General features: G+C 43.9%; 1 long non-coding RNA gene and 1 other non-coding gene across 2 annotated transcripts; one reads left to right on the top strand and one right to left on the bottom strand.

The window, feature by feature from the left end:
* Window positions 1-27,951: 27,951 nt before the first annotated feature.
* LOC129636934 (uncharacterized) lies at window positions 27,952-28,900 on the bottom strand. Its single transcript, XR_008707223.1, has 2 exons — window positions 28,775-28,900; window positions 27,952-28,548 (listed from the first exon to the last, which is right to left on the bottom strand). It is a non-coding gene; the product is annotated as an uncharacterized LOC129636934 (long non-coding RNA).
* A 30,489-nt stretch (window positions 28,901-59,389) lies between these two features.
* On the top strand, window positions 59,390-59,492 carry LOC129637156 (U6 spliceosomal RNA). Its single transcript, XR_008707366.1, has one exon. It is a non-coding gene; the product is annotated as a U6 spliceosomal RNA (small nuclear RNA).
* The last annotated feature ends 12,597 nt before the right edge of the window (window positions 59,493-72,089 follow it).

Below are 72,089 nucleotides of genomic sequence, written 5' to 3'. Positions count from 1 at the left end.
TGAATTCTCTGTTAAAAAAAAAAAAGGTAATTGAGAAATCTGGATTTCTGAAACACCCAAGAGGTGTGAGGATATGTGAGCCTGGACTGAAACACTGGTTTGCACATGGGTCACTTTCAGCCACGCAGAGAAAGAAGGGAGCTCAGCTCTGCCCTTCAGACCCTAGACCAAACTGTTAGGAACCTCGTCCGCAACAGCAGGCAGCCCGTTTTTACTTCTCAGGTTCCTCTAACACACAACAATAATCTGCACATCACCCTAACTCTGTAATTCTCTATGAGAGAGATGTAAATATACTGATCCTAGGACATGTATTTCTGATCTATTTTATTTACATTCTCTATGTTACCTGCTACCTGATTAAATGTCTCTGCCTCCCTTCCTGGAACCGGCAATATCAACAGTCTTGATGTTTTATTAAGCTTTTCAAACATGCCATTGATCCCCCAGCCTGAATACGTTGCTTTGTTACCATGGCTTTAGTCCCAGTGCAGCTTCCGGGGATATTTGCCAGAATATTCTTGGATTCATTTGTAATCCATTTAGTAACTTACATTTGAAGGATAATTGTTTGTGTAATATATTAACCATATTATTATGCCTGTTGATGCTACCTTGGTGAGCTGGTGAATTCTATAAAAAGAACAATAAATAACAATATAAAGTTAACCAAATATGGAAGATTGAGAGGCTAGGCGAGCTTTTATCTGGGGTATCTCTACATTATGCCCAAATTCCAGATGAAAACGGAAGTGATTGCACAACTGGATTTTTTTTTTTTAACCTGCTGCCAAATGTCTACACATTTGGACAGATCACAGAGAGATGGATTATTTTGAGTGATGTGGACACAGATGTGACCATGGACAATTGAAAGAAGACTTGACTCAGGAGACAATAAAGGTGATGTTGAAGAGAAAGTCACAGGGAAACAAGTTTAGGAAATAAGAATATATTATGAGAGGATAAAATGCCAGAAAGTAATAGTGAAGAGATATTTGACATGTATGGGTTTCCCTGGTAGCTCAGTTGGTAAAGAATCTGTCTGTAATGCAGGAGACCCCAGTTCAATTTCTGGGTTGGGAAGATCCCCTGGAGAAGGGAAGAGCTACCTCTCCAGAATTCTGGTCTGGAGAATTCCATGGACTGTATAGTCCATGGGGTCACAAAGTATTGGACACGACTGAGTGACTTTCACTTTCATTTGACATATACACACACAGTCACATAGTGTTGAACTTAGAAAAAGCAGGATTCTGGGATGTGGAGGATTTAATTTGAATCCCATATAATTTACATTAGTCTCATCAACTTCTTTACTGGGGCGGGGGTAGGATGAGAGGCATGGAAAGCATTTCTAAGTGCAATATTCCTTCCTGTTTGGATAGCTGACTGACCTCTCGACACTGGCTCATGAATTTCTAGCCCTTGAGTTATGAGTCTGAAATACAAATTGTCCCCCCAAATAATAATAGAAACAAAGGGTATGCCATTTGGTGTGGTATTTCATTTCTGAGGCCAGCCTTTGATCTCTGCAGCATATTGAGAAATCAAGTTACTGGGTATCTTTTTTTTTTTCCCACTTCAGCCATTTGTCACATATGCCATAAAAATCTGAATTGTCCCTCTTGATCTTTATCACAGCTCACTATTTGCTTTGATCTCCACCTCTGTGTATGACATTTGTGCATGGTTTCCCCGTTTAATTGTCTGACTTTGGGTTGCTATTTTAGTTTAAAAGTTAAGAATTGTTTTGTATGGATGTGAGAGTTGGACTATAAAGAAAGACGAGTGCCGAAGAATTGAAGCTTTTGAACTGTGGTGTTGGAGAAGACTTGAGAGTCCCTTGGACTGCAAGGAGATCCAATCAGTCAATCCTACAGGAAATCAACCCTGAATATTCATTGGAAGGGCTGATGCTGAAACTCCAATACTTTGGCCACCTGATGTGAAGAGCCAACTCATTGGAAAAGACCCTGATGCTGGGAAAGATTGAAGGCAGGAGGAGAAGGGGACGACAGAGGATGAGATGGTTGGATGGTATCACTGACTCAATGGACATGAGTTTGAGTGAACTCTGGGAGTTGGCAATGGACAGGGAGGCCTGGCGTGCTGCAGTCCATGGGGTCACAAAGAGTTGGACGTGACTGAGCGACTGAACTGAACTGAATATCCTCAAGTCAATAATCCAGGTAAATCATTGGATTTCCCAGTGAAACCTGGTCAGTGAGGTCAGCAACGTCGGCCTCCATGCAGTTTTTTCACGTATGTGAATTTCTGAATTGAAAGGAGATGCGTCTCATGAAAAGTTCATAAAGTAGTCTTGTGTCTCAGTTGCCAGGATCTGTATAGCAGACCCCAAGGCTGGTACACCAAGCACGCACCTCATTTCTCGTGGTCGGTCCAGTGCATGTCCCTCAGTTTACCTCCTCCCATGTGGTCACCCACGAGGAGGGAGGAATAGAAAGAGGTATGAGGTGTGCGCGTGCACCCCGCCTACTCTGGCGATCTTTGTGCACATTTCCTGGCTAGTGGCGCCTTTAGAACCCACCGTTCCACCCCCTAAAGTGGGGTCAGGTTCTCACCTGGGGCTTTGAAATTGCATGTATCAGGGAAAGGGGATAGACATTTTGGGGGCACCATCCATCCATCCATCTGTCCCCACCATCACATATGGGAAGCTGGGACCTAAGATGCTTCCCTCTTTCTGGGCTTTTTAAGACTTTTACTTTTTTTTCTTAGTTCTGTAGTAGCAAGGCACCTCCGGCTCTCCCAGCTCAGAGTTCATGCTTGTGTCTTCAGGTTCATAGTCTAACTTTGCTGCAGTAAAGGCAAATGGGAAATGCTGGAAGGCAATGGTTGGAGGGAGAGAGAAGGCTGGGGAACTGAGACGTGTTCACAGAGCACCTGAGAATGCAGCTGAGTCTGCAGAGCAGTTAGAGGAGGCTAGTGACAGGGGTGAGCACCCTCAGGAGAAGAGGACCCCAGGGTGGTGGTTTTCCCCACTCCAGTCTCTGGCATCCAGCTCAGCATCCTGAAGGTGTGCAGAGGGGAGTGGAAAGTCACATCCACCCTTGAGGATGGGCCCCCTTCCGTCCTCCACGGCAGGAGGGTCTTAAAAGCAGAACAGGGTTTTCCAGGAGCAGCACCCATGGTGGCCCTAACCCAGCGGGCACCCCACATGTGGGACCGAGGCAGATCCTTCCTCTAGGGCACGTGTCACCAAGTGACAAACACGGGTTGGCAGATATCAGCTTCATGTCTGTTGGCCTGGCACATAGAAGGTGGTTGATGAAAATTTGTTGAACAAATGAGTAGAAGACCATTTTTACTGGGGGAGCTGAGAAAGACCCTCAGCGTGGCCATGGAGGGAGGCAGAGGCCCCCGAGTGAGAGAGGTGAGGCTCATTTGAGGCACGAGGCAGATCCTCAGGGAGGACCCGAATCAGTCACAAGTGGGCGGTTCAGTGGGAACAAGAGGAGGAGGTCAAATGAGCCGGGTTCAGACTGGCAGGTAGGAGAGGCGGAGTCGGAGGGTGGGGGGAGGCAGCGGGCAGGTGTAAAGAACGGAGCTGGGCGGGGAGGAATCAAACCTGGACTTCTGGGGACTTCCCTGGTAGCTTAGTGGTTAAGAATCCACCTGCCAATGTGAGGACACGGGTTCAGTTCCTGGTTTGGGAAGATTCCACCTGCCACAGAGCACCTAAGCCCCTGTGCCACAACTACTGAGCTGGTGTGCCACCACGACTGAAGCCCGCGCTCCCTGGAGTCACACACTGCAAGGACTGGGCCTGTGCCCACTGCAACGAGAAGCCCACACACTGCAAAGAAGAGTAGCCCCTGCTCACCACAATTAGAGGAAGCCTGTTCACAGCAGTGAAGACCCAGTGCAACCGAAAATTAATTAATTAAAAAATACCCCCGAACTTCCTGGTATGAAGGCTTCAGGACAGGGAGGGTATGAAGAAGGAGGAACAAATAAAAAGAAAGAGAAGTGGGAAGGAATGGGGAGGAAAGAGGAAGAGGAGGACACGGGAGAAGGGAAGGAATGAAGAGAGAAAGGAGAGAGGGAAGAAAGACGGGAGGGAGGGAGGAGAGAAGAGAAGGAAGAGACGGAGAGGAAAATTTCCTCCTCTCCTGTTCAGGCCAGGAGGACATGCTTATTTTATAAAGCATCACAGAAGGTGAAGGAAAACAAATAGTGGAAGAAGGGGAGCAGCTGATCTGTGATCTGGCATGGGGGAAGAGCCGCCATGGATCCCTAATGAAGGCGGGAGATTGACAGGGGAGAGATGGGCCAGGCAGAGGGGTATAAATAGGTGCTCCGGCTTATTTGTAACTTTCATTTTTAGGTAAGGATGATTGGCACATGGATGGCTTGGATGAAGGGAGCCCCCTGATCTTTAACTTGCAGGTCACATGGAGAAAACTTGGAGAAAGCACTCCGACATGGAGATGTCAACTTGAGTGACAGCCCCGTGCGAGGTGCTTGCACCAGCTGCCTCCTTTACATGCATCACTTCACAGAAATGATGACTGCCATTTGAACAGAAAGACATCCTTCCCGACCGGGGTCAGGAAACTGACAGGGCCCACCCATTAATAGAAATAACTGTCATTTAAAATAAAATGCTTGGTGGAAAACTTCAGAAATCTATTAGATAACAGGGGGCCCATGGTCGGGGCACCCATGAATCACAGGCACTCAGATATGGCGGCAGCGAGTGGGAGACAGTTACACCCGGAGCAGTTGATTCTGCTCCTCGGGCGGCTTCTTCATGCTGACGTGTCAGCCGCTTCTCCTAATTTATTGCCTGCCTGTGTCTTAGTTAGGAGCTTTCCCTGTGGGACGATGGAATCTGAAGGAAAACATGAATGACAACATAGTTTCAGATTTGAAGCCTTCTTACAGCAAAAACTCTTTGGTGGTGGAGTTTCTTTGGAGAAGATGCTTTCCTGATAAAATAACAAGCTGTGCTCACTGCTGAGAGAGGCTCAAAGCCCAAGACCTCCTCTGAACTTTCTTGATGTATATTTTTTTTTGATGCAAATGAAATATTACATTGCATTGAGATATTTTCCTACTGAAGAGGATTATATGATATTTAGGAATTTTTTCTTGAACTTTCAGTAAGTTTCTTAATTAGAGGGTCCTAAACTATATAAGGGGCTTCCCTGGTGGCTCAGTAATACAGAGTCCTCCTGCTTATGCAGGAGACATGGGTTCAACTCCTGGGTCAGGTAGATCCCCTGGAAAAGGAAATGGCAACTCACTCCAGTATGCTTCCTTGGAAAATCCCATGGACAGAGGAGCCTGGCAGGCTATATAGTCCCTCAGGTTGCAACAGTTGGACCGGACTTAGCAACTAAACAACAAAATTACACATTAGTGATGATGCTTGGTAATATGCTAGCAAGAAATGGTCCTTTATGGCCTATTGCTGGGTGTGTGATGTCTGGCTTGTGCTCAGGCTGATGGTATAAATAGAGAACCTGGGTGTTGTGCCCTCTATCAATCATCTCATGAGATATGATCTTTAGAGCAATGGTAAGATGAGTATTAATGGGGCCCTGTTTTACCAGGAGACAGCTGAGGTGCTGAATGGTTAAGGGCTCTCCAAAGAGCAGGCTTCAGCAATACGTGAACTGTGAACTTCCAGATGTTCAAGCTGGTTTTAGAAAAGGCAGAGGAACCAGAGATCAAATTGCCAACATTCGCTAGATCATCAAAAAAGCAAGAGAGTTCCAGAAAAACATCTATTTCTGCTTTATTGACTATGCCAAAGCCTTTGACTGTGTGGATCACAATAAACTGTGGAAAATTCTGAAAGAGATGGGAATACCAGACGACCTGTTCCTGCCTCTTGAGAAAGCTGTATGCAGGTCAAGAAGCAACAGTTAGAACTGGACATGGAACAACAGACTGGTTCCAAATAGGAAAAGGAGTACATCAAGGCTGTATATTGTCACCCTGCTTATTTAACTTCTATGCAGAGTACATCATGAGAAAAACTGGGCTGGAAGAAGCACAAGCTGGAATCAAGATTTCCAGGAGAAATATCAATAACCTCAGATATGCAGATGACACCACCCTTATGGCAGAAAGTGAAGAGGAACTAAAAAGCCTCTTGATGAAAGTGAAAGAGGAGAATGAAAAAGTTGGCTTAAAGCTCAACACTCAGAAAATGAAGATCATGGCATCTGGTCCCATCGCTTCATGGGAAATAGATGGGGAAACAGTGGAAACAGTGTCAGACTTTATTTTTGGGGGCTCCAAAATCACTGCAGATGGTGATTGCAGCCATGAAATTAAAAGACGCTTACTCCTTGGAAGGAGAGTTATGACCAACCTAAATAGCGTATTGAAAAGCAGAGACATTACTTTGCCAACAAAGGTCCATCTAGTCAAGGCTATTGTTTTTCCAGTGGTCATGTATGGATGTGAGAGTTGGACTGTGAAGAAAGCTGAGCACCAAAGAATTGATGCTTTTGAACTGTGGTGTTGGAGAAGACTCTTGAGAGTCCCTTGGACTGCAAGGAGATCCAACCAGTCCATTTTAAAGGAGATCAGCCCTGGGTGTTCTTTGGAAGGAATGATGCTAAAGCTGAAACTCCAGTACTTCGGGCACCTTATGTGAAGAGTTGACTCATTGGAAGAGACTCTGATGCTGGGAGGGATTGGGGGCAGGAGGAGAAGGGGATGACAGAGGATGAGATGGCTGGATGACATCACTGACTCTATGGACATGAGTTTGAGTGAACTCCGGGAGTTGGTGATGGACAAGGAGGCCTGGTGTGCTGCAATTCATGGGGTCGCAAAGATTTGGACATGACTGAGTGACTGAACTGAACTGAACTAAAAGAGCAGCCACCCACCTCAGACTCCAGGTAACGGGGCCACCCAGAAAGGCTAGTGTTACATCCACCACTTAGATGAGAGACCTGAGGCTCAGAGGTTGTACAGCTGAGAACAGGAATTCATCCATCGTCTATGATACTTGAAAACCTACTGCAAAGAGCTTTCAAAGAAGACCCTCTCAGTCTTTAGTTGCTCTGTAACGAGTCTCCACAAATGTAGTGACTTAGAAAAACACCCATTATCTTACAGTTTCAAAGGCAGAAGTTCACTGGGCTCAGTTGGGCTTGGTTTAGGATCTCACAATACAGAAACCAAGGTGTCGGTTGGCTGGGCTCTTCTCTAGAGAAGAATCTGCTGTTCAGGTTGTTGACAGAATTCTGTTCCTTGTGGCTGTAGGACTGAGGTCCCCAGCCCCTTGCTGACTATTGGCCGGGGTTACTTTCAGCTCATACAGGCTACTCTCCAGTCCTTGCATGTGGCCCTCTCCACCTTCAAAGTCAACAGTGATGCATTGAATCCTTTCTGTGCTTTGAATCTCTCTGATTTTGCTATCTGCCACCAACCAGAGAAAAGTCTCAGATTATATTTAGGTGCAAATGGATACTCTCCCATCATAAGATTAACTGATCAGCAACCTTAATCACAACTGCAAAATCCCTCTGCCACATCACATACCATGATCGTAGGTGCTAGCTCATCATACACACATCATATCACAGGGAGGAAACCTGAGAGTGAGGGTCCTCTCAGCATTCTGCCTGTCACAGGTCATGGGCTGGGACTGCTGGCCCTTGAGTGCTCAGCCATGCACCCTTAGTTCAGGTGTACCCACTATTTTCTTCCAGGAGGTTGAAGCTGAACCTAGTTCTGCTCAGGGCACTCATAGTTCCTGAGCAATAAAGGATGGCCAGATGGAAAGAACACAGACCCAGGGATCTGGACATCCAGGTTTAGCCCAGGCTCTGCCACTCACTCACTCTGGGACCCTGAATAAGCAGCATCACTATGCTCTCTGTAAGGGATGATTGCTTGAGAATCCAAATACGAATGTCTTTGAAGGTCCTACCATGTGCAAATACCCTACTAGGTGATGAGGATGACCCAAGGAAGGAATGAGGCATGCGTTCTGCTCTTAAGGAGCTTATGACCTTGAGTAAGGACACAGCTCACCAGCCAGAGTCCACAGAACCAATTCCCCATCAGTGCCCAGCTAGCCAGTCCTGTTTTCATCCAGCCCCCTGCTCCTACAGATCTGACTGAATTACAGCTTGCCATCTTGGCTGGCCGCATCCACCCCCTGGCCATTCTCATTGCCCAGTCTGCTGGAGCACTCCTTCTCCACCCAAAACAGGCTCCTGCCTTGTATCTACATGGCTGTGGAGGGTTGGGGGTAACTTCAGGGCCACAGTGTAAAGGAAGGAAAATTTTAAATAGACCCCAGGACTAATATCTCCTAGACTCTACGGCCATCCCCTTGGCAGGGGCCCCTTTGGTTCTCTCTCTCCTTACATGTCCATTGCAAATGGCCACGCTTGGCAGAGGCAGCCAGCTCCTCCCAGAAGTGAGAGATGGCTTTCGTCATCTTCCTCTAATGAGATTCGATTCAAGGTTATGTGCTTCCTCTCCACCCAGAGAAGGAAAGAAACCCATGCCCAGATTGATTTCCCTGACAAGACGCAGCTCCCTGCCTGGCAGAGACCTCTTGGCACAACAGCTCACGGAGTCTGATCATGTCAGGGTATCAGCCTCCCCAGCCCAGAGCAGGCTTGGGGCTCCATGCTGTGTGACCACCGGGATACCGACATGTCCTTCCCACCCCCAAATGACCAGACACCCAGTCTTTTCTCAGGGACAAGGTGAGACCCCACCTGTAGCTAAGGAAGAAACAGTGGGCCACTTTAAAATTGCAGTTCTCATTTTTAGCCATCAAGGTTTCAGAAAAATAAATGTTATTTATTTATATATAATATATTTGTTTGCTAACTGGGTGCACTGGGGCTGAACTTAACACTGTTTGTTATATAAATTTATATATATAAATATATAACATATTATATAATATAATATATAGCAATATATTAATATATATAGCAAATACATAATATAATATATAATATGTAATATATTGATTTATATATAATATATAATATATTACATTATATGATATATTAATATATACTATATTAAATATATAATATAATATATAAGAATATATAATATATATAAATTTATATAACAAAACAGTGTTAAGTTCAGCCCCAGCGTGCCCAGTTGGCAACCATCGGGAGCCATGGAGGTGTGTCCCGGGTCGAATGCCCTGGAAACAGACTCTGAGAGGGAGGGTTGCATGCAGTGGTGTCCCTGGGAGCGAGGTCTCAGGAAGCAGGGATGGGACAGGGGAAGGGCCCACCGTGCAGGGGCAGCCCCGGCCCCAGACGGCCCGACAAGAGCTCTGAAGCCAGAATGTGCCCAAATTGAGGGAAATGGGCTGAACTTGACCACAGCCAGTGAGGGGCTGAGGCTCCCTTGAGGCCCGTGATCTTGAGCCAGTGTGTTCTCTGCAGCCAAAGGCAGTCGCCAGCGAGGCCTGCCTCTGTGAGCAGCAGGGGCCATAAATGCTTGGGCAGAACACCCTCATTCACTGTTAGGAGGTGCCAAGAAAGGGCTGAGAGTTACAGAGGAAGAATAAGTCCATTCCAGGAAGGCTGTCTGGAGACGGAGCATATGAGCAGCCTTTGGAGGATGGGTAGGGTTTGGAGGAGGAGCAGCCTCACAGATACGGTGAGCCGGGACCTGTGCCCACCGGGCAGCCCACTTTGATGGTGCAGACTGCCCACAGCTCCTTCCATCTAGGAAAGCAGGAGGCTGGGGCTCAGGGAATGCCAGGATACCGGCCGTTCTAACAGGGTTTGACCCCGTGATCTCCCATCCGTCAGGAAAATGCACGGGGAAATAGAAATAATGGCGAGGTTAATTAAGGGTGCCTGCAGACTTCTTTTTAACCTCCTCCACTTCACTATGTCAATAATAACTCGAGAGTAGACTTTCCCCAGGATATTCCAAAGCGTGACTAATTGCAGTAACACTGAACACATTTTCCCCTACTCTGCGTCCCCTCCAATTTGGAGAATGATTTTGCCCTTTTCCAGATATATGATGCAAAGTGGGTAAGTGCATTTGAACATATTACATAGTAAAAGCTCAGATGCTAAGACCTGGGCATGGTTAGCCAATTCTAGGCAGTTCTTTAGAAACCAGACTCAGTAATAGCCTGACAAGTGGGTGCCCTGTTGGGGTATGAGGGCATAGACCAGCAGAATCCCCTACTTCCATTTATAAAAATGCCTTTTTGAGAATTTATCTAGAATCAAATATGCAAGTTTTCTTTTTCTGAAAGTGAAATTTACTTTTAAGACGTTCACATCGTTTTTCCAAAGGCCATGTAAATACACTTATTGGTTAATTTTTATTTTAACTCCTGCAGCACAAGCCTGTTGGGCCGTGTCTGAGTCCAGTGAGGATCAGGCAGTTTATGCGGCCTCGTGGGAGGTGATGCACGTCTGGAACCCATCAGGGACTCAGACGACTTGCAGACTGTGTTTACCACATGCCTGTCAGCCCAATGCACCAGAGAAGGAAGCCTGCTGCGTATTCATTGTGTGCCCCGAGCAAGGTACTCATATAGATTACCAAAATGGCCATCAGTTATTTACTTCCTCTGTCTACCCCCATGGCTTGTCCCTTCCCACGCTGGCTCTGGCTGGCTGCATGTTTTGCTTTGGCTTCTGGGACATGAGCATATTAGCCAGTGAAGGCGGAGAGAGTGCCTGGGATTGCTCTCTTGCTACCTTTGGAACCAGTATATCCACATGTAAACAAACCGCACGTAGTCTGCTAGTTGAGGAGACACGTGGCCTGCTGCTGCTGCTGCTGCTGCTAAGTCACTTCAGTCGTCTCCGACTCTTTGCTACCCCAGAGACAGCAGCCCACCAGGCTCCCCTGTCCCTGGGATTCTCCAGGCAAGAACACTGGAGTGGGTTGCCATTTCCTTCTCCAATGCATGAAAGTGAAAAGTGAAAGTAAAGTCACTCAGTCGTGTCCGACTCCTAGCGACCCCATGGACCGCAGCCTACCAGGCTCCTCCGTCCATGGGATTTTCCAGGCAAGAGTACTGGAGTGGGTTGCCATTGCCTTCTCCGACACATGGCCTAGCCATCTCTATTGTCCAGCTGATGACCAGCCAACCACCACACGGGTGGGTGAGGCCATTTCAGACCAGCAGTCTCCAGCCAACTTGCCAGCTGACCACGGATGCATACAGGTCTCAGCTGAGACCAGCTCAAAAGAGTCCATCTAGCCCAGCCCCAGTTGCTGATGGGCAGCATTGTGAGCTGGATAAACGGTGATGTTTAAACACTAAATTAGGAAGTGCTTTGTTATACGGCAAAAGCTAATTGATTCAGTCCTAGCCCTCAGTCTCTTCATCTATAAAACAGAGAGTAATGACTCACTTCAGAGGATTTCTTGAAGCTGAAACGAGTCCTAGCCTATAAGCAGTGTTCAGAATTTGCTCCATCCTTTTCTGCAAAAGATGAAATGTTGCAAATGGACCCCAATTCTTTGCTCCTCTCCCCCACTACATTCTGGTCCTGGCTCTTTCAGGGGAGTGTTGACTTTGGGCTTGGCCCTATGACTTGCAGGCTTCCCAGATGGTGCTAGTAGTAAAGAGTCTGCCTGCCAGTGTAGGAGATGTAAGAGACATGGGTTTGATCCTTGGGTTGGGAGATCCCCTGGAGGAGGGCATGGCAACCCACTCCAGTATTTTTGCCTGGAGAATCCCATGGATAGAGGAGCCTGGTGGGCTATAATCCATAGGGTCACAAACAGTTGGGCACCACTGAAGCAACTTGGCATGTACACATGTCATGACTTGCTCTGGTCAATGATAATTATGGGCAGAAGTGACAGTGACTGGTTTGAACCTCGACTTTGAGCCCTCCATGGGCCCTCCAGCCCCAGTCATTGTCATCCGAGGAGCATCCTATGGATCAGCCCTGAGTGCAGCAGGAGGAAGAGACGCAGGTCCTTGCAGAGCTACCACCAAAATCCCCCCAACCAGAGCAGTCAGAAGCAGATTCGTTGACACCAGATCACCAACATATTGGTGAGGGTTGGGAGAGTTTGTTATGCAGCATTATTGGGGCAGTGGCTAACGGATGCAGATAAGATCCAAACTCACTGACCACATCTGAAAGGCTCTGTTCTGGTCAATTCTAATCAAGGCCAAAGGAGAGGGTTATAGCAGGGACTGGCTCCTTCCTTCTGCCACGTATTTTCTTACTCATGAAACCCCTACAGACCACTCTGTTGGGAGCAGCAGAACTGAGAACCACAAGCCTTTCTACATTTGACAGTCTGCCACGTGTCAGGGACTGTGTCAGCCCTCTACAGGCACCGGGACTCCTAACACTCACAACAGCATTAGGAGGTAGGTTGTAGCCATACCCACTCCCCAAGTCAAGAACAGAAGCCAGTGGGGTTGGGAAACGTAGCCAAGGGCAGGAGAGCCAGGAATTGAAATCCAAGACCCAACCTTAGCAGTGTCTCCCATCGATCAGAACTCAGCAGCCTAATTCCACTTGGTAAGCCCCAAATCTCCTGGGTTTCAGCTGCTGCCAGACTCAGCCAGTGCTCTTTGCTTACTGTCGATGCCTTAAAATACAATATCTCAGTTTATGAACTCAAGAATGCCTTTGTGAAGGAACACATTTCCTATGTCCAGATTCTGCATTCTTAATGGGAGTTCCATGAATCACTTTATCCCCCCTTCTTTTCTTTTTCGGAAACCTCTGTTGCAAGTGTGCAGCAGAGCACTCATTTCTGTGAACACATTTAATTTTCACATCTGAGTTGGTTGCAACTCTGAAAAGAGCAGGTATTGTTAGGCAGAGCAGAGCCTTGGTGAAGAGCTAGTGAGTTATGGAAATTTCCTGCGACGGAACAGTCTCATTGGAACTCTGGTCCTCTGCTCATGCTTTTCTTTTGCACAGATGATCCTACCAGTAGGAGATCATATAATTTATCCACCAAACTGGGACACCTGTTACAGTGAAAAGGGCTTGGGAAAACAGATGCGACCTGAGACTTTTCTGGGCAAACCAGGATGTGTGGTCACCCCATCCCGTTAGGGAACTTTACAAAAATAATAACTAACCTTTGTAAAGGACTTTATGGTTTACTAGCCATTTCTATTGGAGAAGGCAATGGCAACTCACTCCAGTACTCTTGCCTGGAAAATCCCATGGACGGAGGAGCCTGGTAGGCTGCAGTCCATGAGGTCGCAAAGAGTTGGACGCGACTGAGTGACTTCACTTTCACTTTTCACTTTTATGCATTGGAGAAAGAAATGGCAACCCACTCCAATGTTCTTGCCTGGAGAATCCCAGGGACGGGGGAGCCTGGTGGGCTGCCGTCTATGGGGTCGCACAGAGTCAGACAAGACTGAAGTGACTTAGCAGCAGCAGCAGCCATTTCTATAATGTGAAACATTATCATATCAGAGTATGGTTTAACAGGTGAGAAATCTGAAGCCTTGGAATTTGAAATGCCTGTGGAAAAGCATGCACCCCACAAAACGGGGGCTAGAACGTAGCTTTCTAACTCCAGATTGTTAGGATTTTGTTGGGTCCTTAAAATTGTTTTCCATGGCCTGTGCATAGAAGTCTACTTGATAAATATTTGTTGAGTGAATGAGTGAATGCAACAGTCAAGAAATAGCGAGACACGCAACAGTGCTGTATCTTGTGATTCTGTGAAGGACTCAGAGGTAGTTTGTAATGTACAAAATGGTTCTGTTCCCTTGGAACTTCTCTGAAATCGCCTAATAACTTAATTGCTCCTTAATAAGAAGGGATTCTGCCAATATCCCCTTCTTCTGCTCTGGGGTTGCTAGAAATGAGTACTTTGTTCTTTCCGGCGTGGGAGGATTTGGTTGATCTCTGTAATCAGCAAAGTGGGAACGATGTCTTTTTTCTTGTGTTCTCGGCCTCCCCTCACCCCCTCCAGCTATCCTTCCTGCTTTTGAATGTTGAGATGCTCTTTTATTTGTGATCCCCGCCTTCCACCCGGTGTCAGTGGGGGTTCCGCTACCTTTTATGAAGGCTTTGAAAGGCTTCCTCTTCCCCTCCAAAGTTTCCACTGAGGCTGTGTTTGCTGTAAACACTTACAAAGTTAGTTAAGTGGTATAATTCCCCGAGCACTTCTTTCTTACATTAGCCTTCATTTTTTTCTGGAGAAAAACGCTTTCACTCCTGAGAACCGGAGACAGTAGGGAGCGAGGTGAACGGTATGTCCTACTAAAATGTTTTGGCCATGGCATTCTGTGAATAGAGCTTTTAATGATTTTTTAAATAGTAATGTCTTCTAGACATGAACTCACAAGGAAGGAAAGAGAGCGCCCATGTCTCTGTGCCCAGCCCTTGGGGCTTCCATGACAACCTGCCTGTTCATAGTCTCCAGCAGTTCAGCAGGTGTCTCAGGGGCTTGCTTTGATCTTCAGGAAGACCTTTCTCTGCCTTCTTGGACTAATCGAGCCATCCCTGCCCACTCCAACACAGGGTGAAAAAGTCCTGAGCAGAGGACCTCTTAGAACTGGACCAGAAGCCTGTGTTTGGGTTCAGCCATGGCCACAGCATTGACCTTCGCCATCCAGCCAGATGGTGAGGTTGCAGGACGTGTCCAGGGTGTTCAGCATGTAGGAAGCTGAATGTGGCTGTCAGCGTTTGCCAGTTAAACAGACTGAAATAAAAATAGAAGCGAGGGGTCGCCCGCCCAGGGCTTTCAAACAGTCTTGTTCCCACAAGGTGTAGGTGTCCCTCCCAGACACCCAGCCTCCTGACCGTTGGCTCACCTGGCCTGTCTCCTTCAGAGGCCTGTCTGCCAGTACTGGGGTTGAAAGGGCCTTTGAGGTCATGTTCTCCTGGGCTCAGCTCTGTGATGCATTCATCAGGTTCTCCAGAGATACAGAACCAGCAGAGGTAGAGACAGAGGTGTAGGTGGAGATACAGATATGTAGATGTAGATACAGAGAGATATAGATATGAGGAGATTTATTACAGAAGTTCTTCAGGTGATTATGTTGCAGCAAGGAGGATCCTTTTCAGGGTCTGAAAGTGGGCTCTTGTCTAACACTCACTAAATGAATTGTCCAGGAGACATGTGGGCTGACAAAGCAAGAGACTTTATTGGGAAGGGGCACCTGGGCAGAGAGCAGCGGGTAACCCAGGAGAACTGCTCTGCCACGTGGCTTGCAGCCTCAGGTTTTATAGTGATGGGGTTAATTTCCTGGTTGTCTCTGGCCAGTCACTCTGACTTGGTCCTCCCTGGTGGGACACATGGCTCAGCCAAGATGGATTCCGGTGCGGGGGATTCCAGGAGGTCACGAGGACATGTGGGCTGCCGTCTCCTCTCTCCTTTTGACCTTTCCTGAACTCTTCCGGTTGGTGGTAGCTGGTCAGTTCCGTGTTCCTTACCAGGACCTCCTGTCACAAAATAACTCATGCAGATGATTACTGTGGTGCCTGACCAGGGTGGGCGGTTTCATTCAGTGTTTCCCCTAACAATTATGGAAGCTGAGAAGTCCCGTGATTTGCTGTCTACAAGCTGAAGAACCAGGAAAGCTGGTGGTGTAATTCAATCTGAGTCCCAAGACCTGAGAACCAGGGAGCTGGTTGTGTGAGTTCTGGTCCAAGTCTGAAGACTCAAGAACCAAAGGGTCAAGGCCTGAGGGCAGAAGAGGATGGATGTCCAGCTGCTGCAGAGAGAGAATGTGCCCTTCCTCTGCCTTTTGGGGGCTTCCCTGGTGGCTCAGAGGGTAAAGTGTCTGCCTGCGATGTGGGAGATTTGGATTCGATCCCTGGGTTGGGAACATCCCCTGGAGAAGGAAATGGCAGCCCACTCCAGTACTCTTGCCTAGAAAATCCCATGGATGGAGGAGGCTGGTAGGCTACAGTCCTTGGGATAGCAAAGAGTCACACACAACTGAGCATCTTCACTTCTGCCTTTTTGTTTTATTTGGGCCCTAAACAAATTGGACGATGCCCATCTGCACTGGTGAGGGGTGCTCTTCTTTATTCAGTCTGCCAATTCAAACATCCGTCTCTTCTGGAGACACCCTCATGGACTCATCCAGAAATCGTATTTTACCAGCTCTCTAAGCCCCCTTAGCCCAGCCAAGTGGACACGCAGAATAGGCCATCACAGGCGTACGCATGCTCTAGAACTCCCATGGGATCAGGCTGGGGCTGGATGGGTCCTGAAATTGTCCTGCTGCCACCTGTGTCCCCGGGAGCAAGCCTTTCATAAATCATTCACACGAGTTCTTGTCCTGGAGGGACCTAACTTATGACTCCCATTTGTAAGAAAAGTGCAGGTTTGCAGGAGTGAGAATTTCAGCAGGACTCTCTCAGGAAGGGACACCCCTCTGTCTCTGTGCCAGAGTTTGCTCAAGGAACTCCAGAGTATGAATTTCTTCATCAGTACACATGCCCAATAGGTTACCACCCTCCAACATGACAGTCAGTCTGCAGGTAGCACCTCGGGTAGTATGGCACCTTACATGCCAGCACGCACGATTGGGTGAAGATGGGTGAGAAGCAGAGCAGTGCTCGGGGAGGTAGCAGGCTGTGAGACGAAGGCCCCGTCCTAAGAAACTCAAGCAGTGGGCACTTCTGAACCCAGGGGAAGGAGAGGGGGCGGCACACACCCCACCAAGCCCGAGGAGCCTCTGGGTCACAGACTAGAGAGGGACGAAGTGGGAAGATAGAAACCATTCAGCAGTTTGGGGGCTGCTGCTACTGCTAAGTCGCTTCAGTCGTGTCCGACTCTATGCGACCCCAGAGACAGAAGCCCACCAGGCTCCCCCGTCCCTGGGATTCTCCAGGCAAGAACACTGGAGTGGGTTGCCATTTCCTTCTCCAATGCATGAAAGTGAAAAGTGAAAGTGAAGTCGCTCAGTCGTGTCCGACTCTTAGCAATCCCATGGACTGCAGCCTACCAGGCTCCTCCATCCAAGGGATTTTCCAGGCAAGAGTACTGGAGTGGGGTGCCATTGCTTTCTCCAAGTTTGGGGGCAGGAGAGGATAAAAAACACTCCAGAGTCAGCTGAAAATGAAACTGCTGCATTTTTAGAAAGCACTATATCCCAGATGCGGAAGTGAGCAGAATTGGGGTGACTCTTTGCATCTCCCGAGGTGTGATTATGAGCTGCTTTGAAAAGCCATCTACTGTGTGTAGAGATCTTAAAGATGCCCAGGGCAGTGAGGACCAGGAGAGCAGGGGTCTGGTTCCAGCCCTGCCATCAGTCCTCCATTTGACCTTGGGCAAATCATGTGACCTTTCGGGCTTTAGGCTAAGTGAGCTTTGAATTTGCTTCTGGCTCTAACATTACAGGATCCAGTCTGAAGCCCTCCTTTCTCAAGGAGGAAGCGGACAGTGGGACCAGGTAATGGTGTGGGGCCACTCTAGTAGCCTGGCCAGTAGATGGCAGAGCCAGAGCTCACACTGTCCTCTTTGGCAGGAGAAGTCTGAAGCTGACCTGACAGTTTTGGGGGCACGTCTGCCTAGACCATAGGGGACAGCCTTCCTCCTCCAAAGCCTGACCACTTGAAACATCTTAGCTTTCTGAAAAAAGAGAATATCAGCAGAAAGCCCTGAGGGCTTCTGAGGAGGTCAAAACCTTTCAGTGCCCCAGCTATGGGAGAGAGTAATGGCAGTCACTGCAGTGATAGTCATGCGGCAGCCTGTGAGCTGAACAAGGCACGCACGCACAGGCATACCGCTGCCGCTGCCGCCGCCAAGTCGCTTCAGTCTTAGACGGCAGCCCACCAGGCTCCCCCGGCCTGGGATTTTCCAGGCAAGAGTACTGGAGTGGGGTGCCATTGCCTTCTCCCAGGCATACCACTAAATACTCTTAATACACTATGTTACTTATGTGGGATATTTAGTATCAAAAATGCTATATCTCTCTTCTCCCCCCAAATCCTCCTAAAAATATCCAGTGGTACCCATAATATCCTCCAGCCATTCAAATAGGGTTGCTTCTACCTTCGGAGAAGGCAATGGCACCCCCCTCCAGTACTCTTGCCTGGAAAATCCCATGGACGGAGGAGCCTGGTAGGCTGCAGTCCATGGGGTCGCTAAGAGTCAGGCACGACTGAGCAACTTCCCTTTCACTTTTCACTTTCATGCATTGGAGAAGGAAATGGCAACCCACTCCAGTGTTCTTGCCTGGAGAATCCCAGGGACGGGGGAACCTGGTGGGCTGCTATCTATGGGGTCACACAGATTCAGACACGACTGAAGCGACTTAGCAGCCGCAGGGACATTGACCATTAAGGTCAGTGAAAGGGCAGGGGAATTCATGAGCAAGTGTTCTTGAATCTAAGCTCAGCAGCGTGAATGCCCCAGTTCAAGGTGGCAAAACCAAGCTGAACATAGCAGTGAGGGGTGGCAGTGAGTGGTGAGCACCTGGCCTAGAACAGGTGAAGGTACTAGTCACCCAGCAGAGGGAAGCCTTCTTTACAGCTGGAATATGATAAAATTTGATTGAACTTTGTTATATTTGGAGAGATATGAAAATGTCTTTGGTTGGGTTGTGTGTGTTAGCCGCTCAGTCATGTCCATCTCTTTGCAACCCCACAATTGTAGCCTGCAAGGCTTCTCTGTCCATGAAATTCTCCAGGCAAGAATACTGAAGTGGATTGCCATTCCCTTCTCTAGAGGATCTTCCCTACACAGGGATCGAACCCTGGTCTCCTGCATTGCAGGTAGATTCTTTACCATCTAAGCCACCAGGAAATCCAGTATCTAAGTCTTAGTGAAATCAACAAAACTAACTCCTGGTTACACAGGTAGTTTAAAAATTACACAGTGCCTCTATTCAAAAAGAGAAGAGTCCTGATCTGTCTATAGAGTCCTGGGGACTGTATACCTCATTGTAGCCCCTTTGTGCGCACACAGGGCCCTTGTGTGTTGTTTCCACACCAGCCACGCTGGAGAAAGTCCAGGGACACCAGGTCATCGTGTCTTGTCTCTGCCCGTGCTGGGGAGCTCTGCTGGTGCTTGGGCACATGCAGTGTAAACAACATGTCCCTGTGTGGTGCTCCCACCCTGTCACTTGCCACAACCACCCTCTTCACGTCCCCCCAACATCTCTCGCTCCTCTCTTTCTCCTCTGTCCTCCAGAGAGAGTTCTGTCTTTCCACACACACGTCCCAGACCTCTAAGACTGGATAGAGAGACCCAGGCCGGAGTGGGGAGAGGGAAGAGGGATTCAGTAGAAGGCAGAGACTTGAAAGCCACGTGGATTAAGGATCTGGGACACTCAGAAGCAGAATTTTGAGAGGGAAGTGTTTATAGTCTGAGAACCCCTGCAGAGGTTGTATAAGAGCTGGAGAAAAAAGGAAAGTAGGAAAAAAAGAGTTTTCAGGAGTGTTTCTAGATATTATACTTTGGGTCTCCTTCGATATTCTTCCAAAGGAGGTTGGAGTTATTTGTAATTGCTCACTGTTGCTTGATAGTCTCTAACATGACACTATCTGAGACTGGACCACATGGGGCCTCAGGATTTACTCAGGTTACACATGGTCATCTTGGAAAAGTTGGAGCCACTTCCAGGGCTTCTGAGGTTATTTTGCTATCCAGCATGTGAGGAACCATGGGCCAATTAAGAAATACTTGAATGAAATGAGTTGGAATGCATGAACAGCCAGCTCCCCTTCACTTTGTATCGGTCCTCTGAGGCTAGCCTAGTCCCTCCTGAGGCTGTGGAATGGACTCTTTCCATTTTATCTGCTTGACCATAAGTGTTGCCTTTGTGCATCATGGACCTTGAATATAAACACATCTGCTCAAGAAATCCTCAAGTTGGGACTTGCCTGGCAGTCCGGTGGTTAAGACTTCACCTTCCAATGCAGGAGGGGGAGATTTAATCTCTGGTCGAGGAGCTAAGATTTTTGCAGCCATAAAAAGCCAAAGTATTAAACAGAAGCAATTTTGTAATTCAATAAAGACTTAAAAAAAAAAAAAAAGGTCCACATTGAAAACAAAAATCTTAGAAATCCCCAAGTTCACATCATGTCTGGTTCATATTTGAGATATTTTCAAAACCCCTACCAAAGGAAGAAAAAAATGAAAGAAAGGAAAGGAAGAAGGCGAGAGGAGGAGAAAAGGAGAAAGAAAACAAAGCCCCCCTGCTCTGAGCCAGATGCCAGGGCTGAGACTTCACACTGAGTGTTCTTGGTCCTCCAACAACCACATGCTCATGATCTGCCCTCCCCAGGTTTGAGGGAACCGAGTCTCAGAGAGGTTGAGAAACTTACCAACCACAAGTCACGTTACTAAAGCCCAGTTCTACCTGCTTGGCAAATCTGACCTCTTTATAGCAGGGCACTGGTCTGTCCAAGCCTCCTGCCATACTGCCAGTCTGGGTCTCTCCAAACCAGCCAGTTGTCCTCATGCAGAGTTCTGTGGACCGAGAAAGATGAGGGTTGGGCTCCTAGGAGCTTCTCCAGGTGGGAAACCTGCAGCCATACAAGTTGAGTGCCAGCTCCCTGAGGCCTGGCTGGAAGCGACCTCCGGGAGCTTAAAAACAGGGCCTTGGAAGGATGTCCAGATCCCAGTGTATCCTCGTGCCACTTGGGGACAGTGTGTTCCAGTGGGAATTGCTGAGGACCAGGAGACTTGGGCTCCACTCTATGACCCAGGGGAGTCAGACTCAGCAAACCTCAGCAAACTACCACACAATTGCACTCATCTCACACGCTAGTAAAGTAATGCTCAAAATTCTCCAAGCCAGGCTTCAGCAATACATGAACCATGAACTTCCAGATGTTCAAGCTGGTTTTAGAAAAGGCAGAGGAACCAGAGATCAAATTGCCAACATCCATTGGATCATGGAAAAAGCAAGAAAGTTCCAGAAAAATATCTATTTCTGCTTTATTGACTATGCCAAAGCCTTTGACTGTGTGGATCACAATAAACTGTGGAAAATTCTGAAAGAGATGGGAATCCCAGACCACCTGACCTGCCTCTTGAGAAATTTGTATGCAGATCAACTACTGCAGGCTGCAGTAGTTGAAGCTCAAGGGCTTTAGAGGGAGGGTTCAGGAGTTGTGACTCACTTAGTTGCTCCGCAGCATGTGGAATCTTCCTGGACCAGGGATCGAACCCAGTCCCCTGCATCCGGCAGGCGGTTTCTTATCCACTGAGCCACCAAGAAGTCCCGGTTTCACATCTTGTGAAGTAGAGGGCAGGCATTTGTGTCCCCATTAGCAGATGTAGAAACCGAGGCTCTGGAAGTCCACGTTCCATGGCTGATAGGTGGTAGAGGAGCCCTGGCCTTTGAGTCCTTTGAGTCCTTGTCACCTGCTTCTCCCTCTGTGTTGCATCCAGCACCAGCCTGCCCTACCCAGGTCCATCACCTGCTCCCCTCAAAACATGCTGAGCTGACAAAGGCTTGTAAGGCTGATATTTGGTCTGCTTGTGGTCCAAAACATCACTCACAGGGCTACCAGCTGTGGCCAGGCACCATCAGGTTCAAATCAGGAAGGGAGTGTGTGCCTGGCTTATTATGGTTCACAGGGAGGAAAAACCACTCAAAGAACTTGTGCTGCTGGTGGCGGGGTGCAGAGTGTCACCTTTAGACAAGAGGGGCGAGTGACAAATGGAGGACCCCTCCGCTGGGGCTCAGCAAATGAATTTACTACCTCCAGCTCAAAGCGCTGGTCTCGTTTCCGTGGAATAACATTTATTTCCATTTGATGGATGAGGCATAAATCAACTTCTCTGTATTTGCTGGGTGTACTATGCTATTTCTTTAAAAAAAAAAAAGTTTGAAAGGTAATTCTTCCCAGAACTGGATTAATGATTGCATGTCTCCTGTTACCAGGGTTTGTAAGACCAGGATTGACAGCTGTTTTAGAGCTCCCCAGCTGGGAATGGTTTGTTTAACAAACACGGCAGGACACTTACATGCTCCCCTGGCTGCCTGTTCTCATTCCCATCTCGTAGGATGGCACTATGCCCACTCACAAGCCGTCAGCTCCCTGCCCTCGGGCAGAGGTGCCAGAGAACTGAGGCTGTAAACTGGCATCAAGCAGCACACAGAGGATGCTTGGCTTTTCCTTTGCCTGAGGTTCCCCCCTGCAACCCAAAGCCCCTGCATTCTCTCCATATGCACTTCCCTAAGCTGGCCCCTGAGTATTACGACAGGATTCTGAACAAGCAGTAGTCACCAGTGAGTACTGAGTGCATGTGATGAGTCAGACATGGGTTAGACACTTGAGATTCTCTCATTTAAGCTTCACAGCAACTCTTGCAGGTTTTCAGGTAGATAATATTATTACTCCCCATTCTACAGGTGGAGAAGAAGTGGAGGCTCATAGAATTTAAGCAACCCACCCAACATCTCTAAGTTGTTAAGTAGTGAAGCTAGGAGAGACCCAAGGGCAAGACCAAACAGTTCACAGGTAGGAAAATTCACACGGCAGTAAACATATGGAAAATTAAAGATTGGAATAAATTAAAATGAAAGCAACACTGGTTTACCATATCTGATCTTTCAAATTAGTAAGCAAATAAATATTTCTTATAATCATACTCAGTGATGATATAGTTGCTTCAGTCATGTCCAACTTGTTGAATTAGAGGTGGCCACAAATTTTTTGACACTCCTCCTATTGAGAAATGATGTCTCAGAGCCCTCTCCTTGAACCTGGATGGGCTCTATGACAGCTTTGACAGCAGACTATGACAGAAGTGATGCTGTGCCTTAGGACAGTGGCGGCTTCCACTTCCTGTCTCAGAGAACCCTGGCTCACCTGTGGTGCCCTGAGCCGCCCTATAAGAGGTCTGACTGCTCTGCTGGAGAGACCTGGGGAGGAGGCCCTGAGAACACGTGAAGACAGTGAAGGATCTGACAAAGCCCAGCCTTCCAGCCACCCCTGCCAGGGTGCACACCATGTCGGGAAGCCTTCTTGGACCCTCCAGACAAGACCAAATGCCAGCTTAACACCACCAAAAAAGTAGACTTATTTTCCCCATGTTAAGAATATTTTATTTATCTTTTGAGATTACATATTTTTTATTGCTGTTCTAATACAATCAATTAGACATAAAAATTTCCAAGAGCCTCTCAGAAATGGGGATCCAGCGGGGACCATAAGGAGCAGAAGAACCAACTGGCTGAGCCCTGCCTGGATTCTTGACCCTCACAATTGTCAGAGAATAAAATGGCTGTAACTTTAAGTTGCTTACTTTTAGAATAGTTTGTTCTGGAGTAGTATATAATGGGAAAACCTGAAGTGAACCAGAATGTTGAAAGCGCTCTCAAACCCTATGGGAGCAGGAAACACTAGGGAAAACTTTCCAGAAAGCAATTTGGCAATATGTACCTAATTAAGATATGTGTATATATTTATAATGTTATATATATATATTTAAAGAGAGAGAGAGAGAGGCTGTGCTGGGTCTTAGTTGTGGCATGCACAATCTTTGATCTTCCCTGCAGCATGCAGGATCTTTAGTTGTGGTGTGCTGGAGTCTTAGCCACTGGGCCACCAAGGAAGTCCCCTAATTAGGATCTTTATTTGTTTCCGTTGCTTCCATTAAATTTCACCATTCCAATAGATGCAGGGATCTTTATTTTTTTGGGCTCCAAAATCACTGCAGATGGTGACTGCAGCCATGAAATTAAAAGATGCTTACTCCTTGGAAGAAAAGTTATGACCAACCTAGATAGCATATTGAAAAACAGAGACATTACTTTGCCAACAAAGGTCCATCTAGTCAAGGCTATTGTTTTTCCAGTGGTCATGTATGGATGTGAGAGTTGGACTGTGAAGAAAGCTGAGCACCGAAGAACTGATGCTTTGGAACTGTGGTGTTGGAGAAGACTCTTGAGAGTCCCTTGGACTGCAAGGAGATCCAACCAGTCCATTCTGAAGGAGATCAGCCCTGGGATTTCTTTGGAGGGAATGATGCTGAAGCTGAAACGCCAGTACTTTGGCCACCTCATGCGACGAGTTGACTCATTGGAAAAGACTCTGATGCTGGGAGGGATTGGGGGCAGGAGGAGAAGGGGACGACAGAGGATGAGATGGCTGGATGGCATCACTGACTCGATGGACGTGAGTCTGAGTGAACTCCGGGAGTTGGTGATGGACAGGGAGCCCTGGCGTGCTGCAATTCATGGGGTCACAAAGAGTTGGACACAACTGAGCGACTGAACTGGCTGACTGACTCCAAGCAAATAACTAAAAATGTGGACAGTGCTTTATAAATATTTCATTTCAGCTCTATTTATATTAACATAAAATCTAACAGTCAAAATATCAAACATGAAGAAAATTTAAGTCATTGCAGAATGAAACACTATCACATTCCATAGTATTTTTAAAAAGTTAAGAGTTTTTAATGATGGTGGAAAGGACTCTAAGCTGTTTTTAATAGTGCTTAACAATGTTAAAAATACATACATACATGAATGCTGTAAAGAAATATGCCAAAAAGAATAATCATAGTTGCCTCTAGGTTAGCAGGATTATGGATGATTTCTCTCAAACTCTTCCAATGTTTCTCTACCTTCCAAGTTGTTTATAGTGAGACTGCTTTCCCAGTTTCTTATGAGAAGATAAATAAAAACAAACAAAAACAGAAAAGGAGAAGAGCCTTTGAAATCAATACCAAAAGACTCTTGAATGCAGGTGGGCACTGGGGTGGAGAAAACCTTTCACCCAAATACAAGCTATAAGATATGCAGGTTGACATTTGAAGAAAGACACTTGTCTTTCCAAGGATACTACGAATTTACACTTAATCTGTAAATGTTTGAGCAAAGAGATCCAATGAAGTCCTAGGATTGTGAGAGCTGCTAGGCTCACGCATCCCCTTCTTCAGGAAACCCTAATCCACAGGCCCACACCAGGTAGGCCGTGATCCACTCCCCATCCCAACCTAACTCTGAATTTCCAAAGTACTTGATCTGTCTTGTTCATTTAACCCTGTTCAGTGAGCGTTGTCTGCTGCCAGACCCTGTAGTCAGCACCGAGATCCAAATGATGGAGCCAGTTCTTGCATTCAGGGCTTTTAGTACAAGCTGGTTTCAAAGCCGCTGGCACCTTTTGGTTGAACCAGATGCTGCATCCATGACTTATTTCCTCTGTTAGCCTGCAAGGTATCTGAGAGTAGCATCCAAGTTACCAAGACTGGGGCTGGGCACGTAGCAGGCACCTGTCAGGCATCTGTGGAAGGAACAGTGCTTCGAAGGCCCTGCCCACTTCTCTGCATTGTCGTCAAATGTGCTAAAGTACGCACAGCGTGTGGCGTAAATGGCAAACTAACATACGAGCAGGAAGAGCAGAGTGATTAATTACACAGAAGGCGAAACACTGAGCGTTTTCACATAAGGGGAAAGTATGCCCTGATCTGCATTTGCCTGGGAAGCAATTCTGCCTTCTAAATAAGACTTTCTTGTTCCAAAAAGTGGGAGCAGAGAAAATAGATCATCAGTCTCCAAGATGTCAGCTCCCAGGCAGAAGCGGATGGGAGCAAAAGTCTGAGCCTTGATTGCTCCTGCTATTGTTCTGTTGTGGCAACCTTTAATAACAGCCTTGATGAAAAGGGTAAGTGTCATAAGCAAAAGGCAAGGACTGATGAAATTCCACGAGCGCTATTGCATGCCAGAGATAACGCTTAGTTTTCCTTTGTATCTGTGAATGTTTCCAAAGGCATAATTCCTTCTTATAGTCTTAAATCTTCTGTTTATAAGGGGAGCGCTGAATCATGAAGATTGACAGAAGGGCAGACAAGGGATCACCTGCCCTCCAGCTGTCATGTGCCTAAATGCCACCTCCAGTGTGTGCTCATGGCGTGCACATGGACCCCACCCAGAGCATCTTAGCAGGTTTTGGGAGACAGGGATGGGCATGAAATTCCCAAGCAGGTGGTCCCAGGTCCTCAGGTTGAGAAGTTGTGCCAAGGGTGTGTGCTGATTCAGGGGATCGCCAAAAGTAAGCTGGTTAGAATAATGGGGAACAGAGTAGGGAGAAGTCAGCTGAGTTTTTCTTACAAGATTTTATATGTTCACTTGTTTATCCATTTCTTCATTTATTTTATACAAACATTTGTGCATGCATGCTAAGTCACTTTGGTCATGTCCAACTCTTTGAGACCCTATGAACTGTAGGCTCCTCTGTCCATCGGATTCTCCAGGCAAGAAGACTAGAGTGGGTTGCCATACCCTTCTCCAGGGGATCTTCCCAACCTAGGGATCGAACCCACATCTTCTGTGTCTCCTGTGTTGCAGGTGTATTCTGTTACCATTAGCACCGCCTGGGAAGCCCATACAAATATTTACTTAATACCAATTATGTGTCAAGGAAAGGACTGAAACAACCCAGTGAAGGTCATTGGCAACCTAAGGAACATTTTTTTTTAATTGAAGTATAGTTCACTTACAGTGTTGTGTTAGTTTCAGGTGTACAGCAAAGTGATTCAGTTATACATACATATATTATCTATTTTTTCGGGTTATTTTCCCCTATGCATGAGTGCTAAGTCGCTTCAGTCATGTCTGACACATTGCGACCCACCAGTCTCCTCTGCCCTGGGATTTCCCAGGCAAGAATACTGGAGCAGGTTGCCATGCCCTCCTCCAGGAGATCTTTCCGACCCAGAGATCAAACCCGTGTCTCCTATGTCTCCTGCATTGCAGGCAGATTCTTTACCGCTGAGCCACCAGGGAAGTTCGTTTTCCCCTTACAGTAATTACAAAATATTGAGTATCGTTCCCTGTGCTATGTAGTAGGTCCTTGTTGGTTACCGTTTCTATAGGGAGCACGTGCTAGTTTGTCTTGGGCTTAATCAGTGGAGGTGGGGAAATGGGCTCCGTGAGTGCTCGTGAATTTTGTACGAAGGCTGGTTTGGAAGAGGAGAAAATGAGAGAGAGAGAGAGAGAGAGAAGGGGAGGGAAGGAAAGGGAAGGATGGGAAGAGAAGACAATAGACAGAGGAGGGATCCAGGAGTTTTAAACAATGAGTTGACGGGTGGAAGACTCGAGCAAGACTCAAGGAAGTGGCCAATAGGAAGAAAGAGACTGATGACCCAGGAAGAGGCAGAAACAGTCTTCGGAATGAGTCCCTCAGAAGCGGGGATGGGATAGGATCCAGGGCCAGAGATGAAGCTCCAACCCTGCATCTGAGCTTCGTGGTTAAACAGTGGTCACACGCTGGTTCTGCCGGATACTGTGTGCGTGGCCTTGGGCAAGGGTCTCACCCTCTGTGTCCCTCAGGCTCTTTGCCTGTGATGTGGGGGTGGTACTGGTGCCTTCATCATCAGGTTATCATGAGGGTTCAGTGAAGTAACACATGGAGAGACTTCATGGTGAGCAGCCCATAAGCATTATCTGTTGGTGGTATTATTATTGAAACAGGCAAAAACGAGGAGAGGATGGACGAGGTCAGGATGGTTTGAGGGCTTCTGTTTTCTCTGTCCAACTGGCGGGCAAGTTCACCTGCGGAGAGGAGGGGCCACCCTGGAAGAGTCGTGCAGACATCTGAGGAGGGGGCTAAGATGCAAAGTGGTCTTAACTGAGCATTGCAGGGGGAGCTGCCCCCAAAAAGGTCAGCGCTGAAGCCCAGCTGAGTTTGGCGCCACCAGGTCCAGGCCCCAACTCGCTCAGGGTGTGACAGCACCAGTGAGCAGCCCAACCGGGCGCTGGTGCGGAGCTGGGCGCCCAAGGTGGGGCCGGTGCGGTGGGCACCACGGACGCCCGTCCCTTCCTTCCACCCTCTCGGGCTTCGTCCTGTCCTGCACCTGCAGGGATACATGCCCTCCCCAGGCAGCAAGCCTGGCTCACTTGGGGTGAGGCGTGCAGATGATGCAGGTTGAATCATGGACCCGCCAGGAAAAGACTTCTGTGCTCACATCACCGGTCTAAGTTAGGAGCATTACCCAAGGGCATGGGAAGACGTCCACAAAGTAAGCAATTGCGTCATAATACCAAGATGAAGCTCTTATTGTACCACAGGAGGCAAGTTTGACAGCCGTACCATTACTTTAAATGAACTCTTTTAAATTTCTTTTCATGTGCACATTAGATGCTCTTATGTTAGTGACACCCAAGAAATGCTTGGTATAACCAGCCCTCAGACTCTTCAGGACCATGGCGCAGGGTGCCATGACACAGACTGGCAGCCACAGAGTCACGTAAGAAGCATCGCTTTGTGCATACAACTGCTAAGGCTCGGGATGAAAGCGTTGTCTCCTGGAACATCTCAACTGTAACATCTGCTTGACAAAAAATGTCTGATTAGACGACTCTTATGGAACAAAGTCTAACATATCAAGCATACCGTTTTCAAAAGAAAATTTTTACTGCTCACCACTTAACATTAGACTAATAACATTCAGTGTGGTTCATCTATGTTTTCAAAATACATAGAGATGTTTAATTAAGCAGTGAATATCTTTTTTTCTTTCACAAACAGCTTAAAATAAGGTTCATCAAAACGTGATTTTAATTTGATCACCTGCCTTTTGAAGTCAAGTCTCTCCAACTCCAGCAAAGTGTGGGGTTGAGGCAATTATCTGAATTATTCAGGAACCAGAATTTTACCCTAAATCATCACATTCCTAGAGAACAAAGAATATCTGTCAGTTCAGCCGAAAAGCAGAAAAATTGAACACTTTGCTCTTTTTCTACATGAAATAGCACATACGCGGCCTTATTTTCTCTGAGCTAATTGGCTAATGAATTCTATTTGACCCTGTACAAAGAGGAAGAAAAATCTTAAGAAGATGAAGCCAAGAAGTTAAAGATTCCTTCTCTTTGCAAAAGTCGGCAGAGATCTATATTTACCAAACGTTATTCTGCTTCAAGTTTCTGGTGCCAAATTGGAACTTTCTGAAGAATGGTGTTCAAGCCTTTTCTTAGTTCTCCAGCAATGTTTCAGCTCATCTGTGTTCTTTGTTCATACCTTCTCACCTGAAAACTATTCCATAAATATAGAATGAATTGTAGAGAATTATTTTATATTCAATTTTCTCTTCTTTACAAGTCATTCAAGAATACTTTAGAAACTTTAGTGACTCATGGAGCTAATACTAAAATTTATAAATTCTGCCACTTCCCTAGTGACAACATAATTTAGGATGAAAATCGACTTTGTGTGGAAAGGCTTAGACCCTAGGAATGGTGATTTAGCTAGAAGCTCTGGCTATCCTAGTCTCTTCATTAAAATAAAAAGTTTCCTCCTGAGGTGAGTTTGACTTTGAATAAAGCAAACCCGTGTTGGAGGAAAGGAAGTGTGGGGGTGGATTGTTTATTTCATCTCAGATAAAACAACAGATCGCCAATTAATTAGGATCTGAAAGAACAGAAGTACTCTAGGCATTTCTAATTTTGTAATTCTCAAAGTGTAAGTCCCTTCAGACTCACAAAGCTTATATGGCAACACGGTATGCTCAGGAAAATGTTGGGGTGGAGTTTGAGTCTCTGTCTCAGAGTTTGTCTGAAGGAAGGAACAGGAGGGCGAGATTACGTGCACACTGGAGCCACCCCGGTGTGGTCACCGCCTCCCCCAGATGATGAGCATCAGCTGATTCATCTTGATTTCGATGCTGCGGACACTTGCTCCCAGCGCCTGCCCTGTTTCCATGGTAACCAAGGGACAGCATCCTTGTCCACATGCTTTCGGAACCTCATTAAATCAGGCAGCAGGACAGCAGCTGTGTTCTCCACGCGTTGCTCTGACAGCCATGCACTAATTTTATGATGCTCAGGTGATTTTGGGCGCTTTCTAGGCCAGACTGTTGAGAATGTGTAGATAGTGAGACAGATGGCAGAATAAATAAATATTGCCAAAGTGTTTAATGCACACAAATTTTCTGAAAGGTGCGAACCAACAATGGTAATGTTATTGACTGAGGTAATTTGAAGCCAAATAATAAATACGAAGAGGATGGGATGCTCTCGGAAAATGTTAACTTGAGGTGCTCTTCTGATGATAGTGGTCTCTTGGGAAAATAGCACTTCACAAGAGTCACTAATGTGGTTCTAAGACAGCTGGTGCCCCAGAATGTGAAGTTCTGAAGTACAGAACTTTCCTTTCCCTCCCTAGCATCTTATTATTTCCTGGATTCAAAGAAATCTGAAGAGAAGTCTTTGTACACACAGACACACACACACACGGATATAGATGTCTGATTAAATCAAGAAGTCAGCCCAAAGCCCCGTTTATACCAAAATGAATGCAGATTTGACAAATCCTGAGTTAAGAGCCAGATCCCTCCCACTGCTTCTTACCCCCAAGGGTGCTTGAAGATACTCGTTCAATAGAAAGGAGGCCAGAACAGATATGTCTTGCAAATTTCCAACGGTAATCCAAAAATTTCTTCAAGCTGAGAATGGCAGAGCAAGTGTTGGATTCATCAGCTTTAATGAAGATGACCAACAGCTAAGAAGAGAGTCCCAGGGCTTCTGCTGCTCTCACGCAGAGGAAAGGAGCACTTCTTCCCCAGATCTGGAGCCAGACTCCCGGGACCCCAGCCCTGCCCGGCTCCTGCTAGAGGCATGGCCTTGGGCAAGTTGTCTAACTTCTCACTGCTTCACCTCTAAGCCAGAGACATTCATGGTCCCTACCTCTGCCCCCACGGGTTTTTTGTTTTTTTTTTTTGCAAACATAATGAATTCATCTCTGACTTAGATGCTTAGAAAGGTTCCTGGTGCTACTCAAGGCGTAGGCAGTTAAAGTTTTCTTCCTTATGCTAATTCCACTTTTCCCACAAAACAGTTACAAAAAATGGTCTGGTTTTGCAGGAAGTTGGACAGGTGCCTGAAAACCTCTGATCTAGTGCATACTCATGAGCTGTGCCATATCATGTAGTGACTTAACCCCCCTGAGCCTCAGTCTGTTCACCTGAAATAGCAGAACCCACCACCTGGGGTTCTGAGGATGAAATGAGGGAGCACTCACCTGGTGCGTGTCCCCAGGGAAGAGCTCAGTCTGTGAGAGTCACGCTGTTCTTAGGATTAAGTTGTCGTTTGTCAAAACTATGCTAAAATCTTAGGAAAACTAGGTTTTGTCTTAATCTAACACAGAAAGTAAAAATAATACAGAGGGTTTCCCTGCTGGCTCAGTGGTAAAGAATCCGCCTGCCAATGCAGGAGACATGGGTTCAATCCCTGAGCTGGGAAGATCTCACATGCAATTAAGCCCCTGCACAACAACTATTGAGCCTGTGCTCTAGAGCCCAGGAACCGCAAGTACTGAGCCCATGTGCCACGATGCTGAAGCCCATGTGCCCTAAAGCCCTGCTCTGCAGCAAGAGAAGCCACCGCAATGAGAAGCCCTCCCACTGCAACTGGAGAGTAGTCTCCATTTGCTGAAACTAGATAAAAGCCTACACAGCAACAAAGATCCAACACAGCCAAAAAAAAAATAAAAATAAATAAAATTTAAAAAATAATACAGAATGAGGTAGTGCTTGAATAGATTTTGGATTGCACATGTGAATTTTAAAAACAGGAAAGAAATTGCTCCTTGAAAAATTATCTCTTGATCTTTGTGTGAACTCAGGCCTTATAGGAGATTCTGTATCTTTAGCCTTCAAAAATCACATAGTGAAACATTCTGTGTTAGAAGAGGTCAAGAATTATGTAAATCTTCATGGAATTAGTCAGGATCAGAATCCCATTAATAAACATATCAAGAGTTGGAGCTGTTACTAGATACTCCCATTCTTTCTGTAATGAAAAAAATCCATTATTGGGTGATTGTCCAGTATACAAACTTTCACTGTTACTGAGACTGGGTAATACTTGTGGGTTCAGTTCAGTTCAGTTCAGTCACTCAGTCGTGTCCGACTCTTTGCGACCCCATGAATCTCAGCATGCCAGGCCTCCCTGTCCATCACCAACTCCCGGAGTTCACTCAGACTCACGTCCATCGAGTCAGTGATGCCATCCAGCCATCTCATCCTCTGTCTTCCCCTTCTCCTCCTGCCCCCAATCCCTCCCAGCATCAGAGTCTTTTCCGATGAGTCAACTCTTCACATGAGGTGGCCAAAGTACTGGAGTTTCAGCTTCAGCATCATTCCCTCCAAAGAAATCCCAGGGCTGATCTCCTTCAGAATGGACTGATTGGATCTCCTTGTAGTCCAAAGGACTCTCAAGAGTCTTCTCCAACACCACAGTTCAAAGGCATCAATTATTCGGTGCTCAGCCTGGGTAATCAATTAAAATTCCATAATGTAGAATGTATGCTTAGTTGCTCAGTCATGTCTGACTCTCTGTGACCCCATGGACTGTAACCCACCAGGCTTCTCTGTTCCTGGGGATTCTCCAGGCAAGAATACTAGAGTGGGTTGCCATGCCCTCCTCCAGGGGATCTTCCCAACCCTGGACCTTCCTAACTCTGTGACTTCCTAACCCTGGATCAAACCAGGTCTTCCCCATTGCAGGCGGATTCTTTACTGACTGAGCCACAAGGGAAGCCCATAATGTAGATTAGTAAGTGTCTACTTCAAGGGTCCAAGAATAGAGAAGCTGGATTTGGAGGGAGAGAGTCTGCAATGGCCTCAGTGACCCCATGGAGCTGCTAGTGCCTCTAATACTTGTTCCTCCTGGAGCCATAGAATCCTTCTGCTTCCTTCTTGACTCTGCTGAACAGGATTGACTTCGGGGTGTGGAGTCTAAGAAGAATGACACCACTTATTTTAGAATATGAACAAACAAGTGCCCATGTATGTCCTTCATAAAGCCCTGTGCTAATTGCCAGAAGGACTCAGAGGTCCATCAGACACTGTCCTTAGCCTTGGGGAGGCTGTGGTCAAATAGGAAAGAGAGTCTCATACAGTCAGTACAAAAATGGGATGGAAAGAGAGTGAGGATGGGGGTGGAACACGTGCTCAGCAACCCGTTTGCTAAGTTAGAGCCTGGCGTTGCCATATAGGAGAGGCTGCTCACACTTAAATCCACATCAGGGGCATGGCCAGCCCTAGGAAGCCCTCTCACAGGCAGGAGGTGAGAAAGAGCACCAGGGCACCCAGCACCTTCTCTGACATTCCTTCCTCTGCCAACAAATCTGACCTTCCCTCTCCCTTCAGGTAAAAATTGGAGGCTTCTATTATTTTGGTATTACTGTGCATTTGTGCATACTAAGCCACTTCAGTCATGTCCAACTCTGTGCAACTCTATGGACTATAGGCTGCCAGGCTCCTCTGTCTATTGGACTTTGCAGGCAAGAATACTAGAGTGGGTTTCAATGCCCTTCTCTAAGGGATCTTCTCGACCCAGGAATCAAATCTGCATCTCCTGCATTTGCAGGCCCTTTCTTTTCCACTGGTATCATCTGGGAAGCCCCTTTGGTGTTACCATTCTCCCCCAAATATGGAAGAGATACATGCTTACAGAAACAGAAAGAAGAAAAGAAAAACAAATGAACAAAACAACCACCATTCAAAATGACTATTTGAATCTTGGTGAACTTATTCCCAATCATTTTCTGTTTTTAATTTCTTTTAGTGTATATGTGAACACATAAGTTTATTTTTAATCCTGATTTTTCATTTAACATGAAAATGAATGCCTTTATAAAAACTCTGTACACAGCAGTCTGTGACTGCATATGTTCTGTTCCATTATAATTTACCTACACATTCCACTATTGTTTAGGTTTTTTCCTAATCTTTTCTGTTATACATAATTTACAAGAAACATCTTTGTGCCTAAAATGGCATTTCTAAAGCTGATATCTCTTCAAAGATATCCTGTAAGATGTTTTAATAGATAAAGTGTCCTGTGCTCAAATTAGTTTGTTAAAGCCTGGGTTGAAGAAATAAACATCTTCTGTGCAGGAATGTTCAGAGCCTTTGTACTTGGTGTATTGTGAATCTTCAACAGAGGGGTACACTTCCCATGAAATTAAAAGACACTTATCCGTGTATGGTAAAACCAATACAATATTGTAAAGTAAAAAAATAAATACATAAATGATGAAAAAAAAAAAGACACTTGCTCCTTGGAAGAAAAGCTATGACCAACCTAGACAGCATATTAAAAAGCAGAGACATTACTTTGCCAACAAAGGTCCATCTAGTCAAAGCTATGGTTTTTCCAGTAGCCATGTATGGATGTGAGAGTTGAAGTATAAAGAAATCTGAACACCGAAGAACTGATGCTTTTGAACTATGGCGTTGGAGAAGACTCTTGAGAGTCCCTTGGACTGCAAGGGGATCAAAGCGGTCAATCCTAAAGGAAATCAGTCTTGAATATTCATTGGATGGACCGATGCTGAAGCTGAAGCTCCAACACTTTGGCCCCCTAATGTGAAGAACTGACTCATTGGAAAAGACCCTGATGCTGGGAAAAATTGAAGGCAGGAAGAGAAGGGGATTACAGAGCATGAGATGGTTGGATGGCATCACGGACTTGATGGACATGAGTTTGAGCGAGCTCTGGAAGCTGGTGATGGACAGGGAGGCCTAGTGCTGTAGTCCATGGGGTCAAAAAGAGTTGGACACAAGTGAGCAGCTCAACTGAACTGAACACTTACCAGACTTCATGGACCATGGAATCCTTCCTTTTCAAGACTTTATTAGCATGACTGACACTTTTCAATAGAATTAAGATGTAGTTCTTTTTTTTTTTTTTGGCAAAAACACATTTGAAATATCTTTGAAAAACTTTTAAAATGACTAATGTGTCCCTGATATCAAAATCAGACAGGGTAGATCAAGATAGAAAAACTATGGGTCATTTGCTTTTAAATGCAAATGCAACCATCCAAAAGAAAATTTTAGCAAATCAATTACAACAGGGTGTAAAACAGATTAAGGATGCAAAGACCCTTCAGCATTGAGAAATGTAGTAATATAAACTATTACATTGAAAGATGAAGAAAAAAAATCTAGTGATCATCTTAGGCGACATCAAGACAGCCTACAAAATTTCAGATTTATTCTAGATTTAAATGAAAAGGAAAAACTCTTAGAAAATAGCTATAAAATAAAAAACAGCTATAAAATAAAACTTTTTAAATGAAATGGAATACATAATAGAATACAAAATTAATATCTAAATAAGGATATTTGGACTGAAATTAGGAATAAAACAAGAATACCTTCTCTAAGTATTATTATTCTACACCACGTGGAACATCTAGCTACTGCATGCTGGTGGGGAAAGTACTTACTATGTTGATTAAAATAATAATTTAGAAATATGTTTCTGTTTAAGAGTTCCTGGGAAAATCCAATAACCATTAATTGAATAGAAATCTTTAGTTAAAATTCCATATTAGCTAGGGAAAAAAGAACCAAATAGCTACTTGGCTAAACAAGAAAATTTCTTAAAGGAAAAAGACAAAACAATAATGAAAAATCAAAAGTAAGCACAGACACAGATGGATCAAAATGTAGATATTTAAAGATTATATTATTATATTAAATACAAAAAATATATAAATAATTAAACACTAACCAAAAATCTTGCAAATTAAGAACCACAGTCTTAGCTAATGTTTAGGTCAAACAGAAAATTAAAGGGAAATAGCAAACCACTTAGAAAATAATGAAGAAACACTTTATTCTAAAAATCTATAATACACATTGAAATGCCTTAAAAAATCTATAGATATAAGTGTTTAGTTATCAAAGATGAAAAATAAGGAAAGAATAATAGAAAGAAACCAGAAAGTAGAAAGGGAACTATAAAATAAATGAAAAGAAAGAAAGTGGAAATTTATTAATTTAAAAGACAAAGTTAATGAAATAGAAAACCATAGCAACCAAGACAGTAGAAGGATAAATTAATCCAAAAGCTGTTTCTTTCGAAAGAACACTAAAAAAAGTGTGATTAAGGAAAATATACACAATAAAAATGAGAATAGAAATTGAATCACAGGTAAAAGAGAACTTATAAAAAAATGAGGAAATATAACATGTAATACTATGGCAAATACTTTGAAAATGGAGAGTGAAAAAATTAAGTATAAATTACCTAAATTGGTCCAATAAAAAAGTAGAAACTCTGAATAGACCAGTTACTACAGAAGAAATTGCAAAGCTACTTAAAGCTATATTAAGACACATACAAAGCAAGATAGTTTCACAGCTGAACTCTATCTAACTTTTAAAGATCAGATAAATAAATCCAATATTATGTAAAGTATTCTTGGCCAGAAATAAAGAAATCTTCCCAATTAAATTTATGTAGTTTGCATGTCTTTAATACCAAAATCTGACCAAAAAATTATAAAAAACAATTATAGTCTGATTTAACTTATGAAAATCAATGTAAAAAATCTAAATAGAATTTTTTAGAATCCATCAATGTAGCAAAAGAATATTTTGATATTTTTATTAAAAAACTTTTCATAAGGCAAAACAGGTTCAGCAGCTCTACAATTATCAACACAATGCATTGCATTAGTAAATTAAAGGAGTAAAATCATTTGATCAAATCAACAGATGCTAGAAAGGCAATTGATAAAATATAGTGGTAACTTTATCCCTAATAAAATTTTTAAGTAAAATGGATAGAGAAGTAAATAACTTAATAACTACATTACTTACTTGTTTACTAAATGACTATTTACTAAATTAATAAAGACCATTTAATAAAATCAATAGCAAATATATTCTATAAGAGGAATATATTAAATAATATCAATTAAATTAGAAATTAGACAGTGATGCCTGCCATTGCTGTTTTTATTAATTATTGTCCTTAAAGTTTTAGCAGAAGCAATACAAGTATTATGGGTTGAATTGTGTTTCCACTGAAAAAATGCTGAAGCCCTAACCTGAAGTTCCTGTGAGTCCCATCTTATTTGGAAATAGGATCTTTGCAGATGATCAAGTTAAAAGGAGGTCATTAGGATTGGGCCCTAATCCACTACTACCAATGTCCTTATAAGAAGGAGAAATTTGGACACACACATGTACTCAGGACAGATTTTGTGTGTGTGGAGGTGGGGGGAGTCTCTAAAATCACAGCGGATGGTGACTGCAGCCATGAAATTCAAAAACACTTGCTCCTTGGAAAGAAAGCTATTACAAACATAGACAGTGCAGAGACATCACTTTGCCAACAAAAGTCCATGTAGTCAAAGCTATGGTTTTTCTAGTAGTCATGTACAGATATGAGAGTTGGATCATAAAGAAGGCTGAGCACTAAAGAAGTGATGCTTTCGAACTGTAGTGCTGGAGAAGACTCTTGAGAGTCCCTTGGACTGCAAAGAGATCAAACCAGTCAATCCTAAGGAAAATCAACCCTGAATATTCATTGGAAAGACTGATGCTGAAGCTGAAGTTCCAATAATTTGGCCACCTGATGTGAAGAGCCAACTCATTGGAAAATTCTCTGATGCTGGAAAAGATTGAGGGCAGGAGGAGAAGGGGACGACAGAGGATGAGATGGTTGGATGGCATCACCAACTCAATGGATATGAATTTGAGCAAGCTCCAGGAGATAGCAGGGGAGAGAGGAACCTGACGTGCTACAGTCCATGGGGTCACAAAGAGCCAGACACGACTCAGTGACTGAACAACATGCACTCAGGAAAAATGCCATAGAACAGAAAGGCAGAGATTGGGGTGACGCTTCTACAAACGAAGGAACACCCAGGATTGCCAGCCAGTCACTGGAAGCTTGGGGAGAGGCATGAAAACGATTCTGCCCCCCAACTCAGAAGGACCCAGCCCTGAATCCACCTTGCTCTCCGAACTGTGAGACAATGCATTCTGCTTTTAAGCCACTCTATAATCCTTTGCTCTGGCAACCCTAGCAAAGTAATGCAACATGAAAATTGAATAACAGATATAAGCATTAGAAAAGAGACAACTACCTGTTTTTAATAATGTTACAACCTTATACCCAGAAAACCCCAAAAGATTTTTTTTGTTACTAGAATAATAATATGTAAGGTGCCCTCATACAAGATGAAGGCACAACGCGCAGTAGCTTTCCTCTCTTCTCAGTGTGAGCATTGTCTGGATTCCCTCCATCCGCCCTCCTGATCCGCTGCCCTCGCCTCCTGCCTGGCTCTGCTCACGTGTGTGGACTTCCTTGTCCTCTGGATTCCAGCTGGGTTCAGCAAGTGGGAACACTGGTAGGAGGTCAGAGGACAGCAGGAGGGAGAGATAGGGTGTCTTTCTTTCTGCCGTCTGTGGATGGGAGATGGCTGCTCCTCTACCAAAGGCTCCTCTCCAGCTAGCCTGTCCTGGGGAAGCTGTAGCTTTCCCTCCTGGTTCTGTAAGCAGCTCCCTTGCAGCCCTCCTGCCTGCTTTGGCTCACCGTGGCGTGCTTCTCCACTCACTCATTGGCTTCCCTTACTTATACCCATACCTTTATGTATACTTTCTTTTCTCTATTATAAATATTTTTATTGGAATATAATTTCTCTACGATATTGTGTTGGTTTCTCGTATACAATGAAGTGAATCAGCCATATGCATACATATATCCCCTTCCTCTTGGACCTCCCTTCCACATCCTCCCCCCCGCCCCACCACCCATCCACCTAGGTCATTACAGAGTATGGAACTGAGCGTCCTGTGCTTTATAGCAAGTTCCCACGAGCTAGCTATTTTCCAGGGCTTCCCAGGTGGCACTAGTGGTAAAGAACCCACCAGCAATGCAGGAGACGCCAGAGACGCCCATGGTAGTGTATCTACATCAGTCCTGATCTCCCAATTCATCCCACCCTTCCTTTCTCCCGCTGTGTCCACATGTCTGCTCCCTATGTCTGAGTCTCTATTCCTGCCTTGAAAATAGATTCATCCGTACCATTTGTCTAGATTCCTCATACTTGCATTAATATACGATATTTGTACTTTCTTGTCAAATATTTTCAGTACGCTGCTCCATATTCCATGTGCTTCTGGCCAGATCACTGCCACAAGCGCCCAGAAGTGGAAACTGGAAAATATATTTCATTCACAATGGTAACAAAATCCACAAATAGTATTTCACAAAAAATGTGCAGTCTCTAAAAGGAGAAAACCAAAGGCACATATTGGATGATAGAAGACAAGAGTTGAACAAATATTCTTTTTGGATTAGAAGACTTACTGCCATAAAAAGTCAATTCTCCTAAATTAATATATGAAAGTAATATAATTGCAATTAAAATCTCAGTGAGTTGTTTCCAAATTGGATGGAATGATATTAAAGCTTAAATGGAAGAGTAAGTGCCCCCAGAATAGCTAAGAAAGTTACGGAAAAGAACAGTGAGTACACTTCCTCACAAAATAATGGGTCGTGATCTAAGCTCTGCAATCAAGTCAGTGTGGCTTCAGAAAGAGACAAAGAGATCAGGGGAACCAAAGAGAGAAGCAAGACTTGGATCTCAGCAAGTACAAAAATATAATAGACTACAAGGTTTCATTTCAGTGGAAAAAAGATGGATTATTTAATAAATAGTGTCAGTATAATGGATGTCTGAAGGAAGATATCATTGGATCCTTATTTACATCACATTAAAAAACATAATCTAGATGGACTGAAGATTTGAAAGTAAAACAAAAAAAAGAAACTAAAAATTTCAAGAAAATATAGAATTTGTATGCATACTATCTAGGGACAGTAAAGGCCTTCTTAATCACCACTGGAAACCTACAAGTCATAGATTTTAAATTTATACACATACACACACGTATATATATAGTCTTTAAATTCTAGGAAGACAAACTGGGCTCAGTACACAGTCAACAGTGCGTGTGTGTGTGTGCGTGCGCGCGTGCGCGCACGTGCGTTCTCAGTATGAGTGATCAGTCGTGTCCAAGTCTTTGTGACTCCATAGACTGTAGCTTACCAGGCTTTGTCCATGGGATTATTTCAGCAAGAATACTGGAATGGGTTGCCATTTCCTCCTTCAGAGATCTTCCCCACCCAGGGATCGAACGGGCATCTCCTGCATGTCCTGCATTGGTGGGCAGATTCTTTACCACTGAGCCACCTGAGAAGCCCAACAGACAATGGTAATTTTGTAATGTGTTTGTAATGTATTTAGGTGTCAGTTTGCCCTTAGAGACTCCAGAGGAAAACTGGGGCGGATAGGGGTCTTTCTTCCTGTTCCGGTGTATTCTCAGGCTGCTCCCGCTGTATGCAGTGGCCGCTAGTGTGCACGACCCCCAGTGGGGACACCCTCTGTGAGTTTCAGTGGTACCACATCTGCAGGGGGCTTCCAGGAGTTCAGAGGTGTCTCTAGTGATGGAGATCCATGCCAGTCTCACCGGTCCCATGCTGTTCCTCCACGGAAGGAGGAACAAGGACCAGCCCCAGAGTCTTCACTGATGTCCACTCTTCCCGTGACCCAGTTGCACACTTTCTCCAAATCTCTGCTCAAGTGCCAGCTCTGCGATGTCCTCCCTGAGCACCCTGTCTAAAATAGCGCTATCTCCTCCACTGCCTCTGTCACTCCCATTCCCTTCTCTTCCACTCCCCTCTGACTCCCATGCATTTACCCGTTGGTTGTCCATCTGTCCCTCTAGAATGGAAGCTCTGTGAGCAGAGGGATTTGATCTGCTTTGTTCAGAACTGTATACAGCTGGCAACAGCAGTGCCTGGTATATAGCAGGTGTTCAGTAAGTGTTTGTTGAATGAGTGAGTGAATGACTTGACAGCCAGTGGACTAGAAAAATTTTAAGTAACTCAAAATTGGGGCTTCCCTGGTGGCTCGGTGGTAAGCAATCTGCCTGCCAGTGCAGGAGACACGGGTTCAATCCCTGGTCTGAGAAGATTCCACATACCTTGGAGCAGCTAAGCCCGTGTGCCTCAACTACTAAGCCTGTGCTGTAGAGCCCAAGTTCCACAGCAAGAGAAGCCACCGAGATGAGAAGCCCGTGCACCCCAGCTAGTGAGAAGTCCCTGTTCTCTGCAATAAGAGAACAGTCCACGCAGCACTGAAAACCCAGGACAGCCAAAACTAAAATAAATAAATAACTCACATTTTATTATTAATATTGGTAGGGATGAGCGCTGAAGGATATGCCCACATTATAAATTGTCACAACCCTTTTTTAAGATGCTGTCTGGAAGTGTTTATCCCATTCGTGGGAGTCTAATCCACAGAAATAAAAATAGAAGGACATAAGAGGATATTTATTTGTGCATTATTTAGCAAAAAAAAAAAGGGGGGAAATTAAATTAAACCCTGTCAGGAGGAGAATGGTGGAATAAATCACGGCACAACCACATTATGAAATATAATGTAGCAATTTATTATAAAATGAACTAAAGTTATACAAGTTGTTTTGGAGGGATTTGTGTGAGATTCTGTCGAATTCAAAAGGCAATGCTCAAAAATATGTGTATTCAGACTTAAAGAACCAACTTATGTTGCCAGGGGGGAAGAATGGGGACAAGGAATAGTTAGGGAGTTTGGAATGGACATGTACGCGCTGCTATATTTAAAATGAATAACCAACAAGATCCTGCTGTATAGCACATGGGACTCTGCTCAGTGTTATCTGGAAGCCTGGATGGGGGGGAGTTTGGGGGAGAATGGAGACATGTATCTGTATGGCAGAGTCCCTTTGCTGTCCACCTAAAACTATCACAGCATTGTTAATCAGCTTTACTCCAATACAAAATAAAAAGTTTAAAAAAAGAAATATTTGTATAATATGTCTTTTGCATATTTTAAACCTTTAAATCTTTGAAATTATTTTTTATTAAAAACTATGCTAATAACATAAAATGAGTACCTGCAATGTACTGAGAAATAATGCAAACATACCAAAGAAATAAAATTGTCTCACTTAAGAAAGATGTTACTTCATTAATTATTCATACAGATACAATGTTTACTTTTCTTATTGAGTAACAAAATGGTTATATACCACAATAGAAGTGTGGAAAAATTCTGAGAGGGTGGTATCCCAAAGATTTTCTTGAGGCGATAACTTGCTCTAATGTGGTTTTAAGAGAAATGATAGTTTAGATCAAGAAGAAGGTGGCAAATGGCTAACTAATTTGCTTGCTAAAAAGTTTTTACTTATGTGGGAATATCAGATTCATAGGCGCATGCACAAAAGTTCCATAAATGAGGGTTATACAAAGTTCCATAAATCAAGGTGATAAGAAATTAGTAATGGTAATTATGAACTAAATAATTAAATAATTTGCATCATTAGTATATTATTTTTCAAAAAAGATCTGTCAATGCATCTGAAAGTGAAAGTGTTAGTTGCTCACTTACGTCCAACTCTTTGTGACCCCATGGACTGTAGCCCACCAGGCTCCTCTGTCTGTAATTCTCCAGGCAAGAATACTGGAGTGGTTCAGTTCAGTTCAGTTTAGTTGCTCAGTCATGTCTGACTCTTTGCGACCCCATGAACCGCAGCACGCCAGGCCTCCCTGTCCATCACCAACTCCCAGAGTCCACCCAAACCCATATCCATTGTGTCGGTGATGCCATCCAACCATCTCATCCTCTGTCATCCCCTTCTCCTCCCACCTTCAATCTTTCCCAGCATCAGGGTCTTTTCCAATGAGTCAGCTCTTCTCATCAGGTGGCCAAAGGATTGGAGTCTCAGCTTCAACATCAGTCCCTCCAATGAACACCCAGGACTGATTTCCTTTAGGATGGACTGGTTGGATCTCCTTGCAGTCCAAGGGACTCTCAAGAGTCTTCTGCAACACCACAGTTCAAAAGCATCAATTCTTCGGCGCTCAGCTTTCTTTATAGTCCAACTCTCACATCCATGACTACTGGAAAAACCATAGCCTTGACTAGACAGACCTTTGTTGGCAAAGTAATGTCTCTGCTTTTGAATATGCTGTCTAGGTTGGTCATAACTTTCCTTCCAAGGAGCAAGAGTCTTTTAATTTCATGGCTACAATCACCATCTGCAGTGATTTTGGAGCCCAGAAAAATAAAGTCAGCCATGGTTTCCACATCTATTTGCCATGAAGTGATGGGACCGGATGCCATGATCTTAGTTTACTGAATGTTGAGCTTTAAGCCAACTACCAATTCCTTCTCCAAGGCATCTTCTTAACCCAGAGATTGAACCCAGGTCTTCTGCATTGCAGGCAGATTCTTTACCACCTGAGTCACCAGGGAAGCCCCATTAATGCATCTACTGAAGAATTACATTTGATGTAATATGTTGCATGCATTCAGACATAATCTAGCTTGAAAAACTCCTGCAATGTAGCAATCACTAATAAACCAAGAGACATAGGATAAACAAAGAAAATTGTTATCTATTTGTAGTTGTAAGGAAAGAAATTGAATTGTTTGTATGGTCAACTGTTCCTAAAGTTTCCAAACTTCATCTTCCCATCAACATGTATATTTGAGAATAGAGGATTGTGCAAATCCTGATGAGGGGTACCATGACCTATTTCACAAGGACAGTCAATATTCACTGAAGACAAAAGTAATTTATTAACTGCTTTTAAAAATCTCAAACTTCAGGCAAATTACAAGTATGGTACAGATAACTCTTTTCATGAACCATTTCAGAGAAAGTTACCTACATGATGCTCCAAATATTTAGTATATATTGTGTATTCCTACAAAAAAAGATGTTCTCCAACATAAATACATTTCAACTAAAAAATCAGGAAATTAACATTGATATAATACTATTATCTGACCCTCAGGCAGTATTCAAGGCTTCCAAATTATCCCAATAATGTTTTTACAGAAAAAGGGTCCAGTTTAGAGTCACAGGTGGAGTTTAGCTGTCACCCATCACTTCATGGCAAATAGATGGGGAAACAGCGGCAGACTTTATCTTGGGGGCTCCAAAGTCACTGCAGATGCTGACTTCAGCCATGAAATGAAAAGACGCTTGCTCCTTGGAAGAAAAGTTGCAGCCAACCTAGACAGCATATTCAAAAACAGAGACATTACTTTGACAACAAAAGTCAGCCTAGTCAAAGCTATGGTTTTTTCAGTAGTCACATATGGATGTGAGAGTTGGACTATAAAGAAAGCTGGGCAATGAAGAATTGATGCTTTTGAACTGTGGTGTTGGAGAAGACTCTTGAGAGTCCCTTGGACTGCAAGGAGTTCCAACCAGTCCATACTAAAGGAAATAAATCCTGAATATTCATTGAAAGGACTGATGCTAAAGCTGAAACTCCAATCCTTTTGCCACCTGATGCAAAGAACTGACTCATTGGAAAAGACCCTGATGCTGGGAAAGATTGAAGGTGGGAGGAGAAGCAGATGACAGAGGATGAGATGGTTGGATGGCATCACTGACTCAATGGACATGAGTTTGAGTAGACTCCGGAAGTTGGTGATGGCTAGGGAGGTGTGCTGGAGTCCATTGGCCTGCAAAGAGTCGGACATGACTGAGCGAGTAAACTGAACTGAACTGAACTGACGTTTTAAAGATTACAGACCAGTTATTTTGTGGAATTTCCCTCCATTTGGGTTTCCTATTTCCTCATGATTAGATTCACAGTACATATCTGTGACAAGAATACCACAGACATGATGCTGTGTTCTTCTGCTGCATCCTTCAAGGTGGCAGACAATCTCAATTTGTCCCATTACTGATGCTTAGTTTGATCCTTTGATTAAAGTGGAGTCTGCCAGGCTTCTCTTCTGTAGAAGTTCTCTTTTTCTACTTGTAATGAATAAGTATGTTGTGGGGAGGTATTTTGAGACTATGTAGACATCCAATTCATCATCAAAATTTTAATTTACTCATTCATTTATTTACATCACTGTGAACTCAATTTCGTATTCTATTAGATGGGTTATAATTCATTGTTAAAATTATTTAGTTTGATCCTCAAATTATACCAGATTTGGCCAATGAGAGCTCCTTCAGTCTGGCTCCTGTGCTTTTGACTTGTCCTCATCGTTCTTTAAGCATTTTCTTACTTCTGGGCACAAAAAGAAACTCCAAGCTTGTTTTGTTATTTGTCTGTATCAGCCATGAAATCAGTCATTTCTCCAAGGTGCCTCAGTTTCTTTTAGTAAAAAACTGGTATTTAGAAACCAATATCTGAGTGGTAGGTGTGCTCAATGCTATTGAGATGTCCCTGCTTCTGGGTCTTTCTGCTGGACAGAATTAGGAAATATGTCATATACATATTTACACTGTTTTTTCTATATACATCTGCTGCTGCTGCTAAGTTCCTTCAGTTGTGTCTGACTCTGTGTGACCCCATAGACAGCAGCCCACCAGGCTCCCTCATCCCTGGGATTCTCCAGGCAAGAACACTGGAGTGGGTTGCCATTTCCTTCTCCACTATATACATCTATATTTATTGAAAACCATGTGTTCACATCAACACATGAAGATTTTAACTTTCTTCTTTCCCATAATTGTAATCCCTTCTCAGACAATGAGAAACCTAGTTCCTATTATTCTTAATATTTAATTCATCAGACTCTGAAGTGAATGCCGTCTTCACTCACACACTCTGACACTCTTCATCAGCCCATCTCCACCCTCTCCCCTCCATGAAGATGCCCCCTTTTCCCCATCCCGACATCTGTACTGAGCAGCTCCATTCCTGGAAGTACAGACGCCCCCCTCATGCCAGTCAGGTGCAAATGCAAACCCCTGCTCTGGGACACTGTAGCTCCCCCTGCCACCCACAGATGCCTTTTTGCTCAAGCCCACTGACCAGTTTCTCTGCACTGGACTTTTATGAACTTCGTTACCGGTTCACACAGCCTTAGTTAGATGCTGTAACCTAAGGAAACTTTCTGGGGACTGCATTGTCCCAGAAAGGTGAGGGAGTGGTGGAGCCCTCTAATATGGCCTGGGGGAGACAGCGCACTCCCCTGCTCCGCGTGGCCTCCCAGAATGAAAGTGGTCACCCTGCTATGGGTGTAACATAATGTGAGCAGGCAGCTGCTCCTGTGCCCTGGGAAGCCTGCACAAAAGGCCTTTGCCACCTTCACAGCCCTCACCATCACAAATGCCGCCTTGCCCCAATCCACTCTTTCGTAAGCTGGGCTGAAGACAGAAATTCCAGGGTGTACACCTGTCACACTTGCCGTGCAGCGGAATAGCACCTCCTGCCTACTGCCTCCTCCCACCCTCTGGGGTTGAGCCTTCCCGCGGTCTCACTGTGCACCGTTGAGAGACTAGCGAACTGAGAAGAAAAAGGCTTTTCTTGACTATAGATCTAACATTTTAAATAAGACTAAAAACATCATTGTCTTTTGCCATGAAATTACTGAAGGTGGAACTTAGTGAACTTATAATGTATCAAGGAGTGTAATTATGAGATAATTTAATTGCTAAATCATCCTGTCCAAATTAGAAACTGTTAAAAGCAGAGTCTGTGCTCATAAACATTTAATATTTTATACTAATTTTTATTTTATGCCTTCAATAAAAATGATGTAACAGTGTTGTCTTATATTTGAAAGGTTTGGAAATGCCTGTGAATGACTGTTACATTTTTGGCTCTCTGACACTCAGAAGATGGCGTTACTCAGCTTTTTCTTAACATTTCAATGATAATGATATGGTGAGGAGGAAAATGCGACACACTCGGGGAACTTAAATAGCTGTGAGAACATTCTAGTCACAGGTTGAGATTTGTTCATACGGAACCCGAGGTGTGAGTTTGCCAAAGCATTCGCAGCTCTCTGATGCTCAGGAATCATCTTTTGTTTTGAAAACAGTCACACACGCTCCCTCTCCAGAGGCTTCCAGGGCAGGGCTTTCGTCTTCCCGTTGTTTCTGAGAATCTCTCAGACGTAAGGAGCATTCTAGCAACTCGAAGCCAGGGCTCAGGGGCACCCGGGCACGGTTTAGAACCCAGCCAAATGAGGCACCGATACTATATGGCACCTCCTTTTTTGTTGTTTTAGAGATCTTTTTTTTTTAAAGCTCCTCAAATCCAGGTCATTTTTTGTTTTATTTTTGTCTATCTGTGTCAGCTTTCGGCTTTTTTTTTTTTTTAACCTAGCTGTGGTGGGGGAATTGTGCCTGGAGCACACCCACCAGCATCGCTGAGGCATCTCCCAGTTCCCTCAGGAGCTGACCTGGCTGGAGAAAGTGAAAGACAACGGTGCTCCAAGCTTCCTCGGCTCAGATTGGAATGCCCACCCTCAGCTTCTTCGGATCTCAGCCCAGGGCTCCTTCGAGGACTCCTCAGGTGCAGGCTCCTCCTGGGAGCCATGTTGGATCACCACAGCGGAAGCAAACCTGCCCTCCTTTGAAGAGTCGCTGTTTTCTGGTGCCTTCCTAACGGCTCACCACTTTGAGCAAATCGTGACTCCTGACCTCTGTGCCATCTTCTGATCTCCTTGGGTAGGTAACACTAAGTTATTCGAAGGCAGGCACTCAGTGGGATTCAACCTTGAGTTTCTCACCATGCCTCAGTAGCACAAAAACAGGTATTGAATGAATAAAGGAAAGGAGAGATCAGACAGAATGAAGTTTCAGAGGGTAAAGCCTATATGCAATAAGCAGGTATCACAGAGGCTACAGCTTTAACAGTTAGTTACAGTTGTCTTTTTTTCATTTTAATGTTGATTTATAATGTAGTATTTTTAAATTTTTGGCTGCATCCTGTGGCACGTAGGGTCTTAGTTCCCTGACCAGGGATCAAACCCACACTCCCTGCATTGGAAGGCCAAGTCTCAACCCACTGGACTCCAGAGAAGTCCCAGGTACAGTTGTCTTAAGAATGAGGAAGCCGAGCTAATGGAGAGGATAAGGTCTAACCAGGCATGGAGGGACATTGTGCTCAAATTCCCCTGTGGCCTTGGCTCCAATACACTTAGGTTCTTCTGAAATTCTGTAGCTTGGAGATGCCTGTGAAGAATCAGAGATGTCGTGGTCTTGGCTTCATTGTCAGGAACAGCTCAGGACTGGGATGTGAAATGTTGAAGTAAAAACTCAAAGCTTTCAAGAAAAAAGAAAGAAGACAGAGGCAGATGAGAACACAGAGCAATGAGGCCAAACAAGACCATCAGCCACACCTACAGCCATGCTTGGCCCACGAGCTCCCCCAGCCACACCTGGGCAGCTACGTACCGGCCTCTACAACGTCAATAACACACGTACCGGACGGTCACTCCATCAGTTAAGCTATGCCCACCACCCCAAAGTGTGCCCGGTCACAGTCTGACTCACTGCGATCAGGGGCCTCCTTTTCTCTCCTCTTGATTGTGTGGAGTGGTTCTTGGCCTCGGGCTTCGTTTCACAGAGCCCGGTTCTGGATGGTCTCCAGCGTCTCTCCTCCGTGCTTACAAAAGAACCGGGCTGAGAGGGCAAATTGGGACCAGAAAGTTTTTTTGGAACTTCTTTTGGCAACAAGCCTAAAAAGCCATTAAAGCTAAAAGCCATGTAATTTTTCTGCTGGGCAGAGAATGGAGTGAGGGTCTGGTTCTATTTATGAAGATTCCTGCCTTTGTAGGAAGTTTGTGGTAGAAACAACCCATTTTGTGTTTTCAGTTTAAAAATGATTTCCTCTGCTCTGCTAGGTGAATAAATAATCGTGCTCCATTATGATAGAGATAATCATTTTGTTCACATATGAGGCTCTCTGGAAACAACAGATGATAAAGGATCAAGGCTGGGTATTAGGAAGTCTTAAACTTTTTCAAGTGTGTATCTTCGAAGAATGTTAAAGAATAAAGACATCCGGTAAAGGTCAAATTCGTGTTCTTATTTAAGGACTGTGTTCATTTGACATTTTGGTTGAGGAAAGACAGTTTCTCTGCTACTCAGAGAGGAAATAAAAGTTGTCTAATGGCAGCTGTAGTGTGGCTGTTAAACAAAGGCCTGATACTCATTTCCTCTCTGTTCTCAATCATTGGGGGTGGATGGATGGCTTTGCCAGATGAAGGAAGACAACAGTAAAGGAAAATAAAACAGGTCCCTATCCACGAAGACACAAACACAAAAACCATTTCAAATGAAACATGCTTGACAGACATCTTTAGTTTTAACATGCACACACAAATATGCAACCTGAAAAAATGGCTTTGGAGGGTAAAGTGAAAGTTGCTCAGTCACGTCGGACTCTTTGCAACCCCATGGACTATACAATCCATGGAATTCTCCAGGCCAGAATACTGGAGTGGGTAGCCTTTCCCTTCTCCAGGGGATCTTCCCAACCCAGGGATTAAACCCAGGTCTCCCACATTGCAGGCAGATTCTTTACCAGCTGAGCCAAAAGGGAAGGATAAAAAGGAAACAAAAAAACAGTGGCAGAATTTCCTACAGACCCCAAATTTTGTGTTGGCTTGGAGGAATAAAGTGCTCGATGAAGACTGTCTTGTGAGTTTGGACCGCTTGACATGACTGATACTGTTCAGTGATGGTCAATCATTTAAACCAGTGGAAAGCCTCAGAGAGAAATGTTGTTGTCAAAAGGAACCTTGATTGTTTTCTACACCTCTTCCAGCCACTTAATCGCTGGCACAGAGGCATCGGGGTGTTCAGAAGCCCTGCCCATGGTGACTGCCCATGCTGAGCAGCTGCTGCTGGGCACAAGGACAGGCCCCGGAGTCCCAGCCTCTGCTGGCCTCTGAGCACCGTCCAGCATCGCCCCACCTGCCCACCTCAGACATGGTCTGTCTTGCTGTTGCCCACACCAAAGTCCTCCCAGCCTCTTGAGCAGCCATGGGAGCAAGCGTGATGCTGCTGAGCTTAATTCATCTTCCTCTTACAGACTGTGTTTAGGGCTGGCTGGCAAAGATCAATGCTTCTCCAGTGTGCTTTGGACCAGAGAGGAAATGAGCAGAGGGGTTTTCAGTTCACTGCAGCTATAACTGTCTCTGTACAACTCTGTCTTCCCTGCCCTGACCCACAGCGGGCCCCTCATTTGGACCATGGCTGGCATTGGTGGGTTGAATTCTATTTAAGAATCACCTGCCCACCTGCCCATTCGTTGGCAGCTGAGATATTTTGTTACAGGGCCCTTATTGTAAAATCTTTACTATCCATTTATTATAAATTACTACTGGTACATTTTCAAGTTGCCAGAAGAATTCTCTTCTGTAAGGCTACTGGCGTATCTTTAAAAAACTGTGATCTAAACATTCATTTAAATATTTATAGAAGGAGTAAAGTAGGAAACGATTGCTGTGAAAGTGATGACTTTGAATGCTATTTTTAAAAATTTGGTTTATCCCAACTTTTAAAAGAGTATATGCTGCATATATTGTTGATACATATATAAGAGATGAGGTTTTCCTTCATGAAAGAAAAGAAAGAACCGGAAAGATTCAGAAGCTATAGTAGTTATTGTTGTTGTTTGGTTGCTAAGTCATGTCCGACTTTTTTACAACCCCATGGACTAGGCTGCCAGATTTGTCTGTCCATGGGATTTCCCAGGCAAGAATACTGGAGTGGGTTGCCATTCCCTTCTCCAGGGGATCTTCCCAACCCAGGGATGGACCCGTGTCGCCTGCATCTGCTGAATTGGCAGGCAGATTCTTTACCACTGAGCCACATGGGAAGCCCAAGAGTTCAGAAGGCAGAATTTTAATTAAGCAAGTACTTAAGGAATGTGAAAGCTGTTATGGGTTGGAGGGAGAAGAAAGGGAGAGGGAATGAATCTTGCTCAGCTAAAAGGAGAATCAACTCTGAGTTTTGCTTGAGATTGACACCTGTGCACCTCATCGCTATGGAAAACAGCTTCCATTAGCATACAAGGACCTGGGGTTGCCATGACAAAGGAGACTTTTGCCAATGACTCAATGTCTTATTTTATTGGGATTTCTGAAAAGCACACATTTTTGTTAACTCTTAGTGTTATTTTCTGACTGTTGCTGTTTAGTGCTCAGTGGTGTCCGACTTTTTGTGAGTCGGACTGTCCATGGTCAAAATGAGCGAGACTGTTTTGTTTCTGTCCATGGAATTCATTAGGCAAGAATACTGGAGCGGGTTGCCATTCCCTTCTCCAGGGGATCTTCACAACCTAGGAATCGAACCCCAGTTTCCTGCATTGCAGGTAGATTCTTTACTGTCTGCACGACTAGGGAAGACTGCCACTGCTGCTGCTAAGTCGCTTCAGTCGTGTCTGACTCTGTGTGACCCCATAGACGGCAGCCCACCAGGCTCCCCCGTCCCTGGGATTCTCCAGGCAAGAACACTGGAGTGGGTTGCCATCTCCTTCTCCAATGCATGAAAGCAAAAAGTGAAAGTGAAGTCGCTCAGTCGAGTCCAACCCTCAGCGACCCCATGGACTGCAGCCTTCCAGGCTCCTCCATCCATGGGATTTTCCAGGCAAGAGTACTGCAGTGGGGTGCCATTGCCTTCTCCACTAGGGAAGACTACTACCCACTAAATGTGTCAGAGATGAGGATAAAAGAGAGTCTTCCACCTGCACCTCTTTAAAATTCAGAGGTAAAGTTCTCATCCCTGGTGGCTCAGCTGGTAAAGAATCCACCTGCAATGGGAGAGACCTGAGTGTGATCTCTAGGTTGGGAAGATCACCTGGAGAAGGGAAAGGTTACCCACCCAGTATTCTGGCCTGGAGAATTCCATGGACAGAGGAGCCTGGCAGGCTACAGTTCCTGGGGTCACACAGAGTTGGACATGACTGACCAACTTTTCAATTTCAAAGTCCTTATACCGTGAGAGTCTGTGACTCTGTTTTAAGAAAATGTTGGGACCGGGAAGGAGTCAGGCTACCCAGGGCACATGGTTAATGATTTGGGACCTTAGAGTTGCACTTCATTATAAATAAAAGGCAGTTCTCATGTTCTAGTAAATATGTTGAAATGCTTTCTAAAATCCCTCTACCTCTAAGATTCCCAAATTCATCGCATAATTTATCGTTGTTTCTTGTTTGAGTGAGCAAAAGAAGCCTTTATTTTGTATTTTTTCATTTTTTAAATTCAATAAGCCAGTGCAAAAAAATCCTATGCATTCTAACCTATTTGGTCTCTCACAAAGCCCTTTAATTTGAAAGAAAATGAAGAATTATTATAGAGATCCACCAAAAAATTTTAATGCAAAATGAGCAAGACTGTTTTGTTTCTGCTACTGGTGCAATATTTTCTCACGGTTATGCTCTTGAAACATGAATCTGTGATAGTTTAAGAGCTGAATACATAATTTAATACTGCCCAAGGCCAGCATTAGCTAAAGCAGATGTTTGTGAAAGATGCATGTCTTTATTGGAGGTTTGAGCTGCCCTAATTCGGTCCATTTCACTCTGCCTCCCTTTCAGGGCTCACCATATCCTCTCTTCTGCAATGGCAGAGACTAGTAACACATACCCCGTTTAAAGGTAGCTCAGGAGAACCCACTATACACCGCGATGAAGCTGCCCCAAACACAGAAGGTGGTTGTCTTTGGGGGCTATTGACACATCACTGAATCCCTGAATCTCACAGCAGGAAGACCCTCAGGATGTTACTGGTTCAACTTGATGCTTGGATTCTCTGCAATGTCCCGGCCACATAGTTGAACTCTGCAGTGATGGGGACTCTCAAGGTCATACATTTGCTCTGTGACTACACAGCTCTCACAAGGAAGCAGTTGGAGGGTGGTGACTAGGAGCACCGATGTAGGAAGCCCCGCCCCATCCTCCCTGTGTGACCTCGGGCTAGGTCCTTTAACCTCTGTTTCCTCATGGCAGTAAGCACATAGGGTTGTTCTGAGGATCCAATGAGACACAGTGTCTAGCATATTGTAAGGACTAAGTGGAAGCCATTTTTAATAATTTAAATGTTAGTCAGTGTCCCTTGCACTGGATTTCCAACCTCTGATTCCGGTTCTGCCCCCATAGCTGAGCCAGCTGCCAATCTCTCTCCCATGTGCCTGTCAGCCAGATATTAGAACATGTTCATCATTTTCACCTCTTTTTCCTCCATCCTTTGGACTCTTGATTACAATCACCCCTAGTCACTGACATTTCTCTGAATGTCCAATGTTCCCTCTCAGCCTGGACTTCCTCCTCTGTCACTTCCAACCTTCTTTGGCCTGATCAAATCCAGCTCCTCCTTCAGATCTCAACTAAGATGTCCCTTCTGCCTGAAGCCTTCCCTGGTCCCTGATGTATCTCCCAGAACCAATTGTTGCTTATTTATCCCAAACACTACCTTCAGTTTCGCAAGAAGAGGAAGATACAGGGAAAGAATTAAGCAGGAGTGGAGGCGGGGAAAACCCATATGGATCATGACTTGAAAAAAAGTAACCCTGCAGCAATGTGGACGCAGAACTAATGTCACTAACCGAGATTAATGCTAACGATGTCATGTTTTGAGGGGGCAGTGACTTTACCTCTTAATGGCTGAAAGCATTGGTCTCCAGGAGGCGGGGTCAGTGGCTGCTTCATTCCTCATCTCCAGGCCCTGGAACAGTGCTGCTCACTAGATATTTCTCCAACATGTTTGTCATCATTTCTGAGAGCTTACACATCGATTTTCCAACATGCTCCTCCGGACAAACTCAGAGAGCCAACAGAGCTGTTTTCTTGTCTTTGCAGAGGAATAAAATGGGAACTTGGGAGCAGTGGCTCATGAAAGCCAAATTCAGTCCTAGCTCTGCAGAGCAGGACTCTTCTACGACACTGAATGTCTCTCCCTGTCTTCCCCACTGAGCACAGGGAAGGCTCCACACTTCACAAACGAGAAGTAACACTGATCAAATAGATACCTGCACAGACTCTTCCTCTTGTGAGGGAAAACAGGGTTATATCTGTCATCTTTATTCACATGGATGGTAAAGGCAGGAAGGCAGATCTCTGGGATCGTGGAGTGGGAAGAGGTCAGAGGGCGCTCTGTGCCCTGCCGCCCCCTCCCCCAGCTCAGCCTAACTCTTGGCCTTGGTCTCAGTGTTACATTGTCGTCTGAGGAACCATAGCTTGCTCCTCGTATAGCACGTGGTGTTGGCTATGCCTACTGCGCAGCTGTCTCCTCTTAGCTAGGACGATTCCTTGGCTCTTCTAGGAAGCAAGCAAAAGTGGGGCCTTTTCTGTTTGAAGGCACCTCACTCAGCCTTTGCAATGAAGTGGAGTTGTTTCTGTTGTTCAGTCGCTAAGCTGTGTCCGACTTTCTGCAACCCCATGGACTGCAGCACGCCAGGCTTCTCTATCCTCCACTATCTCCTGGAGTTTGCTCAAAGTCATGTCCATTGAGCCGGTGATGCCATCCAACCATCCCATCCTCTGTCTCCCCCTTCTCTTCTCACCCTCAATCTTTCCCAGCATCAGGGTCTTTTCCAGTGAGTCGGCTGTTCACATCAGGTGGCCAGGCCTCCTTACAAAGTCCAGCCTGAATTTAGGAAAAGGCCTCCATCTTCCTTTGTTTTCTGGAAAGACACACCCTGAGCTGATCCTGAACACTGAGTGCTTTTCCAAGTGTCTGAAAACAGTTGGAGAGAGTTTTGAACAAGGCCAGACAAACAACCATTTATTCCTTTTCATTCTCCCATCTTAAGTCTCCCCCTTGGGTGTGTTAAGCCCAAGCCAGGGACAATCCTGGCCAAATCTCAGTCTAGAATTCACAGCTGTGCTTTGCTGGTGCTGAGACCCAACTGAGAAGCAGTGATGAAGCTGGCCGGGAGGGGTTATGGAGACAGGCACAAACAGACCACATGCCCAGCAGGGAGACTGAACCGAGAGCCCCAACTCATTGGCCCACAAGTCTGCTTGGAAGCTCTGGCTACCCCAGAATCCTCCATCGTCCCAGCCACCCCTGTGGATGCACTTAGCCCAGAGACAGGAGAGTGGGAAGGAAATCAGCCTGGTTGAAGGAGGCACCACGATGAGCTTCAAGCCTGGTGAGAAAGCAGAGCTCACGGCAGTGTGGCCCAGATGGGTTTTGAGCCTTTATCTTGGGAATTCTAAAATCAACATGACAGGGATGATGGTATCTGACTCCTGAGCTAACAAAGACAAGAAAAGAAACCATAAGACTTCAGGAAGGAAGGGGTTTTACCACCGCGAGACTTATTTTTACAGGAGCCTTCACCAGTCTGCTCTATGAAATCTGCCTGAGCTTTAACAAAAAAATTCAAATTTACTCACCTGAGTTAGACTCCAAATCAGTGTCCTGAAGTATTGCCTTTGAGTCTTTTGTCAAGATCACATATGTACCTTTTCCAGATTCTATGCAAGAGCCATTTGAACTATAGTAAACGTAGACACACTCATTGATGGATTGATAGACAACATGTTGTATCGAAACAAGGTGAAAGATTTTTTTAAATTTTATAAAAATAGTTATCCTATTTATAGGTAAAGGGATTCGTGTTTAGTTTAACTAATTCTCCTTTTACCTCAAGAAATGACTTTGGAGTTTTGCTCACTGTAGTTGGAGTAGGAATGAGTCAAAATGAACCAAATACCACGTTGGCATAAACTACACAAAGAAGGCAAGAGGCTTCACGGAATTTGAGGAAAATAAGCTCTATCGCTTGCAAAATACTGAGTTGTTAGAGGGCAACATTTGATCTGCAAGGTTTGGGGGCTTACAGAGAAGCCGGTACACGTAGTTTTGTGATCTCCAGAGTGGAGCCGAGATTACAGAGCTTGCGGTAGAAGCTGTAACATATCCCCAGCTTCCTTTTTTCTGGGAAATAATTTTACATTATGACTGTTTGTGACTAAAATGTAGTTCTATTGCACAATATCACCCTCAGAGCCATCTTCCTCTGTGTCCAGGCTTCTGAATTACATCTCCAATATACCTTCAGGCTTATTACATACAATTAGGAAATCTTCTTAAGTAGCTCATTTTTCCCCCAAATATGTAATTTTGGCTGAATGATATTAAGGGGCTTAAAAAAAAAGATACCATTACATTAACTGAAATTATTACTATTTTAATTTGCCTGCAAAGCCTTTATTTCAAGTATCATTTCGTATAACTTGTAACTTGGTGGGTATCATAATCCTGATAGAATTTTAGCTACTTGATAGCCTGAGACATTTGGGGGGAAATCATTCCCCAAAGAAGATCAGTTTAATGAGTACTTCTGGTGTTAACTGTGAACCGCTATTTTCCACACTCTTAAAGCGCATGACGAAACCAGGGACTTGTGCCACCTTTTTTAATGTAACACCTGGTGGTCTGTTCCTCCCCTCTCCTGACCCTAACAGTCATCCTCCAGGAACGCCTGGCCAATTTCTGGAATTGATGGACTGCAGAAAAGGCAGAGGAGCCGAGCCAGCTTCCTGAAATAGCAAGTTTTAAGATGAATTTCTGGAACAGCCACCTCAAGGTGCAATACAATGAAACTTTCTCTTATAATTTTCAACCAGCCAAGCCTTTGCCAAGAGGGTATTATTTGTTGGAGAAAGTGACATCCCTGAGAATACAAAAAGCAAATCACTGAGAGCAATGGAAATCTCTAACTACTCACTATATTTCCTCTTCAGCTGAAACATGGTGCAAACTGGAACATGCCCTGTGAAATGTTAATCGTGGGTGTGGCATATGGTGGTCTCACGGTGGAAGTGGTGCTTGGGATTTCTCCCCTCTGCCCCAAACACAGCAACAACAAAATACCCAGCTGGTATTTCATATGGATTTTAAAAATTAAATCAAATATTAAATATATATTTTAAATATAAAAACATGGCTATGCTAAAAGAGTGAGCTAAACATCTTAATGGACCAGAAACAGAACTACAAAATGGAAAATGTCATGAACCAGAAGCCTATGGGGCTTTGAGCACTGAAGCAGACAGGGTGATAAAGAGTTGACTCCTGTGACCTGGACAATAGCATATAGTCGAGGACTAATGGTGAGCTTGGGATTCCCTGGTGGCTCAGTGGTGAAAAATCTGTCTGCCAATGCCAGAAACGCAGGTTTGATCCCTGGGTGGGGACGATTCCCTGGAGAAGAAAATGGCAAACTGCTCCAGTATTCTTGCCTGGAAAATCCCATGGACGGAGGAGCCTGGCAGGCTATAGTTCATGTGGTTGCAAAGAGTCGGACACAACTGAGTGACTGAGCACATACATACACACACACAGTGGGGGCTTTCTGCACACAGCTAAGGTCTGGGTTAGGCTTTCCACATGTGGAAGGAGCCAGAAAAAGGCCTAATTACTGTTTGCTGGCTGTGGCAGGGGTGGAAGGAGGCAGAGAGAGCAGCCCTGGTGGCACTCGGGCCAAGCTGTCCCCTGGTCTGGTGACTGGCTCTGGGACAACACCGGTATCACTGTGGGAATGGACGCTGAATTACTAGGGCAAGCCCTGGGGTCCAGGGTGCTTCCCAGTGTCCACAAACAGGTAGACAGAGTAGGCGTAGTCCATAGGGAGGCGGAAGCACCCGCTCAAGATGAACCTGCACGCTAAAATGTCAAAGCTTATGACAAAGAAAGCAACACTCAGAAAAGTAGACCCCAGTCTCAAATGTCAGGTGTATTCGTTTCTTATCGCAGCTATAACACGCTGACATAATCTTAGTGGCTTGCTGCTGCTGCTAAGTCACTTCAGTTGTGTCCGACTCTGTGCGACCCCATAGATGGCAGCCCACCAGGCTCCCCTGTCCCTAGGATTCTCCAGGCAAGAACACTGGAATGGGTTGCCATTTCCTTCTCCAGTGCATAAAAGTGAAAAGTGAAAGTGAAGTTGCTCAGTCATGTCTGACTCTTAGCGACCCCATGGATTGCGGCCCACCAGGGTTCTCCGTCCATGCGATTTTCCAGACAAGAGTACTGGAGTGGGGTGCCATTGCCTTCTCCACTTAGTGGCTTAGACCAACACAAATTTATCATGTCTTAATTCTGTAGTTCAGAAGACAGAACCAGAGTCCAGTGTGAAGCAAAAAATCATTTTTTAATTGAGAGGCTAAGGTCTGAAAATAAGCATCAATTATCTAACTGAAGAATGGTCTTGTGTATTGTAACCAGGTAGCTTAGTTCAGACCAATTATCTTGAATAAGACACAGAGCATCCCTGCCACTAGGGGCATTGTGGTAGTACAGCTGGCCCTGAACCATGAAGCGGGGAGAGGGTGTCATGGAAAGGGTGTTGAAAATATGTACACCTTGTGTACACTGTACCTGAGCTCCCTCTGTTCTTCAACTGTTGGAAAATGGATTTCCCACCTTATCCTTAGTTGGAATTTTGATCTAAAATGTATTCTATAGTTCAAATTTGGCCAAGTATTCCTAGGACAGAAATATGCAGATATTATCATCTAGAAGAAAATGCTGCTGAGTAGGGGATCAGAAGGTAAGAAAAGAATAAGTGTGTGTAAGCATAAAGAATCAAAATATAGTTGAGCACCTAATTGGACAACTGCCTTCTACCACTTCAACACTTGAATCTTCCTGGCTACTTGCACAGTATTGTTAAAAGTAGAATAAATCATCTGACATGACTAGGTTTTAGGAAAATATGTGAGAGTCATTCAGGCACAAAATCAGTTTGAAATAGATGAAATGTTCCATCTGAGTGGCTTCTACCAGGACAGAATGTTTCTAGCAGTGCAGTATTTTTAATCTTGTTTTAAAATAAATACTTTAATGTATAAATCACTCAATTGTAAAGGCACTTCAATTTTATTTTCCTTTAGTTTTGAGGTTTTGGAATTGCTCTGTGCAGTTCCAAGTAAAAGCTCTCAGATAAAACTTGCATGCCGAAAGCCACCATCACAAATGTGCAAGTACAACTATAAATTTATACAACGCTCAAGCTGTTTGTAGTTTGCAAAATTCACTAATAAAATGCAGAAGTAGGGTTTCCGTTTACACTCGCTGGCGCTGGCACTGCTTGTGTATCTTTAGTGCAGGCAAAGATGGAAAATTCCATGCACAGAGAATCTTTTGTGGATGCGACAGTTTGCTAATATCTTAATGAGTGAATTATGATAATTATAGAAATCTTAGCTTTACATTATTTGTGAAGTGTGTGCGTGTGTGTGTATGACAGCCTTCCCAGGCAAACACAGCCTTCTGATTCAGCAGCATTCAGTGAGGAACATTTCTGTGCTAATAATACAAAATGGATCTTAAACTGCTGCATATTAATCAAATTCATTAAAGTACATTCATTAATTTGTGTATATAACAGCCAAACCGGGAATGTAGAGTTTGCTGATTTTGCACAAAATGCATGTATTAATGAATACTAAAACTTCCACATGAGTAATAGCTTTAAAATTTTTTTCATAAAGCAAAATTTTAAAGGGTAATACTGATAATTATTTTTTAAAACTTTTCCACTTTCACTTCATTTTGTATTATTTCGCTTTAAGTGGAAAAAATAAATATAGAAGAAAATAATTAAGAAATAAAGGGTAAGCCCCAAAGATTGTAAAGTAAAAAGAATGTAAGATTGGACAACATTAATATTAAATTCCCTACCTCTCCTTCAAATCAATTTAAAAAATAGATTCAGGGAACCTTAGACACAGTCTAAGGTCATGTACAAAGCATGAATTTGAAGCTATATTAGGAAAGAGCTTTTCAATTCCTATATGGCACTAGAGGTTGGGTGTGCGGCAAAGGAAAATAACAGCCATGAAGGTGCATCTGTATACTCACATGTCTAAAACTAATGGAACATTTTTACATATGTCAGGAGACCTAAGACTCGTATTAACAATCAGTGACTAGTTCTGGCTTCGGCAGCACATACACTAAAATTGGAATGATATGAAAACTAGTATGGCCCCTTTGTAAGAATGACATGCAAATCTACATTCTATTTATTTTTTTAAGAGGTAACCATGTGGTATGATAGATGTATTAATTAACTTGATTATGGTGACCATTTCAAAATGTACACATATTGTCATGTTGTACACTTTAAGTATATACAATTTCATTTGTCCATTACTTGTCAATTTGTCAAAATAGAAAAAAAAAAATCAGTACCTTTCTAACATTTTGCCCTTTCAGTTCAGTTCAGTTCAGTTGATCAGTTGTGTCCAACTCTTTGCGACCCCATGGACTGCAGCACGCCAGGCTTCCCTGTCCATCACCAACTCCCAGAGCTTTCTCAAACTCATGTCTGTCGAGTCAGTGATGCCATCCAACCATCTCCTCCTCTGTCATCCCCTTCTCCTCCTGCCTTCAGTCTTTCCCAGCATCAAGGTCTTTTCCAGTGAGTCAGTTCTTTGCATCAGGTGGCCAAAGTATTGGAGCTTCCGCTTCAGTTTTGCCCTTTACCTGAATGCTAACTGCTCAGAAGACAAGACTCATTTCTTTGTCCTCTGTGGCCCTAAGCACAGTGCCTGGCATGTAGCGGGCACTCAGTTAATAGGAAATTTAAAATAACTCTTGAACAAAGCAAAATATGGTAAGAGTTATATGAGAGGTATAAACACATTCACAGAGGAAACACCGGTAAGGCTTCAGGTCAGCGGCTGCGTGCTGATCTGCAAGCTTCCTGAAGACAAGACCCTCCAGTTTCTTCCTCTCTGGTATTCCGAAGAACCCTATTCCTGTGTCATTCACAGGAGAGAAAGCGAGTGTGAAATTCCTAAGTTTGATCCCAGACATACTGAATTTTCTTATTAATTAGGAGGAATCTGCCAACTTTCTAGACTGTGCGTCCTTGCTCAAGACTAATGCTGTACATCAGCATTTCTCACACTGTGTTCCCCAGCACTCTCGTGCTCTATGAGGTAAAAAGGGGTAGGAAAAAGGTTAAGTTACTAAAATACTTCTGGTTCTCTTGTGCTGAGAGCTTTACAATGTACATGAATCTATCAAGGGTTCTGAGAAGTCTTGTCCTGTACACATCTGTGTTCCTTTTCTAAACCTAGTACTCCCTAAAATGATGCGAACCAGAACCAATTTTCCCATAGGATCTGTTAATATATCATGAGACATGACTGTTGCCACATGTCTAATTCCTCTGCTAAAAATTCTCTTGCATTCTGTTGGCCATGTGTGCATGTGTGCTCAGTCACTTCAGTCAGGTCCGACTCTTTGCGACCCTATGGACAGTAGCCCACTAGGCGCCTCTGTCCCTGGGATTCTTCAGGCAAGATTACTGGAGTGGGTTGTCATGCCCTCCTCCAGGGAACCTTCCCCACCCAGGGACCGAATCCGCGTCTCCTGCATTGCAGGCAGATTCTTTACTGCTGAGCCGCTGTGGGAGCCCCTGTTAGCCACTGGAGCCATAAAACCATATATGAGAGACCCAGGGGGACTCCTTGGTCCATGTCTTTGTCTTTAAGAACAAACTTCAATTGTTTAGCTAAGTGAGAACTTTCCCTGTATTTAATGAGCTTCTAAACTTCACTTGTTCTCCTGTCTTATTCTAACACCATCAACATGGCAAAGTTATCTTACCTATTTCTTGCTCTTTAAAAGACTGAGGTAAAATGGCTCCATACTCTTTTTATGTTTCTCTCCTCAAACTGATTCAGTTGAAACCTTAGTTTTCTCTTCTCCAGATTCAAATCATTCTGTTTTTTCTCAAAGATTTTAAGTTGTGCCTCCTTTTTGTCATTGTTCTTGAGCTATAATTGACATATGACATTGGTTTCAGGCATAAGGCATTGTGATTCAATATTTGTATATACTGCAAAATGATCACCATAGTAAGTCTAATTAACATCCATCACTACACAGTTACAAATTTGTGTATAGTATGATAAAAACTTAAATCTACTCTGTCAGCAACTTTCAATATACAATATTATAAATTATTGTCACTGTGCTATGTATTACATCCCCATGATTTGAATTGTAAGTTTGTACCTTTTGACCCTATTCACCCATTTTTCCTTTCCAACCATCAATCTGTTCTTTGTATCTATAGGTTTAGTTTCTTTTCTTAAGTCTTCATATGTGAGATCATAGAGTATTTGTCTTTGACTTATTATGTATCTGACTTATTATATCACTTAGCATAATGCCCTCAAAGTCCATACATGTCAAAAATGGCAAGATTTCCTTCTTTTCTTATGACTGAATAATACTCTATGATATATACACAAATATCACTTTTTCTTTTTCTGTTCATCCATCAGTGGACACTTAGGTTTCTTGCATAATGCTGCAATGATTATGGAGGTGCATATAACTTTTCAAGCTAGTTTTTTCATTTCCTTCAGATGAATGTCCAGTAGAACTCCTGGATCATATGGTAGTTCTATCTTAATTTTCTGAGGAACCTCCATACTATTTTGCACAGTGGCTGCACCAGATTACATTCCCATTGACAATGCACAAGAGTTCCCTTTTGTCCACTTCCTTGCCAATACTTATTTGTCTTTTTGATAATTGCCATTCTAACAAGTGAGAAGTAATATCTTGGTTTTGTTTTGCATTTCCCTGAAAGTTGTAACTCCTTCTTACTCTATTTCATGATATTGTAGATCCTCAGAAGTAAAATTGGAAAGCTCATTTGGTGAACATCTGAGTGGTATTAAATATATTTGCCATATGCAAAATTAAGTGTTTCAACACTGACTGGTATTAAATATTATAATTCTGATTGCTATATTAATTCCAGTTATACTAAACCCCTCTCCTCTTATACACAAGCAGTTTACTTCTCTTTCTTAATTTTCCTTTTTTCTTTGGCTCCTATTGAGTACCTTCTCCCACCAAGGTAATTTTTGATTCTATTATTACATTCTAATAGTTTCTCAAGATGCTGAGCACTAATTCTACTTCTTTAGATATACTGTCTCTCAACTAGGATGATGAAAAGCAATTGCTTCCGCTAATAATTAAAACACTGAAACTTGTGAACTGTTCACCTCGTTCATAAATAAAAATAGATCCGGGTAATAACCTCACCCTCATGCCCCATAATCCAAGACACTTTCTCAAGTGGGAGCAAAAGGGCCAGGTTTATGGGCTGGGAATTACACACATGTCATAACCTCTGCAATCAGTAATCTGGGTAAACCACAGGGGTGAGACCCATGTGGCAACTGCTAGTCATATCTGCTAAAGAGGGACAACAACAAGAAACACACTTTACCTGAATTCTATCTCAGCCTACTTGGGATGAGACTCTGAGTGTGCTTTCTCTGGTTGTAGACAGTATGGGATCACCGCAGTACCACTGGAGTCAGGGGCTGAGATCAAGTCGCTCAGTAGTTATGGGACAGTAGGAAAGTAAATGGATGCGATGCCTCATTTTCTCATCTGCAAAATGCAGTGACACTGAACAGCATTATGGGGATGGAAGGCTGGAACATATATACAAGCCCGCTGCAAATGCAGGGCGCTACATACCAGCAATGGTTTCCAGTGCTCCAGAACCAGAGACCCCCGTGAAAGGGCCTGGGTGCCATTGAGAGTAAAAGGCTGCCTCTCAGCCCCACAGACACCCGGGCACAGTCACCTTTGTCTGTTTTGCAAACTGGGCTTCCAAGAAAGAATTCCTTTGAAAATTTCACTGAATAAAAAGGGGGTGAAGGTTGAAAACCACAGATACAAAGTATTAATCCAAGTAATTACTATAATTACAAAATGGTTATTTCATATTTGTGTGTATAATGTTTAAATTTGTACATGTAACATACACATAACCTAGAGGTTTGTACATTCTTACATGTAACGTACAAACGCTAAAAGTAGTGTAGTGTATAAAACCTCTTGCTGCTCGCAACATCACCATGAAAACCTATGTTTTGGTTCTCAAAAGATGGTAGCTTGGTTTTTTGTTCTTCAGAAATAAACATATCAAGTGATGCTGTTCATTAAATTGCATGGTATGAAACAATGTCGTACATGACACATATACATGACCAACACAACCAAACATTAAGCTACACAACATGAGTTCTCTTAATTATTAGCTGTCATATTGAGATTAAATTGGGCATTAAATTAAGTTTAAAAAGAGATTAAATTGTGACATGAGGTACAGTAAAGACACAATAGGCATTGAAAATAAAAGGCAATTATTCAGAATGAAATCACAGTATTAGGGACCTGAATACTTGTCGCTTTCAAATTTAAATCTAAGTTTATTTTAGTCTAAAAATAGGGATGAAAAGTGAATTTCATCATCTCAGTCTCTTAAATTTGGAAATCAATGGTCTATCATTTACCATCCATAACTGAAGTTTTCTGACAATGTTGACTTTTAATTCTGATATCAAGAAGTTTCTATCAATTTATACCACATTTTATGCTTGCATATAGTTATTTTCTCTACCTAAATTTCTCCTTAGTTGATAAGCTCTATGGTCGAGCTTAATATTAAGATACTTTTTCAATCTTTTAAAATCAACTTTTCCTCTTTAACCTTTGCATATCCCCCATGGGCTAGAAAGATTTGTCAAGCTTTAACTTCCGTAATTTGTATATTGTACATTACAACTAAAGAATAGTCTTTCTTTAGCACACCATCAAGCCCATAGAAATTTCAACATGCTTTCCACTTTTTCCGCCTCACTCTTCCTGTTTGAAGATCCCTAATTTTAGAGAATACAGTGTTAAGAATATGATGTACACAAACGTGAAGTAATCTTGTCAGCCATGCTCTTTTATAGTTGCAGCCCACAGGCTAATCTTCTTGCAGCCAGAGCTTATGGAGTTGTCCTTGTGAATCTTATTTTCATCAGAAATGCCTTCTCCTAAAAAAAAAAAAAAAAAAAAAAAACCAAAGCCCCCAAGTTGACCTTACCCAAGGGATATAAATGATGTAAAATAATTTCTTTTAAAAATGAAATGATGAATTCACCACTTTACTTGCATGATCAATGCTGGAAATGTTGTGATAAGCTTGTAACTTTAATATTTGAAGCTTGGAACTTGAAGCTTCCAAGATGAAATTCTGTTTCCCCGATGGAAGTGCCATATTTTTATTCAAAGCTTTTTTTCTTTTTATGCCATTCTAGGATACAGTTCTAGTCCATGATTTGTATTTGGATGTGGCACAGATTTTGAAATTTCATTAATAAAAACAAATGCATTTTCTGGTTGATTTCTTCATAGAGCCTTTCTACTGCTTCAAATTGTCCACTGAGGTCATTCGTAGCAGTCGGGGAGTGTGTGGTGCCTTGGACTGGTCCAGGTTTCTGAAATCTATGTCATGCATTCTGCATGGGAGGCTGAATGTTAAGACCTTTCACAAACACTTGCACAAACAGGAGCCTGTTTACAAAATGACTCCCAAAGCCATCAGTCTCTCTGCCAGCATTTGTCTGTCAATCTTCCAAGTTCTGAGGTCCCACAGTAGCTTTAGTTCTCCGTGTTTCCCAGGCCACCCAACCTGGGCAGAAAAGAGTCAAAGTGACAGTCACAAAACACATTGCTCTCATTCTACCTCCAGGGAGTTGGGAAAACCCTTGAGCTATTCACCACACTCCTCCCTTCTCTTCCAGCCTCTGTGAATAAGGTCTCCTGCTGCTCTGGGGCCCTAGTCTGCTCCAAGCTCTCTTAGGTAAAACCTCTTGATTTCAAGGTGACCTGGGCTTTGTCCCACCACAGCAAAGTGACAAGGCTCTAGGCTGGGATACAATGTAAATGACATACTCCTGCTAACCCCCAAGTCCTCTTCCTCCACCATTACAGGAGCACAATCCTGTAATTGTTTTGTGCTGCGTTTCCTTCTAGGTGAGACGGCACTGTAGAGGTTAAGGGGTGGAGGGAGCAAATGAAGAGATGGGCCAACCAAAGATGATGTGGATTGGCAGACTGAGGGCACACCCATTTGGGCAGGTCAGAAGTTCATCGTTAACCCATCCTTTCAGATGGTCAATTTTACCCAAATCAACATCTGAAAGAGATCGTCCAACCCCAGAAGTGAGCTACATTGTGGTAAATAAAACAATTTATGAATCTCTTTAGAATTCCAGATGGATTCCAGACTACCCTTACAGGACTGGCTCCTTGGACATCTACCTAAGTGGTCAGGCGTCACTCAGCCTCAGTCTCTGCTCAATGTGAAAAGTCACTTTCTCTTCCTCCCAAGGATATCATCCCCCCAAGGCCTGGGAACCCTCCTGCAAACGTCTTGGCGGGGCCTGACTGCCAGGAATCCCCAGGGAACACTGGCCCGGGTCCTCAGGGTGGCCTTATAGCTCTAAAGAATTCCTGGGTCAGGAAGGGAGACTCCACAGTCAACTCCTCTTGCAAGAGGGCAGCTATAGCATGGGTGGCAGGGGTTTCATATTGGGTCACTGGAGACCCACAGGAATGGCTGCTGGACAGTAGCAGGGGGCACGGGCCTTCAGCTCACTGCTGCTGCTACTGCTAAGTCACTTCAGTCGTGTCCGACTCTGTGTGACCCCATGGACAGAGGCCCACCAGGCTCCCCCGTCCCTGGGATTCTCCAGGCAAGAACACTGGAGTGGGTTGCCATTTCCTTCTCCAATGTATGAAAGTGAAAAGTGAAAGTGAAGTCGCTCAGTCGTGTCCGACTCTTAGCGACCCCATGGACTGCAGCCCACCAGGCTCCTCTGCCCATGGGATTTTCCAGGCAAGAGCACTGGAGTGGGGTGCCATCGCCTTCTCTGCCTTCAGTGCACAAGGGCTGGTAACAGCAGTGGTTGATGGCTGCCTTGTGACGACTGCCAGGCAAAGCCTCCTGGGTAATGGCTGCTGCCCAGTGGCAGCTGGGTAAAGACTGCTGGGTAATGGATACCGGGCAATAGCGGGTGAGCAATGGCTACTGGGTCATAGATGCTGGGCTTTGGCTTGGCACCTGGCCTGGCCCAGCCCATGTCAGCAGTAAGATGACCACGTGGGCTTTATTTCCTCATGGGGCACTATCCTTGGTAATCACTCATGGTCCAGGAGGCCCCTAACTGAACGCACTAAACACTTTATAATCTGTGAAGGATGCATTACCAATTTCTAACAAGGTAATGGCTACCATCCCCCTTTTCACCCGTCATCTCATCACTTCCTCCCCATGCGCTGCTTCACTGTGAGCTTATTGTCACTTCCTGCGCCACTTAAACTGACATCCAAACAGAATCGTGGGATCATTAATTTTTTAATCTGTCCAATTAACTATAGCCTTGTTAACAAATTTTAAAATAATGTAAGTAAATGGTACCCAGATAACCTCTTTGTAGACTTTATCCCGCTCCGTAAACTAAATCTCAAATGAGCAAAGAAATGTGGGTGTTCTCTCAATACAGTTCATGTGAATTTTCTTTCTACCTAGTTTTGTTTTGGATGGGGAAAAGAATGAGCTCTGTTTTGGATAGTGTGTTTTATTGCTAAATACAAATATTTAGGATAACATGAACACATAAAATTTAGAAATGGCTGTCCAGAGAGAAAATCATTTGTCAAAACTTGCATAGCAAGAAATAGCAAGACTAGAACAATGTCCTGAATGTTTTGTTTTTCTGCACAGTGCCCTCATTTCCCCTCTTGATATCTGTCAGAATTTATATATAACAACTGCAAGTTCAAGCATTATTTTCTAAATCAAAAGAGTGGAAACTTTTAGAGGAAGCTCAAAGGCTGTGCCTTGATTAGCGTAGACAACTAGATTAGAATCAGTGGCAGTATCTCTCTGAGCAAAATCTTCCAATTTTATTCTTGTCACTCCCTGGGGAGCAATTGCAATTGTGGGTGCATTGCGCTCTCTGGCCTCCTTTGATCTCTTTATTCAGATCTCCTGTTTACTGTATTAAAACAATTCGCTGCATTCATCGGGCAGTCTTTGTTCATCACATCAGATCTTGTGCACCGTTGTTTCAGTCAAGGGCACAAGTGTGCATCTGGCCTTATTTATGAGTCCTCTGACAAAGATTAAATTTTATTTTTCCCATCTTTTGAAAGAGTTGTGCTGTGGAGATTTACTAGATTAGGTGAGTATTGATTTTTTTCCCCCTGCTCTCTCATCCCTCCCTTTGGATGCAGAGTCAAGTTTCCTTGCTATGATTCTTGTTCCTGAAAAAGGAAAGATTATGTCTTTGGAGACGTCTGGAGAAGCTCGGCATTCCATTTTATAATGATGGGTCAAGATGTTTGAATCTGTGACAGCCCCTGTCTGTCCTGTTCTGATTCTCTCTGGTATAAGAACGATGGCCTTTTCTTTCTCTTCCTTGCTGTGCTGTTATTTGTCAGTCGGTGGAAGCTGGAAGGTGGTGCTGTTTAGCATGTAAATAAACCAACACTTTTTCCAGTAAATAGCTCTGCGTGGCATTGTGTGCCAGGAACTCTCATCCACACAATGATGAATTCAGTTCCTGCGTTGTGCTTTCCTTTCCTGTCCTTTCGCAGAGGGAAAGGTGATCACACTGTAATTATAGAAGTCCTTTTTACTTTATTTTTTTCTGATTGTGCCCCTAGTTTTTTCCAGGCTCCTAGTAGATAGCACTTCCCTTTGCTAAGATAAAATTCCTAAGGCAGTTTTTTGGAATTAATTTACTTCCTGTCGTCCAGTGTTTTATAGGTGATGTAAATGAAGGATGTGGCTTACAGATCTATTTAAAGAGACGTGCTTATCCTTCATGGTTCTAACCAGATGAGTGGGCACATGCTTTTGCATTTTTATTTAAACCCCACTGAAGTTGGTCATTATATTTTGAATGCCACAGCACGTCTATACCTTTATTTAAAGGATCTTGTTCATTCATCCATATAATGATTGGCATTGGCTATAACTTGATGCAATGTTACACTATTTTAATTCTTTCTCAGGCAGTGTTATCTTTGATCACTTCCTATTCACTGAGAAAAACCCCCATACAATTGCAATCCCACATTATGTTTCAGTGATGATGCCAAGTACTCCCTGGAATATAGCTATTCAAGGCACTTTCTCCACCCTCAGGCTGCTCATTAAAGGGATGGCAGTTTCTAACTTTAATGAATAAGGTAGAGCGCAAATTCCACTCTTCTTTCAAAGAGACTCTCTGGTTTTCAAAAAGTGTTTTCTGCTGCCTATTTCTTTGTTTAATTGGGAATGGTGCATACTCCTACATAATCATGGCCACAACTCAGTATGCAAAGTATTTCCCTGTCACATTTTCTTTTTGTGTGATTCAAGTGTATATTTCATCAAAGAATTCCAGAGAAAGTTCTGTATCTTCTCTCAAAAACAAAAAATAACAACAACCAACCCCCCCCCCCCCCGCCGAAAAAAAAACAAAGGAACCACCGTGTGTTACGCAGAGTGCATCCAGATGATCATCTTGTCTGTGGATAGAGTAACTCTTATATTCTTTGGTTTTTCATGCTTCTTCTAACCAAACACTGGTTTAATATGTTCTTTTAACCCAGGGACCTTGGTGGCAGCTCCAAAACCTCATTGAAAAGCTTAGCAAGAAAGAGACAAGTAAGACAATAACAGGGACCAGTATTTAGGAAAACTGTCTTCTTTTCAAAATCTGGTAGCCTAAAAACCAGCCAAATGATGTAGTCTCCATGTTTAAAAGTATAAATTATCTTTCTTCTTTTTCAACAAATCAAATAGAGTCTTAAAGTTTCTGTTTATCTCTCAGTGAAGTATGACCATGTGGAAACATGAAAACAAAGTTTAGGAGGAATTTAAGGTTTTAAGGCAAGTGTGGATAACTCAGCTCACACCCACGTTAGGCAATGCTATCAGTTCAGTTCAGTTCAGTCGCTTTGTGACCCCATGAACCGTGCCACACTAGGCCTCCCTGTCCATCACCAGCTCCCGGAGTTCACTCAGACCCATGTGCATTGAGTCAGTGATGCCATCCAACCATCTCATCCTCTGTCATATGGAAGCAGGTGAGAATGGGCTCACTGCCATTTCTGCCATACTCAGGTTCTGAGACAGGGAGGCCTGGAGTGCTGCAGTCCACGGGGTTGCCAAGAGTTGGACACAACTGGTGAGAGAACAACAGCCAAAGTTTCTGAGACCTTCTTTCCTCAACTCAGAAATGGGCCAATACTTGAGCCCTCAAGCACTAGCTGATTCACAGGTTTTGCGGGCAGCCATATGAGCAGGGGGGACCCTGAGGATATTAGCATATGTATTCAAACCCTGAAGGTATTAGTGGAACTAGTGACACCCACAACAAACCCTGGCTCTTATCGTCATTTATTCACACCAGTTAAGTGCGTGACAGTGTTTAGATGGTGTGCTCTGTATTCCCATAGAGCTTAACACATGCTTGGGGAAATGCATCTAATTTATTTGAAATGACGAGAGAACCCTAGAAAGCAGTTAAAACTAAATGTTAACTTGGGCTTAGTTAGCATTAGACACACTTACCTTAAGAAAAAATTCTTATTTATCTGAAAGTCCAACTTAACTGGACATCCTGTATTTTATCCAGCAAGCCTAGCTTTTCCGTGGTGTATCAGCCTCGTGAGAGCTATGATCCCACCGCTGCCTTCTACTGGCTTACACACTCCCCACCTAGAAAAGAAACGGTTTTCACACGCACCCTGCCTTCCCATTCACAAAGTGTCCCATACACATATTTAAATTTAATCTTTCACTGCAGCCCTGTGAGATGGGTATTAATCCCACTTGTCAGATGAAGAAAACAAGGCTCAAAGAGACGATCTAATTTTCTAACTCAAGCATCCATGAGATCCTGAGCCCAAATGTGACTCAAGTCCAGGGTTTTTCATGCCGCACAGTTGCCAGCAGTGTTCCACAGCTGGGCTCTTTCTCCACTTCACAAAGCTTCCATTTGTTCAGATCTCCTGCCAGCTTTCCCATTGGAATGGCAACTTCCTGCCCAGAGCTGTTTACTCTCCACTCATTGCCCCTGGCTAATGCCACCATCCGTCTGTTTGGAGGATGGAGAACTCGGGACCACTTTGTAGGGGAGATTGTGATGGTTTTCCCCAGGACTCTTCTCCTACTCTCATTTCTTAGCATTCTTTATGAATGAACTGGCACTCTGGCTGAAAATTTGAAATTGCCTGTGACGCTGAACTCTTTAAGCTGGCTGATTAATGAAGTTGATTGCCTTTTTTGTTCTAGAAATTTTTATTTTGCTAATAATGCAGACGATGGAAGTGAGAAAAGAACCCTAACAATTTTTTAATTGTTAATATTTCACAATTTTAATTGTCATTTTCCTTCATTGTATAATGCAAACTGTAAAAATAGTCAAACTATGCATACGTGTAAGAAACCAAATGCAGATGTCCCTGCTCCACTTTTTTCTCACTTCGTAGAAATCATCCTTGTATCAGATTGGTATGTGAAAAAAAGCGAAAGTGTTAGTTGTGTCTGACTCTTTGAGAACCCATGGACTGGAGCCTACCAGGTTCCTCTGTCCATGGGATTCTCTAGGCAGGAATACTGGATTGGGTTGCCATTTCCTTCTTCAGGGGATCTTCTTGACCCAGGTGTTGAACCTGGGTCTCCTGCATTACAGGCGGATTCTCTACCATCTGAGCCACCAGGGAAGCCCCATCAGATTGGTATTATTCCTCCAAGAGCTTTTCTTATAATTATGCAAATATATGCATTGTAATTACTTTATAAAAACGTGGCCACTTTGCTATGCAACTTTTTTCACTTAAATAATTATCTTGGAGACTTTCATGTCATTACACATAGATTCACCCTTTATTTTTGATGGCTACAGTGTATTTCGTTGTAGATATGCCACAGTTTCTTTAATCAATACCTCATTAGTGTACATTGGATTTTTCTACATATTTTTCTTTTTTCAAGCAATGCTTCAATTTCTGTGAGTGTGTCTAGAGAATTAATTCCTAGAACTGGGATGCCTAGACCAAAGAACATGTACATTTGATATGTGAGGAAGAATCACTAAATGGCTCTCCAGCAGGATTTTGCCTGTTTTTCCTTGCACCACTTCCTTTTTCCAGTTTGTTTTGGGATTTTTCACTTTTTCTTGTTTTCTACAATGGATACCAACTCAATGGACATGAGTTTGAGCCAGCTCCGGGAGAAGGTGAAAGACAGGGAAGCCTGACACGTCCATGGGGTCGCAAAGAGTCGGACACAACTTAGCTACTGGACAACAGCAGCAGTGGATATACATTTTTATCCTGCATGTGTGGCAAGCACATTTCCCAGCTTATCTTTTATCTTTGATTTTGTTTATAGTATTCTTTATTGTGCAAATGTGTTTAATTTTTAGGGAGCCTCACTGTCTGTGGTTTTGATTTTCCTTGCCATATCAAAAAAAAAAACTTTCCCCATGCCAATGTTATACAAGTCATTCATGATTTCTTTTAGTACTTTCATGGTTTTAGATTTCTATATTTAAGCCTTTGAAGCATCTAATCTATTTCAATGTAAACAATGTAATAAAGATTTAACTTTATGTTTTCCAAATGGCTAAACATCTGAGTTATCCATCATCTCCTCATTGATTTGAAATGCCACTTTTATCAAACACTGAATTTATGTAGATGCTCGAGTATATTCTGGGCGCTGTATTCTGATCTGTTGACATCTCTACCAAT

The sequence above is a fragment of the Bubalus kerabau genome, chromosome 22 (assembly GCF_029407905.1).
Source record: "Bubalus kerabau isolate K-KA32 ecotype Philippines breed swamp buffalo chromosome 22, PCC_UOA_SB_1v2, whole genome shotgun sequence".
NCBI lineage: Eukaryota > Metazoa > Chordata > Mammalia > Artiodactyla > Bovidae > Bubalus > Bubalus kerabau.
This window is presented reverse-complemented; position numbering and strand designations above follow the sequence as displayed.